General features: G+C 57.1%; 1 protein-coding gene across 1 annotated transcript; it reads right to left on the bottom strand.

The window, feature by feature from the left end:
- Window positions 1-36,240: 36,240 nt before the first annotated feature.
- On the bottom strand, window positions 36,241-58,249 carry CPZ (carboxypeptidase Z). Its single transcript, XM_040237638.1, has 11 exons — window positions 58,110-58,249; window positions 53,437-53,469; window positions 51,953-52,327; window positions 49,578-49,790; window positions 47,376-47,572; window positions 46,691-46,852; window positions 46,224-46,382; window positions 42,343-42,478; window positions 40,471-40,610; window positions 37,346-37,445; window positions 36,241-36,690 (listed from the first exon to the last, which is right to left on the bottom strand). The coding sequence occupies exons 1-11, from the start codon at window positions 58,192-58,194 to the stop codon at window positions 36,356-36,358; spliced, it is 1,935 nt and encodes a 644-aa protein (XP_040093572.1). The 5' UTR covers window positions 58,195-58,249; the 3' UTR covers window positions 36,241-36,355.
- Between the last annotated feature and the right edge of the window lie 11,704 nt (window positions 58,250-69,953).

Here is a 69,953-nt window from a genome sequence, read left to right as displayed (position 1 = left end):
TGGAAATGGTGACAGAAATTAATTTTCTGGGCTCCAAAATCACTGCAGATGGTGACTGAAGCCATGAAATTAAAAGACACTTGTTGTCTGGTGGATCTGGGAAATGGGTGCCCTCACACCCTCTCAACCTAGGGTGCATGTATGCACGCTCAGTCGCTTCAGTCATGTCCGATTCTTTGCAACCCCACTTCCGTCCTAGCACACGTGTTGGAAGAAAAGCTATGACAAACCTAGACAGTGTGTTCAAAAGCAGAGACATGACTTTGCCCACAAAGGTCCTTATAGTCAAAATTATGGTTTTTCCAGTAGTCATGTATGGATGTGAGAGTTGGACCATAATGAAGGCTGAGTGCTGAGGAATTGATGCTTTTGAACTGTGGTGTTGGAGAAGACTCTTGAGAGTTCCTTGGACTGCAAGGAGATCAAACCAGTCAATCCTAAAGATCAGTCCTGAGTGTTCATTGGAAGGACTGATATTGATGCTAAAGCTCCAATACTTTATCTATGTGATGAAATTAGAAAAGACCCTGATGCTGGGAAAGACTGAAGGTGGGAGGAGAAGGGGACAACAGAGGATGAGATGGTTGGATGTTATCACCGACTCAACAGACATGAGTTTGAGCAAGCTCCAGGAGATAGTGAAGGACAGAGGGGCCTGGCGTGCTGCAGTCCATGGGGTGCCAAGGAGTCAGACACAACTGAGTGACTGAAGAGCAAGGATAGTTGATTAACAAACAATGCTGTGACAGTTTCAGGGGAACAGAGCAGGGACTCAGCCATACATATACAGGCATCCAACCTCCCCCAAACCTCCCTCCCATCCAGGCTGCCACATAACACTGAGCAGAGCCCCCTGTGCTGCACAGTAAGTCCCTGTTGGTCCCCCGTTCTAAACATGCAGTGTGAACATGGCCATCCCCAACTCTCTAACCATCCCTTCCCCCCACAACCATATTTTCTAAGTCTTGAGTCTCTTTCTGTTTTGTAAGCAAGTTCATTTGTATTATTTCTTTTTAAGATTCCACATATAAGGGATGTCATATGAAATTTTTCCTACTCTGCTTGACTTACTTCACTCAGGATGACACTCTGTAGCTTTGTCCATATAGCTGCAAATGGCATGATTTCATTCTTTCTAATGGTTGAGTAATATTTCATTGCATCTATGCACCACATCTTCTTTTATCTATTCCTCTGTCGATGGGGTTCTCAAGGCAAGAATACTGAAGATATGAAGGGGACGACAGAGGATGAGATGGTTGGATGTCATCACCAACTCAAGGGACATGAGTTTGAGTAAACTCCAGGAGTTGGTGATGGACAGGGAGGCCTGGCGTGCCGCAGTCCATGGGTTGCAGAGTTGGACACGACTGAGTGAACTGGCTGTCAATGGACATTTAGGTGGCTTCTGTGTCTTGGCTACGTAAACAGTGCTGCCATGGACACTGAGGGGTGTGTATCTTTTCAGACCATGTTTTTCTCTGGATATATGCCCACGAGTGGGATTGCAGGGTCATATGATCTGCTTATTTAACTTATATGCAGAGTACATCATGAGAAACGCTGGGCTGGAAGAAGCACAAGCTGGAATGAAGATTGCTGGGAGAAATATCAATAACCTCAGAAATGCAGATGACACCACCCTTATGGCAGAAAGTGAAGAGGAGCTAAAAGACCTCTTGATGAAAGTGAAAGTGGAGAGTGAAAAAGTTGGCTTAAAGCTCAACATTCAAAAAACGAAGATCATGGCATCTGGTCCCATCACTTCATGGGAAATAGATGGGGAAACAGTGGAAAGAGTGTCAGACTTTATGTTTCTGGGCTCCAAAATCACTGCAGATGGTGACTGCAGCCATGAAATTAAAAGACGCTTACTCCTTGGAGGAAAAGTTATGACCAACCTAAATAGCATGTTGAAAAGCAGAGACATTACTTTGCCAACAAAGGTCCGTCCAGTCAAGGCTATGGGTCATGTATGGATGTGAGAGTTGGACTGTGAAGAAAGCTGAGTGCTGAAGAATTGATGCTTTTGAACTGTGGTGTTGGAGAAGACTCTTGAGAGTCCCTTGGCCTGCAAGGAAATCCAACCAGTCCATTCTAAAGGAGATCAGCCCTGGGATTTCTTTGGAAGGAATGATGCTAAAGCTGAAACTCCAGTACTTTGGCCACCTCATGCAAAGAGTTGACTCATTGGAAAAGTCTCTGATGCTGGGAGGGATCGGGAGCAGGAGGAGAAGGGGATGACAGAGGATGAGATGGCTGGATGGCATCACCAACTCGATGGACATGAATCTGAGTGAACTCCGGGAGTTGGTGATGGACAGGGAGGCCTGGCGTGCTGCGATTCACGGGGTCACAAAGAGTCGGACACGACTGAGCAACTGAACTGAACTGATGATAGCTCTACTTTTACATTTTTAAAGCAGCCTCCATACTGTTCTCCATAGTGGCTGCACCAACCTACACTCTCATCAACAGTGTAGGAGGGTTCCAGGAAGGGCCCCTTCTTTCTGAGGATTTGGTGGGAAAGTTGAGTCTGACCCCCAGACATTAGAGACAGAGGCATCTCTGCCTTTTAACACTCTGTCTAGGTTTGTCACAGCTTGTCTTCCAAGGAGCGAGCGTCTTTTAATTTCATGGCTGCAGTCACTGTCCGCAGTGATTTTGGAGCCCTGAACCATTAGGGAAGCCCCCAGTCGCAGCCCAGCCACTCTAGTCTTCTCCTTACTGGTCTCCCTGCTTTACTACTGCCCCTAGAGATTGTTCTTGAACCACCAGATAGCATGATCCTTTTTCTCACCTCATTTCTCCTTTCCAAAGCCCCCAGAGATTCCTCTACTCACTCAGAGTGAAAGCCAAAGTCTTCTCAATGCCTTCAGTGGTAACTCCCTCTGGCCATTGTAACTTCTCCATCTCTCACTCTGGACCAACCAGTCTCACCTCCTCGCAGCTCCTGGAGCAGACAGACACAGCACACCCCAGGGCTTTTGCACCATCTGCCCTCTCCATTCAGAGCTCTCTTCTCTAGACAGCTGCCTAGCGCACTCCCTCAAGTCTGTGCACAGTAAAGCCTGCCCTGGCCATGGTGCTCAGAGTGCTAAGTCCCAGCTCTACCCCACTCCCCTTAGCTCTGAGCCAAAGGTTCTTTACTCTGCTGGGAACACGTAAAAACTTCCGTGACTCTCCTGAAGCCACTCTCCCCAGGGAATTTTGTTCAAGTTATCTTTCACAGATGAGTTCCCAGCACCCACGAGGTAGTAGAACCTGGGTGCTCCGAGGTCTGCAGATTGTCTAGAGAGGAGGCTGCAAAGGGGTCTGAGAAGAGGCCATGGGGATGTAGGTAGAAGTGAGGTGGGGGCTCCTCCTGCCCCACGTCAGACCGCACAGGCCCCCAGCAGCTGTTCTCCCCTGGTTCTCAGGATACGCACACCTTTCTGATGAACAGGGGCTGAGCGTTCCCTGAAACTGGTGTTATACTTGGGCATGTGTCTGAATGACCTGGGGAGTGGGTGTGTGCCAGTCATTCAGCCTTGTCCAAGTCTTTGGGACCCCATGGACTGTAGCCCACCAGGCTCCTCTGTCCATGGAATTCTCCAGGCAAGAACACTGGAGTGGGTTGCATTTCCTTCTCCAGGGGATCTTCCTGACTGAGGGATTGAACTCAGGTCTCCTGTATTGCAGGCAGATTCTTTATCGTTTGAGCCACCATCAGGAAGGGGCGGAAGGGGGACTTGTTAAAACAGGCTGCTGGGCCCCATCACCCGTTTTTGATGCCAAAGGGCTGGGGTGGCCCTGAGAAGCTGCATCTCTAACTCCTTCTGATCGGCTTCTTTCTTTGGCTGCGTCGGGTTGCACGTGGGGTCTTCATTGCTGGGTGGGGACCCTCTGGCTTGGTGTTGCTTCTCTGTGACTCTGTGTGTGATCTCAGCTCCCCAGCCAGGGACTGCAAGATGGATTCTTAACCACTGGGCCACTGGGGAAGTCCCCTTCTGGCTGATTCTGATAACATATCTGTAGAACAGTGGGGTGTCTAGGACAGAGGGTACATGCATCTTCAGCTGTACTAGAAGTTGCTTTAAAAGTGGTCCTACCAATCTGTATCCCACGAATATAGGATCATAAGTGTTCACATACACATAGGTCTGTGTCTAAATATTCCACTTAACTATTAATATCTATAGACACACCTTGTTTTATTGTGCTTCACAGACATGGCTTTTGTTTGTTTGTTTGTTTGTTTACAAATTGCAGGTTGGAGACAACCCTGCATTGGACGAGTCTATCAGTGCTGTTTTTCCAACAGTGATCCCTCAGTTCATGTCTCTGTGTCACGTTTTGATAACTCTCACAATATTTCTAACTTTCTCATTATTACTGTACTTGTGATCGGGTGATCTGTGATCAGTGATCTTTGCTGCTACTACTGCAAACGTTACTACTTGCTGAAGCCTCAAATAGTTGGTTAACTTTGTTGTTGATACTCAGTTGCTAAGTTCTGTCTGACTCTTTGGGACCCCATGGACTGCAGCACGCCAGGCCCCTATGTCCTTCACTATCTCCCGGAGCTTGCTCAAACTCACGTCCACTGAGTCGGTGATGCCATCCAACCATCTCATCCTCTGTTGCCTCTTCTCCTCCTGCCCTCAGTCTTTCCCAGCATCAGGGTCTTCTCTAATGAGTCAGCTGTTTGCTTCAGGTGGCCAAAGTATTTGAGCTTCAGCTTCAGCATCAGTCCTTCCAATGACTATTCAGAACTTATTTCCTTTAGGATGGACTGGTTGGATCTCCTTGCTGTCCACAGGACTCTCAACAGTCTTCTCCAGCAGCACAGTTCAAAAGCATCTGTTGTTCCGTGCTCAGACTTCTTGTTGGTCCAGCTCTCACATCCATCCATGACTACTGGAAACACCATAGCTTTGACTATATAGGTCTTTGTCAGCAAAGTGATGGGTCTGCTTTTTAGTATGCTGTCTAGGCTGGTCAAAGCTTTCCTTCCAAGGAGCAAGTGTCTTAACTTCACAGCTGCAGTCACCATCTGCAGTGATTTCGGAGCCCAAGAAAATAAAGTTTGTCATTGTTTCCATTGTTTCCCCATCTATTTGCCAGGAAGTGATGGGACTGGATGCCATGATCTTAGTTTTTGAACGCTGAGTTTTAAGCCAGCTTTTTCACTCTCCTCTCCCCTTCATCAAAAGGCTCTTTAGTTCCTCTTCACTTTCTGCCATTAGAGTGGTATCATCTGCACATCTGAGACTGTCGATATTTCTTCGGGCAGTCTTGCCTACTCACTCCTTGGACAGAAAGCATCACTGAGCTTGCACTGCACACGGGGCTCCCCGTCCAGCGAGGGGACAGACAGAGCCAGGAGACTCCCAAGTGTGGCTGAGGGTCACCCAGGCGGCAGCTTCCACTTTAATCAGAGGCTGTGGAAGCAGGGAGATGTGATCTGTGGTTAGGCCACCTCAGGAAGACTCAGCAAGCGGGTTGCAGTGGGTGGCCCTTATCTGAACGACATGAAGACCTGCCAACCTTCGCCTCGTGTAGCTACTGTGTAGTCAGTCGCTCAGCTGTGTCCGACTGTTTGGGACCCCGTGGACTCTAGCCCACCAGGCTTCTCTGTCCATGGGATTCTCCAGGCAATAATACTGGAGTGGCTTGCCATGCCCTCCTCCAGGGGATCTTCCCAACCTTCGCTTTAGTTGGTGGCTAAGATGACTCTGGGTCACAACTGTGAAATTTACCGATATGTCCTGGAAATGATTCCTACCACTTGCAGCGAGGTCTCCCTGTAGGAAAGCGGTGAGTTGCCGTAGGAGTTGGTGGAAGATGGGCTGCCGACGCAGTCCACGGCCGTCTGTGCCATTTCAAATTCAAATGGCCATTTTCAAATTCCAGTCTGGTTCTCGTTAGCCCTCCGAGTGCTTATGGTGATTTACGGACCCTCGTTAAGTGCGGCCATAACTGGATGGGCCTGAAGTCATTACCAACAATTAAGAAACCGCCATTGATTTCCGCTAACCAGAAAATGGGCAGTTGAAGGCACTTGAGATGGGTCCTCAAGGGGGGTCATCTCCCTCGTCCCCAAGGACCCGCACGGACCACCATAGCGGGCCCACAGCGGACGGTGGTGTGGTAGCGAGGCAGGCGGGCGGAGACAGGCTCCGGGCCGGAGGGAATCAGAGGAATTCAGGTGCACACCCGGAGTGAGCCGGCGCACACCCTCGGCCTCCCCGCCGCCCCTTCCGCAGAAGGCGAGTCCCCGCCCCAGCGGAGGTTTCGGGGTCACGCGCGGTAAGGTGTGTGCCTGGAATGTGGCGGTCGCCTGATCAGCTGTGGCTCTTGCTGTATTTAAACAGGTAATGTCTGGGAACTGGGCGCTGGAAAGCAAGCTGCAGACACAGGGCTGCGGCTCAACATTACAGGATGGAAATCATGTTACATCGTTATCAGCACACATGCAACCTGCTGCTGGGTGAGGCAGCAGGGAGCCGGAGGAACGGGGCTGCTGCTCCTTGGACAAGGCAGCCCCGCTCGGCAGCCTGACGGAAGACAAAGCCCCACCGGCCTCCGTGCTGGGCCTTGGGGCCCGGCTCCAGGCTTAGTTAAACTGTTTTTATCTCCCATAAATCCTCGTAAGCTACTTTAAGGCTCATCAGACCCTTCAATTGCCATTTAAGTGTTTTCTCTGTGCTAACTGCTTCTTGTTAAATAGTTTGACATTTATGCGTCTAGACTTTGGCTGTTTTGATATTGATTTGGTCCAGAATCGTAATGGAGGAGAGAGGCAGCATTTGTTTTGCTGTCACTGGCAGCGGCCATATATCTCGGTTAAGTGGATTACGTTCTTATTTCTCCATGTTGGAACCCAAAGCAAAATGCATGCAGGGTTTGGGAGTAGTCACACCCTCCCAAATGGCTCCCCAACTCTTCGGAATAGGGGAGACGGTTCAGCACAGGGACTGGACGTGCGACTCTGGGTGAGGTTTCCTGGCAGGTCCTAGCCTGTTCTCACTGGAGGTCAAGGTGCCAGAGTCTCAAGTGGGATGATGTGGGCGCTTCAAGGGAGGGTGAAATTACCCCAGCTTGTTTGCAGCTTCCTGGGCTTGCCGAGCCCCGTCCTACCTCCGCACCTTTGCCTATGCTATTCCCTCGGACGTGAGCACCTTTCTTTCTTCCAGCTTGAAAACTCCTATTCACCCCTCATGACCCCAAGCATATGGTCCCTTCTCAGCAGGTCCTCTTCGACTTTCCAATCATGCCGGTGGTCATGTGGCTGCCCTTCAGCCTCAATTTTGTTCTTTGAGGTCAGCCAGACCCTCCTTCACCGTCGCCATGGGTAAGAAGGGGTGTGACCTGCCCGGGCTGCTCAGCAAGTCTGAGGGGCAGCTGGGCTCTCAGGCCCCTGGCCTGACCCCTCTCCCACCTTGTTCTCTGCACGCCTGGTCCGGCTTACCCCAGGTGTGGCAATTCTCATGATCCAAGCGGCTGCTGCAGACACCGCCCGGGGACCTTGTGGCCTGAGAGTGAATCTCCGATCAATACCCAGGAACCACACGGAGCCACCGGCTGGCGGCCAGGGTGAGTCATGCCTGCAGGAGGTAAGGGAAGCCCCTTCCTCTCTTCCCCCCTTCCTCCTCTCTCCCCACTCATGCCCTTCATCCTCAGGCATCTTTTTCAAAACAATTTAAAACCATAGAAAAGTGCTGAGGGGGGGGAAAAAAAACCCACCCACATTCCCAGCTCCCAGAATCCACAAATATTCACCTCTCATCATTTTTATTTAGATTTATGGCCATAAAGGAAATCAAAGCCACAGATGCAGCTTGCCTCTCTCCTGCCCGTTCCGCTCCCCTGTGCCCCTCCGCTGGTGAAGCCATACACTTCTGGGCCATGGTTTCTCCTGGGGTTCACCTTCTCTTCTACATAGAAGGCCGCGTGGAAACGACGGATGGCCCAGCGCTGCGTGTTTAAAAATGTATGTAGAGCGTTCCAACGTTGTGGCGACCGTGCTGCCGTATTTCGTCCTATGAGTATAAGCTGCTGCTATGTGCTTAGCTGCTCAGTCATGTCCGACTGTTTGCAACCCTTTGGACAGTAGCCCCTTAGGCGCCTCTGTCCATGGGGTTCTCCAGGCAAGAGTACTGGAGTGGGTTGCCATGCCCTCCTCCAGGGGATCTTCCCCACCCAGGGATCGAACACGGGTCTTCTGCATTGCAGGTGGATTCTCTACCACTGAGTCACCGGGGAAGCCCCTCTTGTGAATACACCTGCATTTTATTCATCCGTTCCACATGATATTAATGTAGGCTATTTCCCGTAATTTTTTTTTTTTTTTTTTGCCAACCAGAAGGAAAGAGGTGGACAGCGACCCTTCTCCCACCCTGGGTGCACCAGCCTGACCGATCCTGAACGTCTGCGTGTTCACATGCCCGTTGGTCATTCAGGTTTCCTCCCCGTTTGTTTACAGCTGTTGTCTGTTTCCACGAGGTTGTCTGCCTCGTTGGCTGACAGGGGGCATGAATACACCCCGGGTATCAATCTTCCGTCAGATGAGTCGGCCTCAGCTCTCCTCCGTTGCTTGATGTTTATCTTTGTTTCTGGGTCTTTCATCCTGCAGGCCATTTAAACTTTGATGTAATTGAATCGATCACTCTTTCCTTGGTGAGTTATTATCTTTGTCTCTTGACTCAGAATTTTCCCTGAGATTCTGAGCTCATCTTATGCATTTTCTTCTAATAGCTTTGTTTTCCACGTTCAGCTTTTATTTCCTGTGTTTGTATTTTTTATTTATGTATTGCCATGCTGGGTCTTCGCTGCTGCACCCAGGCTTCTCGCTGTAGTGGCCTGTCTTGTTGCAGAACTCTGGGGCCTGTGATTTCAGCAGTTGTGGCACTCGGGCTTAGTTGCCCTGTGGTGTGTGGAATCTTCCCAGACCGGGGCTCGAACCCAAGTCCCCTGTATTGGCAGGCAGTTTCTTAGCCGCTGGACCACCAGGGAAATCCCACTTTAAGGTTTTAGGCCCATCTAGAAGTTTTATGGAAAGCATGGATCTAGTTTTTGCTGAAACGACTTTATGTTTCTAGCATAAAGCCTGCTTTCTCATCATAATGGGTTTTTTAAATAATCTATTGACTGAATGCGCTAATTCTTCATTTTGGGTTTTGTGTGTGTATGTACTTCTGGCCCACGCTCACCTCTTCCTGTACAAACCATTGGCAGGCCTGGTGCCAGGGTGTATCCTCTCCTCAAGCGAGGCAGCGGCGTTCATTTTTCTTCTCTGAAAGTTTGAATGAGGTAGACATTGCTAGTGGAAGGTGGGTGAAAACTCGCCTTTGAAATGGCAGGAGTTTGCTCGGTTATTTTCATGGTTGTAGGTTTTCTTGTGGACTTTAGCCTGCCAGTCGTGTCTGACTCTTGGCAACCGCATGGACTGCGGCCTGCCAGGCTCCTCTGTCCATGGAATTCTCCAGGCAAGCATACTGGAGTGGGTTGCCGTTTCCTTCTCCAGGGGACCTTCCTGACCCAGGGGTTGAAGCCAGGTCTCCTGCATTGCAGGCACACTCTTTACCATCTGAGCCACCAGGGAAGGTTTTCTATTTCTTTTCAAGTAAAATTTGATAACATGGTTTTCTGGGGGCGGGAGGGAATCTATTCCTTCTAATTTTTCAAAATATTTGCATAAAGTTGTTTATAACCATTTCTGAGCAATTTACATGCTGCTTGTGGCTGTGTCTTCTGATTTCCATATTATTTACTTTTGCCCTGAGCTTCCCTGGTGGCTTAGATGGTAAAGAATCCACCTGCAGTGTGGGAGACCTGGGTTTAATCCCTGGGTCAGAAAGATCCCCTGGAAAAGGGAAAGGCAACCCACTTCAATATTCTTGCCTGGAGAATCTCTTGGACAGAGGAGCCTGGTGGGCTACAACCCATGGGGTCGCAAAGAGTTGGCCATGACTGAGCGACTTTCACTTTTTCTCCTAAGCAGTCTTGGTAAAGATTTGTTTGTTTAATATTTCAAAGAACCAAATTGTGTATTTTGTTGGTATTTATACTACCCTAGATTTTTTTTTTAATGTGTGTATTTATTTGCATGGCTGTGCAGGGTCTTAGCTGCAGCACGCAGGGTCTTCATTGCTTCACGGGGGAGCTTTGCTTGTGGTACCCAGAATCTCTAGCTGTGGTTGCAGACTCAGTAGTTGCTGCTCAAGGGCTTAGTTGCTCCGAGACATGTGGGACTTTAATTCCCCGACCAGGGATTGAACCCGTGTCCCCTGCATTGCAAGGCAGGTTCTTAACCACTGGACCACCAGGGAAGTCCCTACCTGAGGTTTCTAACTATTTTATTCTTGCTTGTTGAAGGCAGAGCAGGGCGGTGATGGACATCCTGGGTCCTGGACTGAATCTGGCTGCCGCGTCAGCTGTGTGACATCAGGCAAGTTACCCCACCTCGCGGGGCCTCATCTATCAGGTGAAGAGAACAGCACCCACTCCGTGAGGTGTTGTGGAGAAGTTAATAGGGTAAAGTTAATAGAGTCACAAGGATTCTTTCGGCATCTAAAAGCCAACTTGCCCAACCAAGACTGGAAGAGCATTTCCATAGCCAATATTGAACACCCAACAAATCTGTGCAGACAGCCTGCTTGGAGGTGAACAGTTCAAAACATTTTACACGTCCGGAACCAGGCAACAGAGCCTACCTCAAGTCAACACCACTCAGAGCGCCCAGCCAGTGCAGCAAGGCGAGACAACGAAAGGAAAGAACGAGTTTGGGGAAAGAAGCCAAGTTGTCATTATTTTCATATGACATGATTGTTCTCTGCCAAAACCCAGATAATCTATAGACTATCTGAATCACTAAGAGATTAGCAAGGTTTCTGAAAACCATATCAGTATATTTTTAAAAAATGTTACTTTAGGGGGAAAAGTTTTAAAAATAAAATATGCTACTTTAGGGACTTCCCTGGTTGTCTAGTGGTTAAGACTCCACACTTCCACTGCGGTGGGCGTGATCTTGATCCCTGGTCAAGGAACTGAGATCCCACGGGTAGTATGGCCAAAAATAAAAAATGGTAGAGGAGAGAGAGATGCAAGCCCTTCTTCTTAAAAAAAAAAGTAAATAAAATAAAATAAATTACTTGAGGCTAGCAACAAACAGAAAATCTAATTTTTAAAATAGTCACAGCAATTATAGAACCCCTAGTAATAAATCTTTAAAAAAAAGGATAGAAAGCAGCTCTGTGGAGAAAGTCATTAAATATTATTGACAGACATTTTAGGAGACCTACTAGATGGAGAAATACATCATCTTCAGAGAGACAAAGTCTCGTGAATTGCAAGATGTCAGTTCCCCCCAAGCCAACCAGATCTACAGATTCAGCACAATTCCAAACACATTTCTCTGTGTGTGTGTGTGTGTGTGTGTATGTATCTTAATGAGCCAATTCTAAAGTGTTTATGGAACAATAAACAGCCGCAAAAGTGAAGACCCTCCAGAATAATACCAAGGAGAAAAGCTTACCCTCCAGATGTTAGAAAATTTCATGAGGTTACAGTTACCCAAATCGTGGTCCCAGAATTCCACTCCAAGGTATAGACCCCAGAGAACTGAACACACGTTACGTACAAAATGTACGTGAATGATCACAGCAAGCTTATCTGTAAGAGCCAAAAAGCGGACCCAGCCCCAAGGCTCTCCCACGGATGACTGAAGGAACAGTGGATGAGTGACATAGTTGGTCCGCACGGTGGAGTATTTGACCATCCAAAGGAGAGAAACACCGACTCAGGCCACAGCTTGGCTGAACCTTGAAAGTGTGTTGCTCAGTGAGAGAGGGCAGTCACAAAAGGCCGTGGACTGTATGGCTTCATTTATACGACATGTGCTGAACAGGAAAATCCAGAGAGACAGAAGTGGACTAGGAAGGCCGAAGGGTGGAACAGGAAAAGCTGGGAGTGGCTGCCGGTGGGGGTGGAGTTTCTTTTGGCGGGGGGTGGTTATGGCATCCTAAACTTGATTGCGATCATGGGTAGATTGCTGTTGTTGTACAGATGCTAAGCTGTGTCCAACTCTTTGATACCCCATGTACTATAGCACACCAGGCTTCCCTGTCCATCACCATCTCCCGGAGTTTGCTCAAACTCATGTCTATTGAGTCGGAGATGCCATCCAGCCATCTCATCCTCTGTCACTGGCTTCCCTTCCTGCCTTCAATCTTTCCCAGCATCAGAGTCTTTTCCAATGAGTCAGCTCTTCGCATCAGGTGGCCAAAGTATTGGAGTTTCAGCTTCACCATCAGTCCTTCTAGTGAAGGTTTAGGACTCATTTCCCTGGTGGCTCAGACGGTAAAGCGTCTGTCTACAATGCAGGACACCCGGGTTCGATCCCTGGGTTGGAAAGTTCCCCTGAGAAGGAAATGGCAATCCACTCCAGGACTATTGCCTGGAAAATCCCATGGTCAGAGGAGCCTAGTAGGCTACAGCCCATGGGGTCGCAAAGAGTCAGACATGACTGAGCGACTTCACTTTCACTTCCTTTAGGATGGACTGGTTGGATCTCCTTGCAGTGCAAGGGACTCTCAAGAGTCTTCTCCAGCACCACACTTCAAAAGCATCAATTCTTTGGTGCTCAGCCTTCTTTATAGTTCAACCCTCATATCCATACATGACCACTGGAAAAACAATAGCTTTGACTATATGGACTTGTGTCAGCAAAGTAATGTCTTTGCTTTTTAATATGCTGTCTAGGCTTGTCATAGCTTTTCTTCCAAGGAGCCAGCGTCTTTCAATTTCACGGCTTCAGTCACCATCTGCAGTGATTTTGGAGCCCAAGGGAAAAAAAAATCTTTCACCGCTTCCACTTTTCCCCCTTCTATTTGCCATAAAGTGATGGGACTGGATGCCATGGTCTTCATTTTTTTTGAATGTTGAGTTTTAAGCCAGCTTTTTCACTCTCTTCTTTCATCTTCATCAAGAGCTTCTTTAGTTCCTCTTTGCTTTCTGCCATAAAGGTAGCGTCATCTGCCTATCTTAAGCTTCTTGATATTTCTCCTGGCAATCTTGATTCCAGCTTGTGCTTCATCCAGCCCAGCATTTCGCATGAGGTACTCTGTCTAGAATTTAAATAAGCAGGGTGACAATAGGCAGCCTTGATGTACTCCTTTCCCACTTTTGAAGCAGTCCATTGTTCCATGTCCATTTCTAACTGTTGCGTCTTAACCTGCATCCAGGGTTTCCCAGGAGGCAATTTAGGTGGTTTGGTATTCCCATTTCTTGAAGAATTTTCCACAGTTTGTTGTGATTCATGCAGTCAAAGGCTTTAGCCTAGTCAATGAAGCAGAAGTAGATGATTTTCTGGGATTCTCTTGCTTTCTCCATGATCCAACAGATGCTGGCGATTTGATATCTAGTTCCTCTGATTACTCTGTGAATATCCTAAAAGCCGCTGGATTCTGCACATTTTTGTAGACGAATTTTACGATATGTGAGTTTGAGCTGCACTTTTAGGAAACTGGGCTGGAGCGGGCTCAGGGGGGCAGCGCTGTGCTGGCTTGCTCCCCAGGCCCAGGCAGAGCACAGTGTCTGAGGCACGCAGACCTGTGATGAAGCTTTGCTAACTGACCGTGCGTGTTTGGTGCGTGAACGGGTGATTGAGCAAGGCCCGAGCAGTTCAGTGTCTGCCCGGGTCAGCAGCTGGCGGGTGGGTATGAGGGCTGGGAGCTGAGTTCTGGTGTCCTGTCCTCCCTAGTCTGCCCCTCCTGACCCATGGGAGGAGGGGAGGGCAGCGTGGGAGCTGGGGGTGCAGGGAAAGTCAGGAAGCAGGCTGCCAGCCCTGGGGCTAGAAAGGTGGCGAGCAGGGTCTGGGGTTTCCTGAACTTCCCGCTCTGTGCCAAGCCTGTCTGGGGTGGGTGGCGCTGGCTGGGAGGTGCCTGGGAGGGACCCCAGGGGCAACGAGGCTGGGGAGGGGAACCAGCGGTCAGCATGATGACCCCGGCAGTCCCCGAGCAGGGCCAGACCTCAGGCTGGGGTCCGGGGGGACACTGGGGATTAGAGGCGTGAATGCTGCCACATGGAATGACCTGTGGGAGCATGTGGCTGAACGTTTCCCTAGGCGGACGTGGGCCAGGCAGGGTGACTTCCCACCTGCGCTGTTGGAGGCAAACCAGGGCCCAGGGTTTACTGAAGCCCCGACTCTGCGTCCCCCGCCGGACACCAGAACACAGGCATTTGGGGCTCAGTGGCTTCGGGAACGGGGATTCTGACTCCACATTTCCACTAAGATGGTGTTGGTAAGGTGAGAGTCTGGAGACCCGTTCTCTTGTAAAGTACTGTCATGAAACCATTCTTCCCTCACTCCCAACCCGCCAGGAACCCCCTCGGCCAGTTCCCCTGATTTAGAAAACCTCAAGGTTGGCGAAGGAAACGGCAACCCTCTCCAGTATTCTTGCCTGGAAACGTCCAGGGATGGAGGAGCCTGGCGGGCTGCAGTCCATGGGGTTCCAGGACTGAGAATGTGTGCGTGAGGGTGGAAGGACATGGGTTGGTAGCAATAAACTGGTAGAACTAAATAAAAGGAAAAAACCTCAGGTAAAGGTCCAGGGCGGTCTCTGGTTTCCCCTGCGGTGGGTGGAAGGGAGGGGTGTTCAGGAAGGCCCGTGGACACGGGCAGGCGGTTGAGGTCTGTGCAGCACTTACCCTCCCCGAAGACCGGCTATTTCTGGCAGGTGCCAGGAAAGGTGAGGGGAGCCCTGCTGCGTGGTGGGCAGAGAGATCCCCTGGGGGCAGCTGGCCTGGCCCTGCGGCTGGCCCTCGGGGGGCCCCGGGTCTATCTCATGGTCCTCATGTCTGGCTTTCCCCCCATGTTGGGTTCATCTCACCCCGACCCTTGCCCAGGGCTTCCTCTGCCTGCCAGGCTCCGTCTGGGGTGTGAGCAGAGTGTGTTCATGAGCCATTGCCTGGCCAGGCTGGCTTGCTGAGACCCTGCCATGATTTCTGCATGTGCGTGCAGGGGGCTCGGGGTGTGGCTGAAGTTGGGTTTGGCCCTGGAATGTCTAATCAAGGCAGGTGTGGCACCTGCCGAGCTCACCCTCACCAACGCACCAGGACACCATGGTTGGAGAAGCAGCTGCAGGGCGGCCCTCTCGGCCTCTGCAGGTGAGATTCCTTGCCATGTTAGAACCACCCTTGGGACAGCGTCCCTGGTGGCCCCAATGGTAAAGAATCCGCCTGCAGTGCAGGAGACCTGGGCTCGATCCCTGGGTCAGGAAGATCCCCTGGAGGAGGGTATAGCAACCCACTCCAGTATTCTTGCCTGGAGAATCCTATGGACAGAGGAGCCTGGTGAGCTACAGTCCATGGGGTCGCAGAGAGTCAGACACGACAGAAGCGATGAAGCAGACAGCTTTCACGGTGCAGCTCTCAGGACTCCCTGGATGAGCCTCCTCATGTCGGGGCTGGAACCCGGCCTGGTTCTGAGTGGTGCCAGCCTTGGGCCCCGTGGGTCTGCACAGCCCCGGCCAGCCGGCTCCTCCCACCCCCACCTCCCTCGGATCCCGGGCCCCCGATTCCCACATCAGACCTCCCCCGACCCCACAGAGAACCCTCTGTTTCCCAGGGCTGAGTTGACGCAGAGGCTGGTCTATGCTGCTCTCTGGATCATCAATAAATCTTCCCTGAGCCCCCATAAGTCTCTCCTCCAGAAATATTTATCACCACGAGCAGGCCCACTCAGGGGTCTCCCTTTGGAGGGATGCCTTCCTCTGATCAGTCACTTCAGCCAGGGTTCGTTCAGCAGTCAGACAGCTCATCAAGCCACAGGCCCACCCCAGGGAGGCAAGAGAACACAAGAGCATCAGCTTCCTCTGCCTTCCCCCGTGGGGGGGCGTGTGTGGAGAGGCTGCTCCTTGCTTGCAGAGCTGGCCACAGCGCCGTGAAACTCGCTCTGAACGACGCGTGCATGCAATGAGGAAAGAGCTGTCAATTTCGCACCGAGAGCCTGGCCAGAGGTGGTGATGCTTCCGTGGGGCTTTGGAGGGTGTGCAGGAGCTCATTAGAGGAAGCATATCCTAGGAACAAGAATGGCAGCAAAGCACACTGCATCTGGCATTAATTCTCTCCTGTAGCAGACAAGCTGCTGTCACAAACCACCACAAACTTGGCGGCTTACATTTCTTCTGACAGCTCTGGAGGTGAGAAGTCTTCCAGGCCTAAAATCAAAGGGTCAGCAGGGTTGGCTCCCTCTAGAGACTCCAGGGGCGGAAGCAGTTCTTGTCTCTTCCAACTTCTAGAGGCTGCTGACCTTCCCCGGCTCCTGGCCACATCCCTCCAATCTCTGCTTCCACCGTCAGATATCCTACCTGTGTGCGATAGTCAGGCCTCCTTCTCGTTGCTGTTTTTGTTACTCATCATGTCTGACTCTTTGGGAACCCACGGACGGCACCACGCCAGGCTTCCGTGTCCTTCAGTATCTCCCAGAGTTTGCTCAAACTCATGTCCACTGAGTCGTTGATGCCATCCAACCATCTCATCCTCTGTGTCCCCTTCTCCTCCTACCCTCAATCTTTCACACCATCAGGATTTTTATTAATGAGTCGACTCTTCCCATGTGGTGGCCAAAGTACTGGAGTTTCAGCTGCCAATGACTATTCAGGGTTGATTTCCTTTAGGAGTGACTGGTTTGGTCTTCTTGCTGTCCAAGCGACTCTCAAGAGTCTTCTCTGCCCCCTCTTATAAGGACCCCTGTGATTGTTAGATTTAGGATTCACTTGGATAACCTAGAACAGGGGTCCCCAACACCCGGGCCCCAGACTGCTACCCACCCATGGCCTGCTAGGAACCAGGCCACAGAGCAGGAGGTGAGCGCTGGGCCACGGAGCAAAGCTCCACCTGCAGTCACAGCCCCTGCCCATCACTGGCGTTGCCGCCGGAGCTCTGCTTCCTGTCAGATCAGCAGCGGCATTAGACTCACAGGAGCGCAAACCCTACTGAGAGCTGCGCATGCGAGGGATCTAGGCTGGACACTCCCTTGAGAAGCTAGTGTCTGACGGTCTGATTCTGCCTGACGGCGAGCTGTATGATTCACTATATATCATAAGGTAATAATAACAGAGCACACAGTAAAGGCAATGCACTCGAATCACCCCTGAACCATCTCCTCTCCTAGCCAGTTCTTGGAAAAATTGTCTCCCACAAAACTGGTTCCTGGTGCAAGAAAGGCTGGGGACCACTGCGCCAGGATCATCTCCAAATCTCAAGGTCCTTGACTCCACCTGGGAAGCCCCCTTCTCCACACGGGGTAACTCAGGTTTCAGGCACTGGGACCTGGCATCTTTGATGGTCCTTATTCACCCCCCATGTCAGTTCAGGGGAAAGGGTGGGAGGGGCTGTGGTGGGAGAGAAGCCTGGCCAGGATGGGACTTGGTCAGGCTAAGCCTGTCCGAGGCTGGTGCTTCTACATGGTAGGGTCACAGCAGCCGCCTCCCCTCCGAACTTGGGGCAGGGGGTGGTTCTCGCTTTACCAAAGCCCCCCAAGGTGATGAGCATCCTGGAACTCTTACCTCTTGTCACATCCAGAGTCTAGGGCTGGGGGTCCTTGCTCTGCCTGGGCCGGTGGCCCCAGATCCAGCAAGAAGCCAAGTCAACTTCCAGATACAGAGGAGTCTCACCTACTGCTCCCAGGGGTTCCAACCAACCTGCACAAGTGAGCAGAGGAGGCTGGTCCTGCAAAAGGGGGACCATCCTACAGGGACCTCTGCTACCCTGCTGCCCAGGGGCTGGTGCCAGGGACGAGTCCACCTCTCTGCACCACACTGCCGGCAGGTCCGCCCCAAGCGACTCTGCCCCTGTGATGTGTATTTCGCTCCCAATCAGGACGATGATCCCAAAGGGGAGGAAAGGTCCCCTGGTCCTCACTCTGCGCACACTCTGTGAGCATCACCTCATGAGTACTCTCAGCACAGGTAAGGTCAGAAGCACAGAGAGCCCGAGCCCTCTCCTGAGGTCACACAGGACTAGTTCTTCTATTTGCTGCAGTGAGGATAATGAGCACCCAGAGAGGGGATGCAGCAGCCCCTCCGGGGCTCATCTTTCCACTCCAGATTTTTGGGAGCCACTTGTTAAATTGCCGCAATGGCTGTGTTGAGAGCGTTTACTCCATGAAAATCTGCAAGTACTGCCAATCAGAGTTGATTTGTTTCTGTTTTCCTTTCTGGGGAGGCAGGCAGGTTGTTAGGCATCCCCATCACACCAGTGCACACACGCAGACTGGTCAACCAGGCTCCAGGGCCAGGCGCCCTCTTGGGGACTGGCTTTGCCTGTTGAGAATCATTCGTCCTTAGATCAGCACTTCCCAGCGTGTACCCGCCTCACCCAGCCTGCTGCACGGAGCAGCTAAGTGTCTCTGCAGGCAGTGGACACGGCGGAACCCAGAGCTGTGCCTGGCGGTCAGACTGTGGAGGGAGTGCTCTCAACCACCACCCACCAGCTCTTCAAGGCAGCCTGAGGACCCCTGAAACAGTGGAGACCATGACTGTTTGCTCCAGTGGGGGTCTAGCCCACATCCTGGCCAGCATGGCCTCAGCTCACATCACTTGAGGTCCAAAGGCAGAGAGGACAGAAGTGAGAGGGCAGGACGGCTGGCCTGCCTGCAGATGTCCCTTGGCAGAGAGCCAGCAAGTGGGGTGGTTCGGGAAGGCTGGCTCAGGAGCCCGGCTCCCCAGCCCTGAGTCAGTCATGTGACCCCAGCTCCAAGACTCCAGGGATGCAGAGAGCATCAGTTCAGATCAGTTGCCCAACTGTGTCCAATTCTCTGAGACCCCATGGACTGCAGCATGCCAGGCCTCCCTGTCCATCACCAACTCCCAGAGCTTGCCCAGACTCATGTCCATAGAGTCGGTGATACCATCCAACCATTTCATCTTCTGTCGTCCCCTTCTTTTCCCTGCCTCAATCTTTTCCAGCATCAGCATCTTTCCCAGAGAGCATGCTGCTGCTGCTGCTGCTAAGTCGCTTCAGTGCGACCCCAGAGACCGCAGCCCATGAGGCTCCCCTGTCCCTGGGATTCTCCAGGCAAGAACACTGGAGTGGGTTGCCATTTCCTTCTCCAATGCATGAAAGTGAAAAGTGAAAGTGAAGTCGCTCAGTCTTGTCCGACTCTTAGCGACCCCATGGACTGTAGCCCACCAGGCTCCTCCGTCCATGGGATTTTCCAGGCAAGAGTACTGGAGTGGGGCCCAGAGAGCATGGTGGGACGCAAAGCCCAGGTCCCATCTCTTCCCCAGTGCATGACCGGTGGAAAGTGAACTCAGCTCCTTGGCCTTCCCCTCCCTGTCTGAGGGAGCCATATTATCCACCTGCAGCTCAAGTGGAGCCCTGATGCTGCGTGCCTGGCTCCCAGGAGATGCTGCTCGGTGCTGGATGGGGCTGAGACCTCCGGGCTGAGCTGAAGCGTTGGGGTCTACTGCCCCGTGGGCCGCGGGAACCTCAGTTCTCCTTGCAGACCAGCATTTCCCCACCCAATGCCCCGGAAAGAATTAGGCGCCTTCATCTTCTCCAGGAGGCTGGGCTTTATTTGTCTCCTCTCGCCTAGAGCTGCCCTTTTGGGTTTTCATCCTGCGGGTCCAGACATGCAGAGGAAGTCTGCTTTCTATTTTGGCAGCACAGGAGCGAGCTGGAGGCTGAGGAGCGTTCTGGTCAGTGGTCAGGAGGTGTTCGTGCTTGGCTGCTCACGGCCTGGTGGGCAGATGGCTTTGATGTGTGCTGGGCCGGGTGGGGCAAGATGGAGCATCAAGGTGGAGAAAGCTGCAAGTCAGGCTTCCTGGCCTTGACTGTCCACCTCCCTGGGCCTGGCCCCTCTCCTTCCAGCCCCCGAGACCAATAGCACTTGGCCAAGGTCTCAGCCTTTTCATACTGTTCATGGGGTTCTCAAGGCAAGAATGCTGAAGTGGTTTGCTATTCCTTTCTCCTGATGCTGGGAAAGATTGAAGGTGGGAGGAGAAGGGGATGACAGAGGATGAGATGATTGGATGGCATCACTGACTTAGTGGACATGAGTTTGAGCAAGCTCCGGGAGTTGGTGATGGACAGGAAAGCCTGGTGTGTTGCAGTCCATGGGGTCACAAAGAGTCGGACACCACTGAGTGACTGAACTGAATGGAAGGTCTCAGCACATCCCAGGCACTGAGGTCGGAACTCCAGGCTCTGTCCACCCCCTTTAACTCTCTCCATTCATTGAGAGTCGGTCAAGGAGTGAGGGCTGGATGGCTCACCTGCTGGGCACCCCTGCCAGTATCCAAACCCCAGAGCCAGGCCCCAGCCTCTCCCTGTGAGGGAGGGGGTTAGAGGAGCCTTGACTGTCCCTGAGGCCGAGCACCCACGTGTCTGTGCTCCCCATGGCTGGGGTGGTGATGCAGCCAGCCTCGATTTCCTGTGGTTTCCCAGGGGTCATATGCAGAAGGGGGTCCTGTGGTCAAATGAGTCGGGGCCCTGCTAGGCTAGAGTGAGCTGGTTTCCTTATGCAGGGCTTCTCAGAGCCTTGCACGTGATAACGTGCACCAGGAATCTGCAGGTTAAGCCCAGATTTACTGGACTGAGGGTCCCCCTCCCCCAGCCTGGGCTCCGGCTGACACAGTGGGGCCTGCACTCCACACCTCGGCAGCTCCTCCACTTGCCCCCCGAAGAGCTCTGATTGTGCCTCTAAGATCCACTCTGGGCCTCTTCCTCTGGGAATCCCTCCCAGAATAGCCCACCCCACCTCAGACACACAGACTTGCTTCGTCTTTCGAGGGGGTGCACAGTGGACACAGAGGGGACAGAGCGGGGCAGAGGGGGGGCAGAAAGCACACAGCATGGAAGGTCCACTGAGGGAACCAGGAAGGGCCACGGTCAGGGTCGAGCTCACGGGCTTTTTCTTGGCAGGAGACCTGGATGCACATTTCTTTGGGAGGGTGCTGGAATGAGTATATGATTTAAAAGCCTTTCTGGGACTTCCCTGGTGACCCAGTGGTTAGGACTCCGTGTTTCCACCGCAGGGAGTATGGATTTGATCCCCAGGGAAGGAAACTTAAGATCCCACGTGCCGCACAGCGTGGACAATAAATAAATAAAAAAGAAAAGCCTTCCTTTGTCTTGCCCATGTCCATTCTAAGTTAGCCCGTGTCTCTTGGTCCAGCAGGCAGACCTGGGTGCTGACTTTTGTCGGTGGGGTATTTCAAGGCGGTTTTGAGCAAGACTGAGGATGGTTATAAGCAGCTGTTATTATACTAGTTATCCCCAAGGGTAAGGCGCAAAGGTGAGGAACCAGGCTAATTTAAAATTTTATACAAATTGCAGGTTAAAAGGAGAGAATTCCGATGGGGGTCGGGATGGAGAGGGGGCTCCCATCCCGCCCCACCTGTGTTCCAAGGGCGAGCAAGCAGTGACCACCTCCCAGGATAAATGGCTTGCCCAAGACCTCAGCTATGACACCCCGAGTCCCATCCACGAGGCTCTGACCCCACGTGGGAAACGGCCTCCTCAAAAGGGGAGCAGGAAGAACGCAGGCTTGTCACAGGGCACCACCATTTCCCCAACGCTCTGTGAGGTAGCAAGCTCCCCGTCACCAGGCTGGCGTAGGGGTATCCTTCGGGACCTGGCCGCCCAGGACTCCACCTCCTGGCCCCTCCCCCTTCTCCTGCCCCACCTCCAGGCCCCTCCTCCTTCCCTGGCCCCTCCCTTCCCCCTTCGCTGGCCCCTCCCCTCCCCTCCCCCTCCTCCTGGCCCCTCCCCCTTCACTGGCCCCTCCCCCTCCCCAGCCCCACCTCTTGGCCCCTCCCCTTCCGCAGAACATCTGGGGCTGGAGCCGGAGGGGTGAGGGGCTGTGGGGCCCCCTGGGGGGGCCAGGCGAGTAGCTGACACTGATGTGCTCGGGCAGCCGAGAGTCGGCTTCCCGGAGTAATGAGTCCACTCCGGCCGCCCTGCCTCCAGCCGCAGCCTGGGAGCCGCCAGGCCGTGGTCAGCCTGTCTGGCTGCACACGTTTGACCCCGGTCCCCCCACAATCTTTTCTCACACCTAAAGAGCAGACCTCTGACCTGGGCCGGCAGAACTTGATCAGCGCCTCCAGGGTCTGTTTATCTTACGTATTAATTCTGGCAACGTGGGCTCGGCCCGGAGACGGCCTGACCCCTAATTCTGGGGGCAGCGGGGGGTGGGGGGGAGACGGCAGACCCTGCTCTTTGACCGTCACTCAATCCAGGAGCCTCCCTGGTCAACCCGAATGGGTCGGAACCAGCAGTTCTTTTCCTTCTTTCTACGGTTCACCACGAGTCCGAGGGGTGCCGGCTCTGGGTCAGCCCGTGCTGGCGGCTTGTGGGAGAAATTCTGCACGTAGATGTCGAGGACTGAAGCCTCCAAAACCTGACTGCTCCATCTCACACATTCCATTCTTGACTTGAGCCGGATCAGAGCGGAGTGTTGGAATCCAGGTCAGGTCTGAGTCCCCTCCAGGATGACTTTTCCGAACTCTTTAGAGTCAGAAGTATTCGGATCAGAGAGAACCAGGAAGCCGCTCCCCTGGGTCGTGGAGGCTGGGGCCTCGTGCAGAAACACCGGTGGGAGGGAACCTCCTTCAGTTCTCCCACCTGCCATGAGGCTTGGCGCAGGAGACACGTCACCTGTCAGGTAAGACTGGCGATCTCTGCCAGGTAGGATGGTTGCAAGGGTTAGAACAGCCGATGGACGTGAACAACACACGGACCACAGGGTCCCTCCCATCCACACACCGCGTCCTGATAGCTCACAGCTGTATCCCCAAAGCCAAGCACATCAGATGTCCTCGGTAAACTTTTGCCCAATGCAATCATTAATTACCCACTTTCTCTTTAGTCAGTTTCTCTCAGACCCTGATACAAGGATGCTCTATCTCTCCCCTGAATAATTGACATTTTTAATCTTGCAGACACTGAACCGGGCGATGATCCTATTCCCGTCTTTGGTTCCAAGCCCAGGTTTGAATTTCCAACACCCCTCAGGTGCACACTTGGGCTTCTGGCAGCATTTTGTGTGGTATCCTTACCTCTTGCTTCTTATTCTTCGGTTCATATTTTCCCTTTGTCCAGATTCCCTCATTGACCAATTCCACCCTGCTTTATGATAGCAATTCTATCAATGACCCCAGACATCTGGGGAGATGCAACAGAAATCCTTTTTTATACACATGGATACATCTTCAGCGGGCAACTAGGTCTCAGTCATCAACTTGGATAAAGGGAAAATAAACACGTAGCAGAGCGTCGGGCTCCTTCTCAGGCCCACGCTGGGCAATCATGCTCCTGGGGGCCCAGCATGTTGACAGTGGACAGTAGTTGCTAGATTTTGAGGGCCTGCTATGCATCATGCTCTTGGTGGCTTCACCTCACTGAGTGGACACTATGCCCGTTTGATGGATGAGGAACCTGAAACCCAGAGATCTTGAGCACCTTCTCCAGGCTACCCCAAAAGGGAGCGGAGGGGTCGGGATCTGAACCAGAAACTCTGCCTGAGTTCTCCTCCAGTGTCATCAATGTCTCTGAGGAAGCCTGAAACCAGCGTGAGTCCCTAGCTTTGCAGGGGGACAGACTGACCCACCATCCCGTTCACAGCTCCCACTCAGAAACAGGCTATTTTCCACATGAACTCAAGATAAACTAGTCATTCCTCCTGATGTGAACTAGAGTACATGTCTACCATAGAGGAAGGCTGAGTGCCAAAGAATTGATGCTTTTAAACTATGGTGCTGCAGGAGACTCTTGAGAGTCCCCTGGACTGCAAGGAGATCCAACCAGTCCATCCTAAAGGAGATCAGTCCTGAACATTCATTGGAAGGACTGATGCTAAAGCTCCAGTACTTTAGCCACCTGATTCAAAGAGCCGACTCATTGGCAAAGACCATGATGCTGGGAAAGATTGAGGGCAGGAGGAGCAGGGGACAACAGAGGATTAGATGGTTGGATGGCATCACCGACTCAATGGACATGAGTTTGAGCAGACTGCGGGAGTTGGTGATGGACAAGGAAGCCTAGCGTGCTGCCGTCCACGGAGTTGCAAAGAATCACACTACTTAGTGACTGAATGACTGCCGTAGAAACTGGGAAAGTGCTGGGAGCAGAGATGCACACGGCAAGCCTCACACTCCCGAGCAGCACTGAGGGAAGCGCAGGGGCCAGGCCACCACCGGCCTCCAACTTCCATCTGCGTGCTTCACGTGGCCCCTCCATGCTCTGCTGTCTCCTGCGGAACAAGTGAAGAGGCTCTGCCTCGCATTTCTTCATGTGTTCCTTCTGGAAAACAGAGGAGCCCGCGTTTGATGGGCTCACTGTCCAGCATGGAGGTGGGGCTGGATCAGAGCCACAAAGAGCGTGCCCCACGCCCACCCCTCCAGAAGGAGGATCGCGCTGCCCTGACCCGCCCCCTGCCGCTCACTCTCCTTGCCCTCTCTTGTTGACCGTGGCCTCCGGAGGTTTCCAAACCATTTCTGTTCTTTGAGAGCAGTGCCTGGTCCTTCCCCGCGGCAGCGTCCTCTGTATCACCTCCCGCAATGGTGTCTGTCTGCCTGGAGCCCAGAGCCCAGGTCAGGCCAGTGTGTATGAATGCTCCTGCTGCTCTGGGGCCTTGTCTGTGGCCTCAGCATGTGCACACACACACACACACACACACACACACGTGTGCTTGGCTGGGCTCAGGCCCAGGACCAAGAATGCAGCCGCTCCGGAGGAGAGCCTCCCCAGTGGGTGCGGGCCCCACGGCTCACACCGCCTGCTGCCCCCTCGAGGGCTTACCTGGCGCGGCCTGCCACCGCCCGCCCAGCCAGAGCCTGCCCGTCCCATCCTCTAATGAGACAGCGTCCCCCCAGTGACGACCCTTGTCTGCGTACAGATCAATTTGTCTCCACTGAGGGGAGAGAATTGCAAAGCAAACCAATTATGCGCATTCCACTGCGCTCGGGGCACGCAGACTGAGGGGTCGGAGGGATTTGCTTCCTCCCATCTCAGCGGGATGACTGCTGACCACTGACCGCCCCGGGGAGAAACGTGATGCTCCAGGTCCTGGGGAAGAGCTGCCCAACTCCTCTTCCCTTGAGTGGTCAGGTGGTCCCACTCGCAGATGCCGACAGAGGACCAGCCATCGCTCAGAAAGTGTCTGCATCATTTCCTGGGGAGGCCTTAACAGAGCACTGCAAACTGGATAGCAAAGAGGTCAAAGCAGTCATCCTAAAGGAAATCAACCCTGAATATTCATTGGAAGGACTGGTGCTGACGCTGAAGCTCCAACAATTTGGCCATCTGATGCGAAGAACCAATTCATTGGAAAAGACCCTGATGCTGGGCAAGACTGAAGGCAGGAGGAGAAGGGGATGACAGAAGATGAGATGGCTGGATGGCATCACCGACTTGTTGGACATGAGTTTGAGCAAGCTCTGAGAGATGGTGATGGACAGGGAGGCCTGACGTGCTGAGGTCCACGGGGCCTCAAAGAAGCGGAATCGACTGAGCAACCGAACAATGAACAAACCGACAGAAACTCCTCTCTCGGGCTGGAAGCCAGGCGCCTGAGGCCTGGGTGGAGGCAGGTTGGACCACCTCGGGGGCTGTCGGGAGAGGTCCTCCGAGGCCCCTCCAGCTCCGGTAGCCCCCAGGGTCCCTCGGTTCACGGCTGCCTCCCTCCCTCTCTGCCTCTGTCTTCCCGCGTGCCTGCGTCTCTCTTCTTAGAAGGACACCAGTCAGTGGATTAGGGCCCAGCCAGTCCTGCACGACCCCTACACCTGCAAGGACCCTCGTTCCAGATAAGCACCCAGGGCTCGGATGTCAGCTAAATTCCGTGGGCGCACACTCCCACCACCCAAGAGAGCCAGCACCCTCCACCCATGGACCCTCCAGGGAGGGAGGCCAGGTGAACATTGGGGCCTCGCAGGCATCACCTCCGCTGGGCTCTCCAGGAGGGCCAGGTGACCAGGGGCACAGCCAGGCGGGGCACTCGAGGCCACAGGGAGACCTGCACGGCTGACTCCGAGCCCTTGGACGCCTCCAGGTACCTGACGTTGCCCTGCAGTCCCCGCTGCCACCGCTGCCTGGGGCGGGGGCCCCTCGGGGCCTGGTAGCTGCCCGCAGCACTCAGCTGGGAGCCCAACATGTGGGGGCTGCTGACAGCAGAGGTCGACACCAGAAGATGCCCAACTGGAGCTCAGCTGGACACTGTGATGGAGCCCAGGCCTCAGTCTCCCCCCACACACAGCCTGAGGGATGGGAAGGACCAGGTCTGAGGCCTCCTGCCATCGCCAGCTCGGGGTTCCCCAGGCCTGGGTGGGAGCTCAACCTGCCCCCTCACCCGCGCCCACCCCCCCGCCGCCCCCTGCGGGACTCCTGCTGATGAGGGCTCAGGCTGCCTGGTGGCCAGCTCTGCCCAGGTCCTAGTGGAAAAGACGTGCCCCTGACGCTCATGCACGCAGAGGACCTCTGCCCTGCGGCCATGAGGCCATAGGGGGTTGGGGTGAGAAGGCGGGCTGTCTGAGCTTTTCTCTGTTTCGTCCCGGAACAGCCCGTGAGGACAGTGTCATCATCATCCCATTTTCTGGATGAGTAGGCGGAAGTGGAGAGTCATTTGAGTCATTTGCCCGAGGTGCTCGTCAGGGAGGCCATGGAGCTGGCGTGACCCTGCCATCAGAGTCCAACTGGAAGGCTGCAGACGCGAGACTCAGCAGCCTCTTCCGCTGGTCTCGGAGTCTCTCCGTCAGCCGCTCCACTGCACTGCACGGCGGCCTCAGCCGCGTCCCCAGAGACCGCCCTCCAGGCACGCTCATCCTCGGAACCTGCCATGGAGCCTCCTTCTGGGGCTGGAGGCAGCTGACAAGAGGCCTCCCTCTTTGCTGCAGACGCCCAGCACAGAATCAGGCAGGAAGACACCCCTGCCCCCCAGCCCCTCTCGGAATGCACTTTGTCAGACAGTTAATCAGAGAAGTAAAACTGCAGGGTCAGCGGGGAAGGAGAAAGCCGCTCTGGCCAGGGTGGTGGTGAAGCCCCGGAAGGAGGCCGACTCTGCACCGGGTCAGGGTTTCACAGGCCGCCCCCGCCCCCGCCCCCGCCGCCGCAGCCCTATTTCTATTGATTGTTCTTCAGGAGTCCTGACTGGGTGCGATGTAGCCAGCCTCAGACCTCTCCTGGCCCTTGTCTACATCGTCCTCCTCCCCGAATCCTCCACCCAGGGAAACCAGAGCATGTTGTAAGCACCAGCTGTGGAGGCTGAGCTCCAGACTCCCAACCTCCCATCCTTCACGCCTGCGGTTCGGTTCATCACTGCCAACCAGGTGGCGGAGCGGGATCACAGGTCTCGGTCGTGCTGGTGGCCCGCGCCATCCTGTGGGCTGGGCGGAGCCTGGCCATCCCGGCACAGCTGCCATCTTGGTAAGACGTCATGGTTCTGGCTCAGCTGGCAGAGGCGCAGACTGGCTGAGACGGACTTTGATTCTCTTTATTGAATTGGGCGCTATGGGATTTATAAAACTCAACTTTCCGATGACAAAAAATATTATCTGTGTGTCCCAATAAAGACAAACGGAGCTCAGAGTTTGCTGCAAAGGCAATTTCGGCCACTCATCCAGCTCAGGGGCTGTTATCGCCCCCGGGGATGGTGTCATCTGCAGGGCTGGGATATAAAGTGCCCTTTTGGATTTTTCTTAAGCTCACATTAGAAAATTGTGGATAAATTTAATCTTAGCTAAAAGGTAAAGATAGTCCACAGCCAAAGGGCAAGGCTGGAATCACACGGCAATTGCTGTGCTTTATATCCAATCAGACACAAACTAAGAGGGGGAAATAGGGTTCTCCAGACTAATCAATTACATTTGAGTAATTGATCGTATATTATTATTGATGAAAGCCCGTAATATGTGAGTTAGAAGAAAGTAAGTTCTCGAAAGATTAGATTTGTATACGAAAATGGAAGGGAAAAAAATGAGTCTCATAAAACCATTTGAGAGTGGTTTATGGTTTAATGCAGAGTGGGGAGTGGAGACTGGCCCCAGATTGCTCTCCCTTCTCCCCGTGGACTGCCCACCTGGGAAGGAGCGAGCTAAACGTTTAGCAGAGGGGAGGGTGGTGAGCCCACAGGAGCGGCTGGGTGGTGGAAGTGTCCTCATGGGAAGATGTGACCCAAGAAATGGGTCCCCTTAGAGAAAGTGCTTTTTCATCATGAAAACATCGAGACAGCGATGGCCTTCCTGTAAGGGGGTGACTGTCCCACCCCTCAAGGTGTTAAAGCAAACACTGGAAGACTGGCCATCGGAGATGCTGGAGGGGAGGTTCTGCTTGGGCAGAGTTGTCTTGAGAAGACCCCCCAAGGTCGTTTCCAGTTGAGAGTCTAGGACTCTGTTTATGTGGCAGCCTGGATGGGAGGGGTGGTCTGGGAGCAAATGGATGCTTACCCGAAGCTACCACCACGCTGTTAATAGGCTATACCCCAGGGCAAGACTAGAAGCTTTAAAAAGGGGTCTGGGACTTAGAGTGGAGAAAAAATGGCAGCCCACTCCAGTGTTCTTGCCTGGAGAATCCCAGGGACAGAGGAACCTGGTGGGCTGCCATCTATGGGGTCGCACAGAGTCAGACACGACTGAAGTGACTTAGCAGCAGCAGCAGGATTTAGCGAGGGCCACCAACCTAAGCTGTGGGTGGGCTGCAAGGGGCCGTGAGCAGGCGCACACCCCTGGCATCAGTGAAGTCCCCCCACCCCCAGGCCTGAGCCTTGCTCAGCCCCTGCCCCTGTTCCCAAGGTGAGTCCCTCACACCCTCTCCTTCCCAGTGCCCCTCTCCCATTGACCCCACAGCTTCTCCTGCTTCACAAGGGAAATAGAGGCTCTGCCCTTCCCTGGGCTTGAGGCCGCCGCCCAACACACACACACTCCCCGAGCCTGGGCGGGACCAAGAGCCCTCAGCACCGGCTGCTCCGATGCCTCGGCCCTGCCTTGTCCCCTCCTCCTCCCAGTCCCTAAGGCAGCAACTGACAGGTCAAGAGCGTTCAGGAGACGCTTGGTGAGGAATCAGGCCACGTCTCCTCCTCCTCCTCCTCTGGGGAGACAAGGCCCCTCAGGTGACCTCGCTCCATCCTCTGGCAAGCACCGGCATCCACCTAGGCGACCCGGGAAAGCCTGGCTGGCGCCCCAGGGCACCGCCAGCCCTGCCCCAACCCCCACCACTCCCCAGGCATGTCCGGCTTTCGTCCTGTTTCCCAGTCACTCATCCCTTGTGCCACGAGCATCTCGGATGCACTGGCCTCTCCCAGGGGCCTGGGTCGCAGAGCTCACGGTCAGCAGGCACCAGAGGACATGTGACGGGCATCATACAACCAAGGATGGGTGTGCCCCAGGCCCCTCCCACAGACCGTGAATCCCCTCGGTGCTCCACGCCCACCGGCGAGCGCTGTCCACGGGCCGCCACTCCATCCTCAGGGATCCTTCCCACAAGCCTTCTCTCTGCCCTTTGAGAAAAACAGAGGCAAAATTCAGATGCCATCAAATTCACCATTTTAAAGTGTCTGGTGGGTTTTGCTACGTTCCCAGAGTCGTACAAGCATCACCACCGTCTGATTCCAGGACATTCTCCTCAGTCCTGAAAACCATGCTCCTTAGCAGACCCCCCACCTCCACCCCCCCAGCCCTTGGTACCCGTGTTTCCATCTGCTGTCTGGTATGTGATCTGTTCAAGTTATCAACTTCTTCTTACGTTTTATCACTTATGTTATTTTATATGTTCAATTTATATGTTTTCCAGGACATCACCTCTTTCTCTCCAGGTCAGTTAATGGCCATCAAGTTACATGAACATTCTGGTAAAATATATATCTCTTCCAATTTTTTAGTTATTGTCTTTTTCTCATTTTCAATCATGTCTCTCTTACTCTCTGTATTTCTTAAACAGGTTTGTGAGAAATTTATGTTTTTGTTGGTCTTTTTAAAGAATCTGCTCTGAAAAAAAAAACAAGAATCCATTCTGAGATTTGTGTATACTTTCTGCTTTTCTGATTTCTTTTCTTTATCTTTTTTCTCTATCATTTTCCTCTTCTTTTATTGTTTTTTTTTTATTATACATTCTTCATGTGATAAATTAATCCCTGTATTTTTAGTCTTTCCTCTTCAAGGATCAATGTACCGAAAGCTTACATTTTTCTCAGCTCTGTGTCCCATTGATATGCTTTCCTTGTTCCCTCTCTTAGATGAGTTATTAATTTCAGGTTTCGTTTCCATTTTCCTCTAAGAATGTAGTACAGAGTCTAATAGTCTTCCAGAATCCTTCTTTCTATGGTAACAGAGCTCTCCGTTTTTACTGGACACATCCCCACCCAGGATAAAAACTACAGCTCCCAGCATTCCCTAGGCTAGGCAACCACGTGACTGGCTTCTGGCCAATGGGATGTGAGCAGAAGTGATGCGGAACGTTGGGGACCAGGTGGTCGAGGGCAGCCCTTGGATGGTGGAGCGTCAAGACCGTGGGGCCCGAGATACCGTGGACTGTCCTGCTGTCTGACCACCACCCAGCCCAGACTTTCAAATGACTCTTCTCTTGGTTCTCTGCTGTGCAGCTACATCTATTCCTAAGATAAAGCATAATTTGAGTGTGCTTCTTACTTTCCAAGGAGTAAAGGGTTGGGGTTTGTGGGGGCGGGGGAGGGTTGTCAAAATTTTATATACTATTTATAATTTTTCTAGAATATGGCTAGAGAAAAATCTCAACTTTTCTAAAGGTTTACTCTGTGACTAAGTACATTATCAATTTTCATAAATGGTCAGCGGCTCTTGAAAACATAATCTCTACGTGAAGCATGAAATGTTTTGTATACATCTGTTACATAGCATTTGCTGATATGTGATTCCATTTCTCTAAAGCTTGGTTCCTTTATTTACCATCTGCTAGCTTGGTCTGATTCTGAAATGGTACACTGCAATTCCTACTGGAATTCATTATGGTCTGTATTTTTAAATACCTTGGTTTTATACAGTTAGCTGCTAAGTTGATGCGTGTAGAATACAGATTTGATTGTTTTATATTACTCGTAAATTGTTCTTTTAATCCTTCAAAATGTCTCTTTCCCATTTAATGTTTTTGATTTTCAGTTCCACCTGCTCTAGACTAAAACTGATGCCCTTGCTCTCTTTTTGTCTGCATTTCTTGGAAGCCTTTAACGTCTCTTTATTCTCAAATATTGTTTACCACTCACTTGAGAGATGCCTGTTTAACAGAATGAAAAAAAAAAGAATATATATATATATATATATATGTACACATATGCATGACACTGAGTCACTCTTCTGTGCGCCTGAAACTAACACAACATTTTAAATCAACTATACTTCGATTAAAAAAATTTAAAGAATAAACAAAATAAAATACATGCAGCCTTTCGACAGCCCAGATTGGTGGCCTCTGCTCTTCGGCAGGGAGCTCTGCCCGGGCGCAGCGCTGGGGCCTCACGCTGTTTGCGTCCTCTGAGCTGCTCTTTCCCTCGCTGTGGGACGTTTTGCCTTTTCCTCTCTCTGCTGCTGTCCACCCCACGTCCTCTTCCCACCAGGGGTCACCCTCCTTCTCCTGCCTCCACAGTGAACTCCTGGTTCTGCGTTAGCACACGAAATCAAGACCCGCCACCAGTGAGCCCTTCTGCTGCCTTGGGAGCGTCTGCTGGGGTGCCAACCCCGTGCAGGAGAGGCAGGACCAACTCTCTCGGCCGGGAGCTACCGAGTTAGCCCTGCGATGACTTTCTCAGGTCTCCTTTTTCTCACTGAAATCCCAGGTCCCCATGGAGCTGACATGGGCTTCGGCCTCACAGTGACCAGGGCAGGAGGACCCCTGCTTTCAGTCTCCACTATGTCGGGGCTCTGTCTCAAGTGGGTGATATATTCCCTTGATCCTCCCCAAATCGGGGAAGCTCTTTCTCTGTGACCCATGAATTCTATCAGCAGAGAATGTAAAAGAGGGGCAAATAGCACAGACTCATCCCAAACCCTGGCTGTGTGACTGTGGGTAAGTTACTTAACCTCTCTGGGCCTATAAAACAGGGATGATTCTAATACTGATCAGTGAGGGGTGACGAATTAAGCTCAAACACGTAAAGCAGTTTGAGCCTCACCAGCAGGGAAAGCTCTCTGTGGGCGTCACTATTATTATGATCATTGATCACAAGTATCCGTGTCGTGTCATGTCACAAAGAGTAGGACACGACTGAGTACAATTATTCATTGTGGGAGAAATATCCAGATCGCTGGGAGAAATATCAACAACCTCAGGCATGCAGATGATACCCTCCTCATGGCAAAAAGTGAAGAGAAACTAAAGAGCCTCTTGGTGAAGGTGAAAGAGGACAGCAAAAAAGCTGGCTTAAAACTCAACATTCAAAAAATGAAGACCATCTGGTCCCATCACTTCACGGCAAATGGATGGGGAAAAAATGGAAACAGTGACTTGGGCTCCAAAATCACTACAGACGGTGACTGCAGCCATGAAATCAAAAGACGCTTGCTCCTTGGAAGAAAAGCTATGGCAAACCCATACAGAGTATTAAAAAGCATAGACATCACTTTGCTGACAAAGGTCCATAGAGTCAAAGCTTTGGTTTTTCCAGTAGTCATGTATGGATGTGAGACTTGGACCATAAAGAAGGCTGGGTGCCCAAGAACTGATGCTTTTGAACTGTAGTGTTGGAGAAGACTCTTGAGAGTCCCTTGGACTGCAAGGAGATCCAACCAGCCCATCCTAAAGGAGATCAGTCCTGGGTGTTCATTGGAAGGACTGATGCTGAAGCTGAAATTCTAATACTTTGGCCACCTGATGTGAAGAACTGACTCACTGGAAAAGACCCTGATGCTGGGAAAGATTGAAGGTGGGAGGAGAAGGGGACAACAGAGGATGAGATGGTTGGATGGCATCACTGACTCAATGGACATGAGTTTGAGCAAACTCTGGGAGATGGTGAAGGACAGGGAGGCCTGGCGTGCCGCAGTTCATGGGGTCACAGAGAGTCGGACATGACTGAGCAACTGAACAACAACCAGGGTACGGGATGCGAGCGGAGTCCTTGCCGCTGAGCTCTCTGCACACTGGCCCACCGTCTTCTTGCATCTCAGAGTGACAGATGAGAAGTCCAAGGGCAATCTGATGCCTTTTCTTTTTTTTTAAATTTATATAGCTGCACCATTCTTTTTTTTTTTTTTTTTAATACAGCTTCACTGGATTTTAGCTGTAGCACGTGGGACCTTCGGTGCCACGTGTGGGGTCTAAGTTTCAGCACGCAGGATCTAACTCCCTGACCAGGAATTGAACCTAAGCCCCCTGCATTGGGGACACAGAGACTTAATCACTGGACCACCAGGGAAGTCCCTGCCTTTTAAGATTTTTTTTTTCCTCTATGGAAGCTCGAAAGACTTTCACTTTTCCCTGAGAGTTCAAAGAATTCATCTGACTATATCTGGCGTGTCTTCTCCACCAGTCTTGCCTTGAGCCTACGAGCTCTTTCAATCTGCCATCACAAATCCATCGTTAGCTCCATTTTTTTTCTACTACTTGGATTTTTCCCCCAGTATTTGCACACGGGGCTGCTGGGTCTGTCCTCAACATCTTCTCCCTGCAGCTTTCTCTCGGTGATATATTTGTCCTTGGCCTTTCCAGACACTAATTCACAACCAAGGCCCCCGATCTCAGTTCAGCTGCAAGTTGTATTTTGGCTCACGAATCATGGTTTTAAGTTCCAAATACTTTGCCTGCCTCCTTGAGTCTCTGAGCCACGCCCTCCCCCATCCCCACCGCTCCCGGACATCCTTGGCTGAGTCTCCAGCAGACCAGTTTCCCGCCGTTTCCAAATCTGCCTGCCATTCTCTGCTGGCCCTCAGCTGCATGGCCTCAGGATGAGTAAAAGCTAATAATCTGACCTTGTATCCTTAACAGGTTATTTCCCAGCACAAAAGCAACAGAAAAAAAAGGGAGATCTTAAACTGTTTTCTGTCATCACATGGCCAGTGGAGGGGTGGTGTTGTCTGAGGTTAGTGTGTATGCATTTGGAATAAAGCAAATGATTGATTATAACAAATACAGACTTGATCTCTCCCATCGTTGTGGAAACCCAGGGTTCTTGGGGTAGCACAGTGGGCCAAGTAATCCTGAACTTGGATTGGAGCCAAGCACATGAACCCATCCATGCTCCCCCTACAAAGGAACCCTGTTTCCAGCTCTGTCCTCTTCAGGGTCTGGAAACTGTGATCCCCGCTCCCCCCACCCCATCGTGGAGAAGAGGGCAGTGAGGGCTTGGCTGCAGAGTTGACATTTTCCAAACACCGTTTCCCACATTAGGAACCAGGAGACTTGAAACGATGGGAGGGACCCTGGCTCAGGGCGAGGCCAAGGACTCCCGGGCTCTCTGAAAGGACAGAGGAGACACTGTGGGCTCTCTGCTGTCTGCAGACAGGTGGGCACCAGTCGGGGGCTGGGGTGTCTCTTAGAGGTCAGCCTCCCTGCCCTTGTCCTCACCTCCAGTGCCTGAAGCGTGAACTGGGCTCCAGGCAGAGCTGTCTCCGCCTCTCAGACCGACCCGGGAGGTGGCCGCGACCAGCGGAGCCGGTGAAAGACGGGGAGAGCAGGAACCCCACACGGGGTCCTGCAGGAGGGACTCGGCTGATGCCACCCACACACCACCAGGTCCTGAACTCATCACACAAGCTCTCTGGGTGGCACCCGTATCTGTGCAGCAAGGATGGGGTGCCCAGGACACAGTGGGACCAAATAAACGCTGCTCTTCAGGACTGCTGGCACGGGGGTGAATGTGGGGCAGAGGGACTCCAAGAGCCGTTGTGTTTGAGCAGAGCTCCGGATCACCCCCAGGACGCACACACGTGCCTTGGTTGCAAACCGTGAAGCGCTGCATGGGACCCAGACTATGTGACGGGAGGAGGCCCGTGCCCCCTCCTGCACACCCCCCAAGAAACATCACCACTTGGCACCAGAAGCATGCTCGCTCCTGTCGGCTTTGGTCCAGGCTGGCAGGACACGATCCCACAATGCTGATGGGCAAGGGCGGGGGTTGGGGGGCAGGCTGATATTCAGCTGAAGTGAAGCTACTGCTCTGGCAAGATACACCTCCACTTCTGTATGGGGTCAACCCTGCCCAGGCCTGGGACTAAGGATGCAAGGGACCTCTAAGAACACGGCCAGGAGCCAGCAAGGAAACCACCAAGCTGTGGCTGGTCCTCCTCTTAGGGGTTGAATTGTGTCCCTCCCACCCCACCACCCCCTGGTCCCCAGAATTTATATGTTGGAGTCCTAAGCTTCAGTACCTGCAAACACGACTGTATTTGGAGACAGCGGTGATCAAATCAAATGGGGCCCTCAGGGTGGGCCCCCATCCAATAAGACTTATATAAACAGAGGACAATGGGATAGAGAGACAGATAGGTGTGGAGGGAGCAGGATGGGGAGACACGGGGTCAGGACGGCTGTCTAGACACCAAGGACACAGGCCTGGAGCAGAACGAGCCTGCCGACACCCTGACTTGGCCTCCCAGCCTCCAAGGCCAGGAGACGAGTACGTGTGGTCTGCGGGGCTTTGCTATGCAGCCCTAGCTGACTAGCACCCCCTCTCCTCTGTTAGGCTTCCTCACTCCCCACCCGACAGATCCCAGGATGGACAGATGCACCGAACTTCCGAGGTGGACCAAGAGGGGGCCCTGAGGGGCCCTGAGATGCTTTCATCACAGGATGAGGATGGGGCTCAGGAGGGAGATCCTTCCTCCTGGAGTCAGGCGCTTCTGAGGGTGACTGCTGGGCCATGCTTCTTGCCAGCTCACCTGCCCTGGAGACTATGATGACCTTGTCACCTGCTGGGGCCTCAGCCAACTCCTCGACCCCCAACCAGGCGCCCCCCAGCTTCCCCCCACCTCCCACCTGCATCCACATCCTCCCAGACACACAGCAGTCAACCACAGGACCCTCAGTCTCAGCTCCCAGCTCACCCTCTCCGTGTGGCCTCGGGGCACCACGCCCCCTGCCGAACCTTGGCTTTCCGTCTATAACATCGAGACCCCTCTGGATTCAAGGCCTCCCTTTCTGGGAATGGGCTGTGCACAGAAGGGTTGGCAGGGCCACCCTGGGACGGCCGCCTAGGGGACAGAGGAGCCCGTGCCCGGGACCCCAGAGGCAGGCAGGACAGGCGGGCCTCTCTCTTCCAGCGGCCACGCTGGGCCGCGCACACAGAGCCTATCATCGCGGTGGGAGGGGCAGAGAAACACTTTAATGAGACGGAGACGGCTTCGTGGAACGCCTCTGGAAGACGGATCAAGAGCAGGAGACGACGTGGCCTGCGCGTCCGGCAGAGCCGGGGCGCCTAGTACTTGAGCAGCCAGCGTGGCTGGTGCTGGCCCAGCGACGTGAAGTAGGACCACCACCAGGGCTTGCTGCCGCCGGTCGTGGGCTGTCTCCGGGCCCCCAGGGGATCCTGGTCGGGCTCCTGGGGCTCCCCTCCGAGCCCACCCCTCCGGGACCCGGGAAGGAATTTCTGGGGTCCAGTCCTCAGCGGTTGGAGAATGAAGTCCACGCGGCCAGCCCTCTTCATCCGGGAGGGGATGATGACTTTCTTGATGACCTTGGAGTAGCCGGGGGCTTGAGCGATGACTATGTGGGCCCCAGGGGGCAGCAGTCTCCAGTAGTCACCATCTGGGGCTGCAGACGCATGGAAGGAGAACAGCTCTCAGAGCTGGGCTCACACAGCCTTGAGACGGTGGGCGCTGGGGGTCAGGGGGCATCCGCCTGCAGGGCAGCAGACTCCAAGGGTGCGCTTGCCTCTGTCCAGGCCTGGAACGTCCTTCTCACCACCTCCCTCTGTCAGACTCCTATTCATCCCTCAAAGCCCTGCCTAGGCACACCTCCTCTCTGAAGCCTTCACAGTCCATCCCACCCCACCCCACCCCACTACACACACAATTAACAAGCCCTCCTTTCTCTGGACTATTTCCTCCAGGAGCACACATCACAAGGTATGGTATTTTTCAAACCAGCTGTGAAATCCCTAAGGGTACCCAGAGCCCACAAAGACACACAGCTGATCAGTGGGATAGAAGCTCTGGGATGTGACCCAACAGGCTCCCTCCATAACGGTGGTGTTTGCCCAGCAGTCGCTTCTTGAGGAACGCAGAATCCACATCGATGGTCATTAGCAGTCAGGGCCTGCATGCATCCCCCTACCGCCACCCCCGCTGGGCTCAACGCTGCAGGAGATACAGCTCGAGGGGGACACAGACCCCCAGGGCTCCCCAGCCTCCCCCTCCCCCCAGGCCAGCAGTGGGCGGATGGAGCAGGGTCACCAGAAGATGCTCACCAGTGGTGATGTCGTGGCGGATGCCCTTGACTAAGATCCGGGCGTTCTTGACTGGCTTGCCAAACTTGTCCATCACCATGCCTTTGATGCCCCGGTGCACCTGAGGAGGCCCAGGGCCGGGTGAGGATACGGTTCGTACATGCCTGAGGGCCGGCAGCCCACCCAGCCTGTCTCCAGGGAAACCCTCGTCTATGAAGTGAGCGTGAGCAATGAGGAGCCCACCGCCGGGGTCCTCCCCCAGCAACAATCAACCCCATTCCGGGTTTGCAAATGGCCCACAGTGCCAGCTCGGGGGGTCTGGCCAACAACATCTCCTGAGCCCTGAGCGGCAGACCCCTTATGCCCACCTGTGAACACATCTGAGCCCCCTGCCTGGGTAACCAGGGCTGGTGGGGCCGGGGTCCCAAAGGCAGCAGGGAGACAGCAGGAGGACACGGGCCAGAAGGTTGGGACCCTGGTGTCAGTCCCAGCCAGGCACCAACCGGCTCTCTGACCTTGGGCAAGCCACCTGGGCATCTCGGCCCCTCTCCCCATCTGTAACAGGGTCGCTGTGCCCGCCTTGGGGAGTAAGAACTAGTACAGCCGAGCTGGAGGCAGGGCGGCCCCGTGCTCTCGGTGGGCTGGTCCTAAGCATGGGCAGAGTCCGAGCAGATGCCCCGAAGTTCACGCACACGTCACCATCAGGCCAGGAGGCCTTATACTTGGCAAAGAAAGCAGCTCCCAGACCCTCTGCACAGTTCTCCTAAAATGACGTGCAATGCACAAGCTGAGCGCCCTGTCTCCGTCGGCTGGAAACAACCAGAGGTCGATCTTCCTCTTGTTAGAGGAGGCTGGGACGCCAGGTGGGAAGGGCAGCTCAGCTTGGGGGCTGCTCTGTCCCTGAAGGCTGCACCTCCCTCCTCCAGGGCCACCCAGGACTGCCAGCCTCCACCTCGCCCTTCCTCTGCTCACAACGCCTGACCTATTCCTCTCCCCTTTCCAGACACAGCTCACACTCCTCTTCCTCCAGGAAGCCCTCCCTGATGACCAGTCACATCGGGGACCTCCTTGGGAAACCCACAATCCTGGTTTCCCTTCTTCCAGCTCTGACCTCACTGTGATGTCACCGTCTGCCTTTTCCCTGCCCGCTAACCTGAGAGCAGAGGCCAGACACACAGAAGGACCTCCAGCAAGCTCTTGGTCCGTCCCTGCTCTCAGGCGGACGGTCATCATCCTGCAGAAGCAGGCAGGTGGAGCTCTCAGGCAGAGGAGGAGAGACGCCCCCCAGCGCCTCCTCAACCAGAGGGAGGTGGACACCACCCCCTCAGGCCTGGTCAGGATCACTTGCGGAAAGGCCTCAGTGGCCATGACAGACAGATCCTTATCAGGAGGCTCGGGCAGCTGTCCTGGGGACCATCCTGGGGGCAGCCAGGCTCGGCCACAGGCTGCCCGGCCATTCGCAGTATCGCGCTTGCTATTAAATCTTTATGCCCCGAGCCTTCACATGCAATATCCACAGAGCGATCCCAGCCCCATTTAAGGCTCCTTAAAAGTCATTTCCACCAGACAGCCGTAAAGCGGGACGCGCGAGGAGGCCTGGCCGTGAGCCATTATTGATGCTGACTGGCCCCGAGCAGTGAGGTCGCTGGCACAGCCGCCAAGAAGGACCCCACGCTGACAATGTCCAGTTGTCATCCAGGGCTTTGCTCCCTCCCTACTGCTGCAGCTGCTGGCCCAGAGGCTCTGCTCGCTCCCCATGGGAGGAAGTTCCTGATCTTTCCAGAAGGGAGGGGCGTCGACAACGGAACTGGGGTTTGGGGCAGGCAGATCTGAGTTCGAGAGGCCGATGACATCAGACCAGCGCAGTCACTCTCTGACCCTCTCTGTCTTCTCCTCTGGCTATATCAGAGCCCCCGTGATCCCGGATGGGAGCCCACAGTCTCCCGACTGGCACGATCCTTCCCCAGCACCCTCGTTCTTCCAACTGAAAAACCCGGCAGCCCCGTCTCCCAGCCAGGCCTGGTGGCAGATTCGAGGCCGAGTGGCTGGGGCTGGGGGCAGGAGCACCAACTGTCTCCCTCTGGCAATCCTCCTCTCTTTGGACCTGCTCCTCACTGGCAGCAACACACCATTTTTATGATTCTTAAAGATGCTTGGGAAAAAGAAAAAAGCAGAGGCTTCTCGAAAAAACCCCGTTATCACGCTTTGAGTTCCCGTGTCCCTCACATGAGCGTTACCCTATTCAGAACAGCATCCCCTGGGAGGGGTGGGGGCCACGCGGTGGAGCCTGAGGGCTGGGGCAGGGCTGAGAGGGGTGAGGGGCAAGCTGCGGAGCCTGAGGGCTGGGGCAGGGCTGGGAGGGGTGGCGAGACCTCGTCATCGGGTCCCCACACGGTCACTGGACCACTGGGAGTCTCAGTTCTCCGGGTCCGGTGAGGGGTGACTTTAGACACACTATCTGAGGCCCTGCACTCAAGGCACCCTTATTTCTGGAGGCTCTCAGCCCACGATGAGGGGGTCACCCCTCAGTCCTGTTGCCCCACTCCCGCCCCAGCAGCCCGTGCCCTCCCCTCGGAGCCTGAGGGGCAGATGTACCCAGGCCCTGCCTGACGACCCCGCACCGTGCTCCCAGTCAGGGCTCACCCGTTCCCACGGCCACACCCCTCACTCTGGCCACGGGACTCTCGGTGGTCTAAACACCCCCACGCCATCCCCTCTGCCAGAGGGTCCCTGTCCCGTGGCATGACCTCCCCTACTTCCACTTCAAGACACATCCGGGGCACCTCCTTCCTCCAAGAAGACACCTGGCCTCCAAGGCTGGGTCAGGGGCTCCCTGGGCTGCACTGACCCCTGTGCTCCCCTCACAGAGACCCCTGCTGCACTGAGGACCCTGATGTATGCCCCCCTGACATCCCCAGCCACCCCGAGGCTGGGCCTAGGGGAGAAGAGAGGTCTGGTGAGCCTTCACTCATGAATGCAGATGGTTAACAAAGAAGCAAGTGCAGAATAACTATGTGACCGCGTGGACACCGAGCCCCGCCACTCGGAGTCTGGCCCAGGGGGTCGCGCGCCGCAGGGCCCAGGCCTGGGCCCCCCTCCCCACGCCAGCTCCCAGGTGGGGTCAGGGCACAGCGCCCAGAGCTCACCATCTCCATGAAGTTCAGCAGCGGCTCCTTGTTGTGCTGCCAGATGGTGTAGAGGGCCTCCTCCGGGGGGAACTTCACGCAGCCCAGCTCCACCGTGATCTCAAAGCAGTTGCTGTGCAGGTAGTTGAAGTCGGACATGCCTGCAGCATGGTGGGGTGGGGGCAGCTGAGCAAGCGGTCCTCAACACCGGCTCCCGCGGGGCCCCGGGCTGGAAAACTGGGAGGGGCCGGTCCTATCCCAGCCTCCCAGCCGAACAGACGGAGGCAGACGGCTCCCACCCAGGGTCCCAGGGGAGGGGGAACTGGGCTGGGGAACAAGTGGTCTGGCGCCCCTGTCCACAGACTTCCCTACCACCTGTGTGGCCTTCTGGGGAGTAAGGAGCAAGTCCACCTCCAGCAGAGAAGCTGGGCTCACGCTGGGGGTCACATGTGCCCCTGCCCCCGCGTGATCACTGATAACAGTATCCATTTACCGGACAGTCTTGAAAACAATTCAGAGAGGAAGGTCCTACGACCTCCATCTCTGGGGGAGCCGAGCCCAGGGGGGCTGACAGCCGGCCTGGCATGCCAAAGAGCCTTTGGAGCAGGACGGGCTGATCACCGCCCCCCGAGGCTGCCCTCCACCCCAACTGCTTGGGAGGTCTTGTCCAGCAGAAGCTTCCAGGCAGCTCTGGGGTCCGGACCTTCAGAGCTTCAGGGCCTCCTCCAAGCCTTGGCAGCCAGCAGCCACCCTTCCTGAGTTACCATTCAAGTCCGCAGTGAGGCCACACCCCCCACACATAGATGGCCCCTCTGTCCCTGGCCATGGCCCCTAATCCTCCTCAGCTCATGCCCTGGGGGTGGGGAGCCTGGCTCACCTCTCCTAGGCTCAGCACTTTACAGACCCCACCAAAGGGTCATGATTGAGACTCGAAGCCCTCCCCCCGAGCGTCAGGGGACCCATGTGTCTGGGTCCTGGCGAGAGAGAAGCTGCACTGCCCCCTCCGGGGAAGGACCACATGTGCCACCGTGGGCAGGAGAGGCGCTGAGCAGAAGAGAACATGTCTTTGGAAAGGAGCTGAGGGGCCGCCCTGTCCACCTCCCAGGAGAAGTCGGGGGACAGGCAGGGTGAGTCCCAGCTCTGCCACGGGCTGAGGCCCTCCAGCTGGCCCTTTCCTTGTCTGAGTCCAATTTCCTTATCTGTCAAGGGACATGAATACTCAGGGTTGTGCCACCGTGGAGGGGTGGCCAGCAGCGCATGGAGGCCTGTGGGCTCAGCCTCGGGCGCCCCCATGACACAAGGAGTCATCTGCTCCCGCATTTCAGAGAAATAATGAATATAGTTTTAGTGTAAGAATATCCCACATGTTTGGACTTAGTATTTATATAGTACTCAACATCCTTCCTCACTTCTCTAAAACTCCAGCTTCACTGACAATCCTGTACTCCATCAGGCAACCCTACAAAACCCCCAAAAGGTGAACTGGTCATGGGAGGGATCATGAGATGGTAAGTGACCATTAAATAAACCGCAGAGAAGGCAACAGGAAGTCTAGCCCTTCCCGGATATAGGAACTTTCCCTCTCTCCAACCCCAGTCCAGCCCCGACCCGGAGCCTAGCCCTTCCCCAGCCCAGCTGCGCCCTTGCCCAGCCCCGGGCCCCGCCCCCGTCCTACCCCAGGCCCCATCCGGACTCTGGCCCGCCCAGTCCCCCACCATGCCCCGCCCAACCCCAAGCCCCGCCCCGGCCCACCCTGCTTCCAACCAAAGCCCCGCCCCAAGCCCAGCCTCCACGCAAGGCCCCGCCCCCGCCCCGGGCTCCAGCCTGCCCCAGGCCCCCCCTCCTCCCCCTCGGGCCCGGCCCCTCCCAAGCCCCCCACTGCCGGCCGCGCACCTCCGGTGAAGCTGTACCAGTCCGCCCCGTTGATGATGCTGCCCCTCTTCAGGAAGTTGCCTCCACATCTGTTCTCCGACCTGTCCATCATCATAGGGTGCACGTCGGCGTAGGCTCGGGCCAGCAACTTGAACATCTGGAAGGGAGGCGGAGAGGTCACCGCGAGGGCTGTGGTCGGCGCCCTGCTGGACACCCTCTGAGCTGGGGGCAGAGGGTGAGGCAGGAGGTGCCTCCTGTGGGCGGGACTGCCGCAGGGAACGCCTGCAGCTCAGGTGGGAGCGGGGCAGTGTCCTTACAGCAGCGGGGGCCCAGCAGGTGCAAAGGACCGGAGGTGGCTATATGGCACGTCACGGAGCCCTGCACCCCTGGCTAGGGAGCGTGGGCTTCCCCTCGGGAAGGGGGCGTTCCGGAGGTAGGTCGGCATGAAGCATTTCTTGCTATTGTGCGGAGGGCAGGCCTTAGGGGGAAACAGGTCGGGGGTGGCGCTGGGATGGTCCCATTTTTACCGCCTTCACCTCTCACGTGAACGTCTACGGTATTCACCACTTCATGTCCCCAGGGGACACCAGCCGCTGCAGGAGCCCACCCGCCCTCATGACAGCCCTCACCCCTGCAGGCCCCAGGTCCTCCTCCCAGACTGGACACAGTCACCTGTGTGTCCCAGGACCGGACACAGGTCTGACCCAGGGTGAAGGCTCCAAGCAAGGGCCAGATGGATGAGGGGTGCGCCTGCCCTGGGCCTGTTCAGGGCCCCTGGGCCCCAGAAGAAGTGTGTCCCTGCAGGAGGACCCTTCTTTAAGAAAAGGGGAGGTGGACAGGTGGAGTCAGCAATGAGTGGCTGCTCCAGGCCAGAGTGAGGTCTCTCCTGACGACTCAGACCCAGGGCCTGGGGTTTGGAGAAGGATGCGTCCAGTTTCTCGGGGTAAGGCTGCAGTTTCAACTTGTTCCCACAAACACAGCCCAAGTCCCCAAATACAAGCCCATGAGTGTCCTGCAGTCACCAAGGTCAGCAGTCAAGGACTGCTATCCTGCCAGCAGCCGCTACCACCTGTGGTCAGCATCAGCCATTTCGGGCAGGCATCCAGGTGCTGACGGGGTTGTTTCTGGAACTCTGCCTGGGCCCCCACCTCTCTGGTACCTACTACCCATCTGAAGAGTGGGACCTAGGCTGGTTGGGCCTAGAAGGTTAGGCCAGCCCTTCTCCAAGGTCTGCACCCCAAGATCCTCCCTCCTGGTCTCTCTCCATCCTGCCCTGGGGCCGCCTCCTGTCCCGTCAGTCAGCCCCTCAGGAGAGCAGAGAAAGTCCCCACCACTCCAGGGTGCTTGAGCCCCAGGCTGGCTGGAATCAGGCCTGCCCTGGCGGCAGGAGCTCTGCCCAGGTGCCAAGTGTGGGTGGGTGGGGAAGACACAGGGATCATGACCACTCCCAGAGAAACAAGGTGGAGTTCGGTGGGCTGCTCGGAGGGGCAGATGTGGACTGGCTGCAGCCCAGGAGCATGGGCCAGGGTCAGAGAAGGGCCAGCCAGCCAGGGACCTGCATAAACTAGCTCCTTCCCACTGAGGGATGGGCTGGGCCGGAGAGGGCCTGGACGGCAGGACGGAGCTGGAGCCGGGCTGGGAGCAGGATTTTGGCAGAGAGGGGCGAGGCAAGCAGCCCTGGCTGGCCTAGGAGCCTTGAATGCTGCCCTAGGGCACTGGCCCTCATCCACCGGGCACCATGGAAGTCTGGGGGTGTGGCTTGGACACCCTGCTCAGGCCCTCCTCCTGCTCCCCGACTCCCCAAGCCTCTCCTGGGACCCTGGTTTCCACAGAGACCACCGCTGGCTGCAGGTCTGAAGGATGATCGATCGGTGACTGATGGCTGGTGGGGAAGGCGCTCGGTGTTCTGACTCTGTGGGGACTCGTTGAGGTGAACTTCCCCCCTCGAGGCATCTTCATGCATCTGCCCCTGAGAGCCAGAGAGTCTGAGCCTGCTGCCCAGGGGCTCCTGCTGCCTGGAGGACACAGCTTCACCCAGATGCTGACCCTGCCCTCTGACGGCACAGCCACACCGGCGCAGGCCAGGCACAGGGGAGACACCCAGCCGCTCCAGGAGCACTTGCAGAGCTCCAAGCATAGAAGCCAGCACCTCCCCAGGTCCTAGGCCTGTGCTGGCTGTAGGAGTCAGTGAGTGAGTGAGTGAGTGAGGGAATGAGGGAGGGAGGGAGGAAATGAGTGAGTGGATGGGTGGATAAATGAGTGAGTGGGTGAATTAACGAGTGAGTGGATGGGTGAGTGGGTGACCAGGTGGGTGGCTGAGTGAGTGGGGGTGTGAGGAGTAATAGAGGCAGAGGGCACCAGAACGAGCGAGGGCAGGGACAGTCACCGGGGACACAGAGGTGACGTACAGATGGTGCAGCCCCCCGGCGCTACAGGAGGCGGGCTCAGCCCATGCCCGCTGGGCGCCCCCAGCTCCCACTGCCCACAGCCCTGAAGCTCACTCCTGGGAGCCTGGGGGAGCCGCATCTGATCCTTCAGCTCCATGGGGGTGGCAGGCCCTGGAGGACGCCCTTCTCAAAGTCCACCCTCAGGCTGCGGTCCACACACGCACACAGACACACACACACCCCATCCCCGCTTGTCCCCGGCCTCCCAGGCAGCCCCCTGTCCTGGCCGAGGCTGCACCTCCTCGTCCTTGCCCGAGTCTGGCTCTGTCTCCCCCCGGAGACGAGGGCCCGCAGCTCAGGGCCCCGTCCTCTTCACGGCGGTGGGGGGAGACCTGCCGCACGCTCGGAGGGCTGGGTGAGACGGGGGAACCCCTGAAGGACCACAGCACAAGACGGGGACCGGCCTGGGCACTTGCCATCCGGGGCCTGCCCCACGCTCCCTGCCCTGCCCCAGGACCAGGGGAAGGTCTGAGAAGGCGGCAGCGGCCAGGCCTGGGCCTCCAGGGCCCGCTTAGTGACCAGGCCTTAGTGACCCGGTCAGACCTTCTGGAGCCTCCCCGCGCTGGTCACGGAAAGACCCGCAAGCTGCTCCCTCCTGCGAGGGCGGGAAACTCCTGCTCCTGGCGGGGCACAAACGGCCCTGGGGGCCGGGGGTCATCAGGGCAGAATGCGCAGCTCAGCTCAGGGGGTGACCCAGCAAAGCTCACCCCCTGTCCTGGCCTCTGTCTGCTCAGCTCCCATGCCCTTCCAGAAGGCTAGCTCTGGTGTCCGTCAGGACAGGGGGTACCCCCAGAGAAGGGAAGAATGTGGCCAGAGAGGGGTCCGGCCAGCATCCCGGGTCTCATCCCCTGCTGCTCTGACCAGTGGGGGAAACGGGCCTCCTACAGGCCCAGGTGACCAGAACTCCTAGTCGGACCCCACTGCTTCCCAGGGCACCTGAGAAGTGAACCAAGTCGCTCAGTCATGTCCGACTCTTTGCGACCCTGAGGACTGTCCATGGGATTCTCCAGGCCAGAATACTGGAGTGGGGAGCCATTCCTTTCTCCAGGGGATCTTCCCAACCCAGGGATGGAACCCAGGTCTCCCACACTGCAGGCAGATTCTTTACCAGCTGAGTCACCAGGGAAGGGCCTGACCTTTAGCAAGCCCGCCCTGCCCACAATGGGGGAGGCGCCCTCCCCTGGGATATAACACACGGGGTGGCCTGTGTGGGGAGGGCACTCAGCCAGGGTCCCCACCCCAGCAGCTCCCAGAGGAGACACTGATGGAAGGTGGGGTGGCCAGAGAAGGGACGGAGGGAGCTGGCTGGAAGGCTTCCTGGAGGAGGGGGTTTGGAGCTGGGTCTGGAAGGCTCCAAATGGTTCAGAAGGCTGGAAGGTTTCACTCGCTTCAGGACCCGAAGGACTTCAGGCCCCCCGAGGGCACCACCCACAGCAAACCCGCCCAGCCTCTCACCTTCTCGTCGGGCGTGGGAGAAAACATCTTCTCCTCCTGGGGATGCTTGGAGAAGTCGAAAGGATAGGACACCACCAGGTCGCCCCCGTGGAGGCTGGCCGAGAGCACGAAGGGAATGGTTCGCATCCACTTCATTATTGCCTTCGTCTCAGGGGCCACCTATCCAGGGTGGGTCGGGGGGGAGGAGGAGACGGTCCTCAGGGCCAGGCGCATCCCCACCGATCACTCAGCCCCACGCCCAAGCTTTAGGATTCCGCCCCGGCCCCACCCCACCAGCTGCTCCCGAGTGCCCATCCTGGGCCTTGAACTCTCCTCCCCCATCTCCTGTGGACGCCACCTCCTCCAGGCAGCCCTCCCACACACCGCCACCAGGCACCTGCCAGGCTCTGGGAGCTTTCAGTAGGGGCAGGACCCCCCAAGCGTCCTGGAATAACCAGAGACCCTTGGGTGCGGCAGCGGGCTCCTACCTTACCCCACCAGTAGTGCTGGGGGATGGCAATGTGGTCGCTTCGCACGCCGCGCATGGAGGCCAGGCGGTAGTACTCGGACGTCAGGTCAGGGAAGTTCCGGTTCAGGTCCAGGTTTTGCGCGTTCTGCCTGCCGCTGGTCCACCCGTTGTAGCCGGCACCCTGAACCCCAGGACGGCCCCCAGCCAGGGATCAGCACGCCCACCCTGATCCCCCTGGGGGGAGGCGCAAGGCTGGGCTGAGAGTCATGGTGGGCGGGGTTCTCTCTGGTTTCATGAGATGAACTCTGGAGCTTGTCTGCCACCTCCCTGACCTCCCGGCTGACCCTCCAACCTCAGGCCCCGCGCCGGCCGGCTGTGCCCTGCCTGTGCCTCACGTCAAGAATGCATGGCTTGCTGCCCACCCCTTCAAGGCCTTGCTCAGTCACATCCTCCAAGAGGCCCTCCACTCCTGGCTCCTCCCACCCACCCCTGTTTCATCCTGTTTCTACGGGGCATATCACCTTTTAAGCCACCACAGAATTACCAGCACCGGTCCCCATGCCAAGCAGGGCTTTGCCTGTGTGGATGCCCCCTGACTCCCGATTACCCAGGGTGGCAGGTGCCCAGACCCTCCACAACCGCTAGTGGGTGAACGGATGGGGCACGTGGAAGGCGGCGGCTGCGGGGCCGGCGTGGGCGCTTACCTCTGCGGCCGCCACCTCGTACCCGTCGGGGTTCATGGAGGGCAGCAGGTGGATGCGGGTGGTGTTGAGCAGGCGCTGGATTCGGGGGTTGCCCAGCAGGTACTCGGAGCACAGGTACTGGGCCAGGTAGATGAGCATCTCGCGGCCCGCCACCTCGTTCCCATGGATGTTGCCGATGAGCTTCACCTCCGGCTCCACTGTGTGGGGGGGGATACAGTGACCTGGGGGGTCGTCTCCAGGGGTCCCCGGAAACTTGAGGGCCCGCATGGCAAGGGCAGCCTGTTGTTATGGACCCTATTCATGCTTGTTCTGGCCCAAGTGTCTCTGTGATTAACGAGGTCCCATCAAGGCCACCACTTTCGCTGAGCTCATCAGTGATGTAGAGCCTTAAATACCAGCGTGATGGATCGATAACTGATCAATAATCCTCTACGTTGTCGTTGGTCTGTGTGAATTTCATTCACGGCCACTCCTCGTGCTTGTGCGGTGGAGGAAGTGGATACTGGTGCTTAGACGGGAAGACAGGTGGCCCTCGAATGAACGGATGGATAGATGGAGGGATGAGTGGGTGGGTAGGTAGAAGGAAGGCAGACGGAAGGATGCGTGGATGGGTGAAGGCCTGGATGGAGGGGAGATGAGTGGGTGGAAGGATCGCTAGGCGGAAGGAGGGAAGCAATGAAGAAAGAGAGAAGCATGGAAGAAAGGAAGGAAAGAAGGAATGAAGGTGGCTGGAAGGATACACGGATGGAAGAATGGGTGGCTACACGGATGGGTGGATGCGTGCAAGAGTGGACCAGGAGCCCAGCGGTCTTGCTAACGTGGACCCTGGATGAGTTGCCTCTCCTCTCTGAGCCCCGCACTGCTCACATGGAAAACGGCATCTCCCTCCCAGGCTGTGTGTAGCCCTGTCCCTCCCACAGTCCCAGCGCACAGATGCCCCTGAGGCTGTCACAGCAGTCACCACCAGTGGCCCTTCACAGAGGACACTGCCCGCCCCGTTGTTCCACAGATGCGCCCAGTCAACCTGAAAGCGGGAGTCCCGCCTTCAGCCCAGAGCAGGAGGGGGAGCCGGGCAAGGTGGGCCTTGGAGGCAGGGGCGAGGCTTGATGACCTCCGACCCCCGATGGGAGACGGGGCTCTGGGCCCATGAGGTCCATGCTGAACCTGGATGGAAGCCAGGCTGAGCGCAGCTAGACCAGCAAAGGGGGCCGGAGGCACTTCACCAAGACGAGAGCCGTTTGACTACTTGGTAAGGACCAAGGCCAGATGGGACTATTTCCAGACCAGTCCTGTCTGACTCGCAGGGTCTCGGGCACAGACGAGCTGAGGGGCCGAGGAGAAGGCCTGGGACCCTGTGCCCAGATGCTCTCGGTGCCCCGGAGCCGGGCTGGTGTTCATCTTCGCCTCGACATCCCAGAAACAGGTTGTCCAGCCAGGGCGTCGAGTCTTTGCCAGAACATCGGGGTTCTGGGGCCAGACCCCCACGCCCCACCCCCGGAGCCCAGCGCCTTTTCCTTGACCTGCCCCTGACATTGCTTCACAGTCATTTTTTCCAGCATCTGTGCTAAAGGCCGGAAGGGCCTTCCCCGTCATAGCAGGTGAACCAGGACTGGGGCAGGGCCTGACCGCCGCTGAGCCCTGCAAGAGCGCGGCTGCAGGGACAGTGAGATCCAGGGCTCCCCACGTGGGGCCCCAGCTAGAAACAGGACATAGCCTCTTAGGAGCTGAAATGGACTTGGGCTTTAAATAAATGGGAAGCCGCTCTGTGAATGTGGACCAAGCCACTCAAAAGAGGAGCTGCCGGGGCCAGGACCCAGCGCCGACATACCCGCCTGGCATCCGGGTGCAGCAGGGCAAGGTTGCAACAACAAAATGCAGTTAAGTTTTCCACTAGAGATGCACAAGGCCTGACGGGGCTGCAGTCACCGTACACCCCTCACCTCAAGGCCCAGACATCTGCAGCCCCCAGGGCCGTGACCCTCCTGGCCGCCTCCTCCCCAACTCCCAGCGTGTCTGTGACAGTGGGCGCACACGCCTGGTGGGATGTGGCCAGCACCCCAGTGCCCCCAGCATGCCCCAAATCCCCACCCACCCTTGATTAGGACCGAGGACCTGCTCGTGTGCCCCAAGGCCAAGCAGGCCAATGCCTTTTCCCAGCCCAGACCGCTCACCCCCCACCGCCCGACGGCGGCAGCAGCTTACTCAGTTCGTGCTGGCCAGGCCGGCTCGAGAACTCAATGACCAGCAGGTCCCGGCCGTCGAAGCTGCGCCCGATGCTGTAGGTCTTGGAGATGTGGGCGCAGCGGGCCGCCGTCCGCCTCAGCACGCGCACCATCTGGGCGTAGGAGTGATGGGTGAACTGAATGAAGGTGGGCGGGTAGCCCGAGGGCAGCGCCTCCTCGATGTCCAGGCCTCCTGGGGGCGAGGTGGGGGTGGACACGGGCACCAGGGGTCAGCTTGGGGCTGCCGCTGCCCTCACGCCCAGCCCCAGCCCCACCCTGGGGAGCCCGGGATGTCGGGACCCACACGGGCCCCTCGGACGTCTCCCCAGACATGACTGCGTTTGTAATTAAAGCTCCCTTTGTGAAACCTGACATGGAGAGCTAATCACAGCCCCCGACAGGCATGCACAGCAACGCAGCTCCTGGCGTCAGTGAAGAACAGGCGTGTGGGGTTGGTTTGGAAATTTCGTAACATACGGAGCAGCAGAATACAGAACAGGCTCACGCACAGGCTCCGCAAAGAAAACCGCGGCCTGGCTGCCTTCTGACTTCGGGTGACCCTGTGTCCCCGCGCGTCGGCGGTGACGGAGGAGGGAGGAGGGAGGAACGGGGGGACAGAAAGTATGCTTTGCCCCTACATTCGCGAAGCTTCCTCAGGAGACAGTCTGGGCTTCCAGGCGTAGGCAGGCTGTCTATCACGGCCATCCCCAGACCAGCTGGCGGGCCCCTCCTGCGCACAGGAGCACCCCAAGGCCAGCCCAGGGGCTCCCAGACCCCCTCCTGTGGGGTCTCTGCACGGGAAGACGCAGGTCCCAGCGGGCTGGTCTTGGAGGGCAGAGGCACTAACAGTGGACGCTTTTCCCAAGCGTCTCACTTGCCTTGTGGTTTCGTTTCTGCTCAAAATGGTTTCTGAGGGAGAGGAAAGCAGACGGAACCAGCAATTTGGTGGCGGACTGGCCCAAAATAAACTCCCTCCAGCCCACTCTGCGGGCTTCCCTGGGGCCGGCGGGCCTGGCCCCACAGAGATGTCGGGTTCTTTCCTCTGTCTCTTGGCCCCCACCCAGCCACACTTCCCGCCTCTGCCCCCACGGACGGCTCCCATCTGCCTGCAAAGTGCAGCCCATGGGCCACTGAGTCACAAAGAAGCTGCAGGTAGGTGGCACCCTCATCTCCCTCCCAGATTCAGCTCCAGGATCAGCCCTGAGCTCTGCACAGCCAGTGATTGGTAGAGCGGGAAGCCAGGGCTCGCTGGGGGCCAGCCCAAGGTGCCCCTGGTTGCCACCCCCCACCTCCTTGGTTCCCAGCTGGGAGCCGTGGACACAGCGGGCATCTGAGAGCCATCAGGCGCGTGGACTGATCGACCCACCCGTCAGTGGCCGGCCTGGCTCGCACCAGCTCCCACCCTGCTGCTGGTGGCCTTCCCAGAGCCTCCACTTGGTCACCTGTGAAATGGCTGCACCCGTATTCAGGGTCACTATCGGGTCTTAACGAGACAACACGTGTGTGACACTTGACCCCAGATCACGTGGACTTCCCTGTGAGCTTTGTGACGTCACTACATGGGATTCCGGAAGCCACCATCCCGCACCGACCGATGTCACACACACACTGGCCACGGGTGGCTATTTGCACTTAGGCTCAAATTCATTACAGTCAAGGAAAGTCAAAACTTAAATCTCCAGTCACCTGAACCACGTTCCCAGCTCTCAGGAGCCACGTGTAATGCGGGGGCTGTGGTCTAGGCCAGCGCAGAGGGCTCTCCCCATGGGCCACCAAGGGCCCCATGCCACTGGGGCCATCCGTCTCACTCACTCTGGAAGCCCAGCTGGGGGTCAGGGAGGCCTGCAGAGGGACTCGTCGCCCATTGCCCCACATCACAGCCACATGGCCCCCAGAAGCCCTTTGCACGCCCCCTGAGATGGGGGGCTCACTACCACCCGGGGCTGCCCATTCCAGCTCCACTCATTTGTCTGTTTGAGAAACCAAAGCCCGTCTCCGCAGCCCCTCCGGGTGGCTTCCCTGAGCCCACGGGGTTCCAAGGACCCCACTGTGAGGCGTCTGGCTGCCGCTCCAGTCAATATCCCACGTGTGACCTTTCAGGAACGGCCACAGGTGATCACAGGATTTGCCAGGCAGGCCCCAAGAGAGACAGGCTCCCCCACACCAGCGCCCTGCAGTTCTCTGATGGGCAGGAGGAGTGCCATCCAGGACTCAGGCCCCCACCCTCTGCCCTCCCCGCCTGGCCCCTGCAGCCAGGGCCTCCGCCTTGGCAGAGGCCCTGCCCGCCCGATGCGTGTCCTGTCCACCCACCCAGTCATCCAGCCGCTCACCACCGCGGGGCCCCCCGGAACCCACCTCGCAGCTTCTCCAGAGGGTCGTAGCAGCCTTCCTCCGGGCCCGAAAAGTAGCGGCTGCAGTCGAGGAAGTAGGGCCAGGCCATGTCGATGGCGTCGAAGGCGGGCTGGCAGGCCTCGCGCAGCGCCCCGCAGACGTGGCGGCAGGGTCTCCGTACACGGCCGCCGTCGCAGCGCGGGGCCAGCACGGCGCAGCCCAGCAGGCGCAGGTCGGGGTTGCACTGGCCCTCCAGGAGGTGGTGCAGCACGCTCAGCAGGACGTACTCGGAGCTGGACTCCACGGCCGCCCGGGTCCGGTGCTGCAGCAGCGTGGGGAAGGCCGTCCGGTTGTAGGTGACGTCGCTGCAGGTCTGCAGCTGCAGGTCCACACACATGGCTGCGGGGTGGGGACAGACGGTGGGGTCACCCTCCCACGATGACCCCCCCAGGACGTGCTGCTCTGCCCGAGCTGACCGACTCAGGACCAGAGCCCGCAGGAATGGGCGGCACGGAGAGGCCCGGACAAGACCCATGGCGGAGGGAGCCAGGGCCATTGGGAGGACCAGAGATGGCCCCTGGGCTGACCTGTGAGAGGGCCTGGCAGGCTGCCCTGGGTCTCAGCTTCCACATCCGCAGACTGGGCCCAGGAAAGCCAGCCCAGCCAAGGGGTTGCCTCGTTAAGGCATTTGGTTGACTTCTGTTTGGCGAAAATATTGTCTTACTTAAAAAGAAAAAAATAATTCTTTACCAGCTTCCCTGTGGCTCAGCTGGTAAAGAATCCGCCTGCAATGCTGGAGACCTGGGTTCTATTTCTGGGTTGGGAAGAGTCCCTGGAGAAGGGAAAGGCTACTCACTCCAGTGTTCGGGCCTGGAGAATTCCAAGGACTGCATAGTCCATGGGGTCGCAGAGAGTAGGGCACAACTGAGCGACTTTCACTTAAAAAAAAGTCCAGTCCTTCGGCCCGGAATACCCCAATGCCCGAATCTGGCAGGAGGAGCCTTGAAGAAATGCCTGCTCTGAGCACCTCTGATACGCCAGATCCACGTCCTCTCCAGCATCACCCCCAGGAGTTCAGTGCTCCCTTCCTCACTTTAGAGACAGGAACTCGGGGCCAGGTGGGGAAGGCCTCGTCCCAGCCCCGGACTCAGCAGGTGCCGAGAACACCCAGGGTGCAGAGCCAGCCAGCACGGCACACAGGCACGTCAAGTCAGACCCCAGACCTCCTCAAGCCCGCCTATGGGGCCGCGGGGAGGGAGGGATGGAAGAGACCCCCGCAGGAGCCCAGGGCAGAGCCAGGGGTGGGAGCCCAGCTGCACAGAGGGAGGGGCCTCCCTCTCCTGTTTTGCCTGATTCCTAGCTCTTTTAATTAGGTCTGGATTTGATCGATGGGCCCTCTTACTCATCACCCACTGCAGAACCCCGGGTTCCTCCCCCTAAAAGGCTTGACAGTGTGGAGGCCCTGCGTTCACTCCCACAAAACAAAACCGGGCGGTCCAGGTACATACCGCTGTCTGCAGCTGCAGACCCGGGGCATCCACCTGCAGAGAGAGAGGGCGACATCGTCAGGGTGGGGACCCCTGCCCGTCCCCAGATCCCGCTGCTCCTCACAGGGACGGTCCCCCAGCCCCTCCCGCCCTCCCCACCACAGCCGCCCTCTGACGTCCACGTGGCCGAGAGCCCCTTTCCCCGGGAAGGAAGACTGAGTCTCAAGTCACAGAGCTCCCCTAACAGGAGGCAGGGCACTGACTCGGAGTGCCAGCCGATCACCACGGTGTGGACACCTCCACTGTGGCCGAGTCCAGCTCTGGCTCGGGGATGGAAGCGCAGGAAACAAGAAATCAGGAAGTGGGTGCTGGGCGGGGGCAGGGGGGAGACAGGCAGAGCAGAGAGCTGGGACCAGAGGGGACACGTCCTAACCCCAGATCTTCATCTGGAACCCAGGCCCGGACCACAGTCTGACAAGGATGGAGGCTGCTTCTAGGGATTTACCTTACAGCCCAGGGTCACGGAAGCCTATCTGAGCACACGTGAGCCCCTCAGCAGGAGGTACGGGTGGGGGGTCCTGTTAGGCTAGCTAGCAGCCCCCTGTACACACAGTACCCCCATCGAGGACAGGGCAGCCACAGCCCCTGACCCCCGCGGACCAGCTCCCTAAGCTGTCACAGGAAGGAGACATTCAAGGCACCCTCTCGCCAAGGACTCCCGGTGTCCCAGCCGGCTGGGACCACTCGGGCAACGTAAGGGGCAGGAGGATAATTTTCCTGAAGCATCCAGGCAACAGGGCTGCCCCTCGACATAACAGAGAGGGCTGCAGCTGCCCGCCACCCTGCCCTGCGCACTGGCAATTTCCAAGCACGTGCCGACTCCCACCACCTGACCCCATCACCCGACTCCAGGCCTTTCCGGTCTGAGCCATTGACAGGTTGTGCCCACTGCCCTCTGCAGCACGAGGAGGTGTGATGACGAACCAAAATGTGGAACCAAAGGAAGGGTGGGGAACCGCGCCAGTCTCTGCTTGGACGCTGCACTAACTGCCCATCTGTGTTCGGAGAACAGACGAACAGATTCCGTCGGAGCAGGACCCCCCCGCCCCCAGGAGCATCCCTGCCCAGCGCTCACACTCACCGACCCGTGCAACGCCACACCTGTCAGCTTAGGAGCCCAGTGGCTCCCGCCAAGGCCCCTTCCTCCCCACATCTGTGTCCCAGTGCCAAGCCTGTGCCTGCCACGTGCTGGCCCAGAGCCGAGCAGGGCAGAGCAGAGCTGAAGATGCACTCAGACTTGGTGAGCAGAACTCCCACTGGCCCTGGGGCCTTGGCTGGCCTCAGGAAAATGCGGGCGGAGGAGGCCGGAACACAGCAGTTACCCCCATGCCAGCTCCTTCTAAGCATCAGACCCACTCAGCTGCCTGGACTTGAGTGGATTTGACAAGCGGATCCCTCCTGGTTGCACATGGCTCCAAGCGTCCCCAAGTCACGATGAGAAAGCTGAGGTTCTGGGCCTCGGTTTCCCTGTCTGTAAAATGGGGCAGTAGTGCCCACTGTTGCTCCCAGGTGGCGCTAGTGGTAAAGAATCCGCCCGCCAGCGCGGAGCCGTGAGAGGCACGGGTCCCGCCCCTGGGTCGGGCAGATCCCTCGGAGGAGGAAACGGCAACCCACTCCAGGATTCGTGCCTGGAGAATCCCATGGACAGGGGAGCCTGGAGGGCTACAGTCCATGGGGTCACAAAGAGATGGACACGACTGGGCAACTTAGCACCATTGTTGCTGGAGGGCCCCACGAGCTGGTGCTGACGGCAGGGTCTAGGGAGGGCCCAACACAGAGTGGCTCGGGGGCGCACAGGAAGAAGGGGGCCTGGCCCCTTGTGACCCGCCCACAAGACTGCAGTGCCCGTTGCGATGGACAGGAGGGCAGCATCTGCGGATGTGCACCAATGCTGCCAGCGTGGCTACCAGGAGCAAGAGAGAGACGGTGGACTCACCTCCCCGGAGGGCTGTAACAAAGACCCACGGGTTGGTGGAACAGGCCTTGATCCTCTCCCGGTTCTGAAGGCCAGATGCCCAAAATCAAGCTGCTGGCAGGCCACACCCCTCTGCAGGCTCGGGGAAGAGGCCTCCTGGGCCCCCAGCAACCCTCAGCTGTGGCCACATCACCCCAATCCCTGCCTCTGTGACCCCGTGTTCCTTCCGGTGTGCTGTGCCCAAATTCCCACCTTCTTCCAAGGACACCAGTCAGGGGATTCAGAGCCCAGCCTGAGTCAGTGCACCTTCCCCCTAACGCAGCCAAATCTGCAACGGCCCCGGGTCCCAATCAAGCCACAGGCAGAGGTATGGGGGGGGCGCCTAGGACTTCAACATATCTCTGGGGGACACAAAACAACAAGCCAGCCCCAGTGGGGGCCTTCGGGGAGCTCGGGCTGGGGTGGGGTCGAGAGGACACACCGTCCAGGGTGGTGCCCACCAGCCACACGCGGGCACTGAGCACCTGAAAGGCTGCGACTCGAAACGGACGTGTGCTTCAGGTGTAAAGTACCAGCTTGCAGCTAAGCTGCTAAGTCACCTCAGTCGTGTCCGACTCTCTGCGGCCCCAGGGGCTGCAGGCCGCCAGGCTCCTCTGTGCATGGGATTCTCCAGGCGAGAACACTGGAGTGGGTTGCCGTGCCCTCCTCCAGGGGACCTTCCGGACCCAGGGATTGAACCCAAGCCTCTTGCCTCTCCTGCCTTGGCAGACGGGTTCTTTACCACTAGCACCAACTGCGAAGCCCCAATATTGTATATATATCAGGTTAAATAAGATTTGCTCTTAAGTTTAATTTCACCCATTTCTCACTATCTCTTTCGAGTAGCTTCTGGGAAATGTTAGGCGATGTTTCGGGGGTTGGCATTAGCGTGTTGGACAGCGCTGGTCCAAAGGCTGCTCTTGAGCAGTCCACACGTGACCATTACACCTCTTGACCACAAGGTGTCAGCGTGTCTTCAACCAAGGGAGCAAGACTGCCGGGGGTCGGGGTGTCTTAGATGGGGAACAATAACAGAATGAGGTCAGAGAGGTCAGCCCACTACCCAAAGACACACAGTGGTCCAGGGAATTCAGGATTTGAACCCAGACCTGCGTGGCCCCTCAAAGCATGGAAACTGCCTCAAATTCCAGGCTGCTGATAAGAAAGCAAGGGACAGGCAGGGGGGAGGGTCTAGGCCTGCTTGCTCTGATCCCCAGGACAGTAAGACAGGAAGGACAAGGACAGTCCTGGACACAGCAGCCCGGAGTCAAGCTGCCCGGCCCTGCCCTCGTCACTGTGTGGTCTGGAAAAGGCACTGGGGTTCCACGGACCACACATGCTCACAAGGAGATCCCACCGGAAAAAGGAATTATTCTACAAAGAGGCACTGATGCCTCAGAGGGGAAGACAGAGACCCTCCCTGCCCAAGCCTCCAGGTGAGGAAGGGGCAGCCTGGGTCCAGAGGAGGGTCTGCACTTCTCCCTGGGAAAAGGGCAGGTCAGGGAGAGCTTCCTGGAGAAGGGGGTCTGTGCTCCTTGACAAGCTTATAATAGTGGACACTGCCTGGGGTCTTGGGGGAGGCTCCATCCGTGACACCCTCTGCATGACCTTCTGCATCCCACGTGTGCACACAGGTATGGGCACACACTCAGACACCCAGACACACTGCCCGGCCCCGGGCCTTTCTGTAGAAAGTGGGGGAGGAAAGAGGGGAAGGTGGGGCAGAGGTGGAGAGAAAATTCAACCTGAGCTGAGAGAGGAGGAGAGGGAGAGATGGGCTCGGCCAACTGCAGGGGCCCTTTGCTCCTGGCACAACCTACTTGTAGGCAAGTTCTCAGGTGTCCACAAACCTCCGGTGCTTGAGAGACTCAGAATCCAACACGTCCAGACCCTAGTGTGGGAGGGACCCCCCCCCCTCCCGCCTGCCGTGGTCCGGGTCACAGGTGTCTGCTGCTAAGGACTCTGAGGGCGGCGGACCAGACGCACCCTCACCTTTCAATGTGAAGGGAAACTGAGGCCCACCCAGAGGTGTGGGTAGGACCACAGCCCAGGCCCCAGTTGGCCCCCCTTCTCAGGTGCCTCCCATCACCCTCCCAGGCGCGCAGCCCCTGGACGCTCCCTGAGTCCCGCCGTCCCCTGCCCCCAGAATCCTCCAGGAGCACCCCCTTTCCCCAGCAGGGACCGCACCCGCTCCCTGGCCCTCTGCACCCGCTTCCGGAGACGCTGTTGTCCACATCACGGAGTTGGGAGGGAGGGTTCAAGAATCTGCAGCGGGGTCCAGAGGCCACCCCCTTCCTGGAAGGACCGGGGACCTTGGATGCCCTCTCTTCCTGCAAAGTCCTGGCACCTGCTCCTTAGGACCCCACCTCTGCAGGGCACCCCCCCCCCGCCCCGGGCTGGCGGTGCCCAGATCGAGAAGCAGCCCCTGCTGGACGGAGCCCTGGGTGCTGAGAGCTGGTCACCTCTGCTGACCCCCAACCTGCCTGTGTGCTCCACCCCGGGGTCCCAGCCTGGATGCGCTCAGCGAGTCAGGCGCCCCCTCCGGAGCAGACCCCCAGGTCCAGGGTTCACAGGGTGCCCATTTGGGGGACGTTCTCTGGAGCCCCGGGTCACGCGGGGGAAAGTTGGCGGTTCCGGGGTTGCCCAGTTCCACCCCCAGGGCCGGGCGGTCCCGCCTTACCCTCGGGGTCCCAGGCGGGCTCGCACCCGGGCCGGGCGGCGGCGAGGACCAGCATGGTGAGGAGCAGCGGCGGCGGGGGCCGCATGGTGGGCGGCGGGCAGGGCGGCCGGGCGAGTGATGTGGCACTCGGGCCGGGGCGCAGCGCCGCTCGGCTCCCGCCCCCCGCGGGCGCGGAGTCGGGTTACAGCGGCCGCGCCAGGAACCGCGCGGAGCCGTGAGCGCGCCCGCTTCCGGAGGCCGCCGCTCCGCCCCCAGGGGTAAGAGCCCCCCTTGGGGCTGGGTTCCGCCTCCCACCTGACCTCCGGGTCCCCCGCTAATGCTGCCTGCTAGCCCCGATTCCTGGACCGAGGAGGAGCCGAGGAGACGGGGCCCGGCCTGCCTTGGACCCGACTGGCGCGGGGTGGGGGTAGGGGGGAAAGGCCGGCTACCCCCAGCTCCGGGCCTGGGTCCCAGCAGAGGAGTGATGGAGTGTGCGCTCCTCCCACCCTGTCACCCTGTCGCAGGCTGGAGGATGCACCTGAAGGGTCTCTTCCATGACCTTGGGCGCCCCCTGCCCCACCTCTGAGCCTGCACCCTGCGGAGAAGTCCTCTCCCCGCAGGACCTCGGCGGGGGTCTGACACCCCGTTTCCAGGGTGTCAAACGGTCCGCAATGAAACGTGGCAGTCCCAGCTGGGCGCCTTAAGGCAGCCAGTGGACATCCAGGTGGTGGCATACAGGTTCCCCAGGGTGTCTCCACCAGCCACACACACCCCAGATGCAGGGAGCCCAGCACAGACACCCCAGCTCAAGGGTGTTGGAGTGCAAACGCCTATCTGGACCTGGGGCTGTGAGACAGCCCCTTCCCACCCCCTTCCCCTCCCAGCCGTCTCCTGCCTGCATCACCCGGAGCCCCGTCTGGGCAGGAGGCCTGAGGGGCCTGGGAGGAGGGGGCCCCAGGGCCTCGGCCCTCAGGTGAGAAAAAAGGTGATCGCTAGAGCCCCTCTCTGCTCCCAGGGTCGGGACAGCTCAGGGGTTCAGCCAACACCTTTGAAACTGCGCCCTCCACGGAGCCAGACAGGTGCTCACTCTGCTTTCCAGATGTGCACGCATTTGCCCGCCAGCCGCTTCACACAGCCCCACCGCTGTGGTCCAGCCAGCACGTGCCTCATGTACTGGTGCCTGAGCGCTGGGGCCAGACGCGGAGGTCCTCAGCCCAGCACTGTCCCCGGGCCACGTTCCTCCCGAGCTGGGCCACTGGCTCAGGCCACCTTGGGAGCCAGGAGCCTCTATGGGTCTCCTTTACCAACCGTCCTGGTCAGCGGGGAGGCCAGACCCTGGAATCCCATGACACTCAGTCCTGAGGCTTGGGACGAGCAGCTTAGCCCAGAAGCTGGGGTGGCAGCGCGGTGCATGTGGGCAGAAGGTGTCGATCCATCCTGAGCTCAGAGAAGGAGCCGCTCACTCCAAGCATGCCAGCACCTCCGGAGTCTGGGAGTCTCCACGCTGCCCTTGGTCCACCAGGACTGCAGCCTCATCCTTCCAGAAACCCCTGGCCTTGCCCTGCCAGTCTCTGGACACTTTCCTTTGACTTTTCCTCTGAGGTTTGTGGCCCTGGGTGAATGCTAGACCTCAGGCTTCCTGAGTGCCAGCTGGTGGTGCCTGTTCCTGAGGAGGTGTGCTCCCTCCTCACCATTCCCCTCTCCCACCCCCGTGTGCCAACGTGGGCACAGATGAGCCCCCTGGCTGTCCCCTCTTGCAGGTGGGTTCACTTCTAGTCCTGAGCCTTGAGCTTCACACCTCCGATTACGGCCTTCTCTTCCGGTTGGTCCTTCTGTCTGAGTGGTGCATAAGAATAGCAACACAGCTTTAAACCAGAAGCATTTCAGATTGGACAAGAAAGATCAGTGCTAGCTGTTGTTTTCAAAGACCCAGGGAGAAGAATTTGGTAATCCCCTCTAGGATCACTCTCTTTCCTCCCCAGTGAAGTTAGAAGGAACAACCTCTTGCAAAATCTTTTTAACCAAGAGAGTCTGACCCACCAGATGGAGCACTGGGGACAAGTCAGAGGCAAGGTTAACCCTTTCCAAGGGCCAAATCCTCCCCACCCACTGAATCCCAGCCAGCCAAGCCAGCACACACTGGACAGCGGGCCAGAGGCGGGAGACCCGTGATTCCGAACGGGACAGGTGAGCCAGAGGAGGCAATGGGGCCTGAGTCTGCAAGGGCCCGGCTGCCCGAGCCACGGGGCCAGCTGAAGTGGCTGCCTGCGGAATAAGACGCCGTGTGGTGAGAAGCCACACAGGGCCTTGGAAAAGAACAGAGCCTCTGTTCTTGACGCCGCTTCTCCAACTCTCTACCAACCCCAGCAAGGGGCTCTCGGTGACCAGGCAGGGTTGACCCAGCAGCCAGGAGCCTATGGGTGACTGGAGGCCGCTCCCTGGTCAGCCCGGAGATGCTTCCCTGAGCAGCCCCTCTTTCAGTGCCCAGCTGAAGCATTAAGGTCTGGGGAACCACCATGACCCCACTCGACCAGCAGCCCCTCCCCATGCTGTGTCTGGGACAGCAGTGAAACTTACCATGTTTAATTCAAGCAATAGGCTCGGGGCCACCCCTACGGGGCCCGGAGAGACAACCCCACTCCCACGCAACCCTCTGCCTGGAGTTGCTGGCGGGGAAGCCAGCAGCCTCCCCCTGTGCAGGGGCGCATGGTTCCTGCCCTGTGGCTCTGAGGTCCTCCGGACATCGGAGAACTGAGTGCTCCTCCCCGCACACGAGGCACAATGTCTGCTCGGGGTCATCCCGGAGGCCCAGCCGGGGACCTGTGCTCTAGCTCATGGACAGCTGGCTTCAATCTACAGCAAAGGCAGCCTCTTCTCCTTCCCAGAGAAGTGAGAGACCCTTTGAATCAAGTGTTTATTGGTTCACAAAGTTCTTGGGATAGGACGCCGTTTTGCAATACGTTTAAGTGCACGTGGAAAGGATCTTTAAAAAAAAAAAAAAAAAAAGACCACAAGCCCGGGATGAAGGACAACACAGTGAGTAAGCCACATCAGCTGACAGAGCGAATGTTCTAGAGTGCCAGGCACAGACACAGCTAACAGCAATCCTCCGGGAGGGGCCTGTGCCTGAGCGGCCTTCTAGACAATTCCACGGGGATTCCGGGGAAGGCAGAAGATGGAGAGGAAGACCCGCCCCCTCCAGTAAGTGCTGTCTCTTTCCAGCTGTGGCATTTTCCACGGGACACAATACACACGTGTCCTCAAATGGATTTAAGGCTGTAAGAGCAGACTGTAACCTGGCAGAACTGTGCCCAAGTGGCACAGGGTCCAAGCCCCACCAGCTGGCATGTTTCTCCCACCCCAGAGAAGTTCCCAGGAAGAAGAGAGGGTTTAACCTGTAGGTTCACAGCCTGGCCGTGAAGTCACAGACAAGGGGACTGTGCTCTCCTTTGCAAGCACTGGGGGTTCCCCAGGGGGCCCCCAAGGGACTCTAGGTCAATGCGCCTACTATGAACCAGGGCTGTGACCAGCGGTCACCACCTCTCACACCTGCAGCCACACCCCCCCAACCCAGCCCAGAGCTGGAATTATTATGGCTTTAATTGAACCTCCTGGGTGGTTTATTTTTTAACTGCTCCCTGACCCTCCCTATATATAGTTATTATTCCCTCAAATAATTTGCTTTATTTGAATTGCATCTTATAATTTACAAAGCACTTAAATATATCCTGCTGTGGGGAGGTGCTGGAGAAGCCAGCCGCCAAGGACACCCAGTGAGTTGGAAACGAACTGCAACTAAGAGCCTGGCTCCACCAGGCTCTCAACTCTTACTGACGCCTGAAGCGGCCAAGAGTGCTGACTGTCGTGTGTGCGTGAGGGAGGGATGAACGCCTCTCCCTGGCCAGCGCTGCAGGCTGTGCAGGGACCATGGATGAGGCAAAGCGCTGCCCTCAATCACACCTCCCACCCCTGTTTCTGCAGGGGAGGCATGGGGCCGGGAGGAAGGAAACAGTGGTAAACAGGATTGAGGAGGGACTCCAGCCCATCCTCTCACTCATTCGCTCACTCGCCCGGTAGAACTGCGTCCTCCGAGGACCTACTTCCGTCTGAGCACCCTTCTCTCCTACCGCGAACCGTGACAGATGGGCACTCAGCTCCTGGACACCGTGCCTTGGGTCCAGCTGGAAACGATGACACAGTGGGTGGCTTCACCGGGGATGACCCCCTGGACCACTGGGCTGAGGATGAGGCCGCCACTCAAACGAAGTCCCACCCTCTCTGGGTTTCGGGGCTGAGCCAAGGGGCTGCAGTCGGGAAGGGAAGCCTCAGCTCCCCCCACTACCCACCAACTGCTGTCCTGGATGCCTGCGCTCTACCCACTGCCGAAACTCTCCTGACCACCTCGAGACCATCACTGAAACAGGGGCCTTGGGAGGTGGGGATGGGGCCCACATGCTCTTATATCCTCACCAGAAAAGACTGGGACCCAGGATTTTTTTACGACCTTCCTCAGTCAAGCCTGGAGAAGGAAATGGCAACCCACTCCAAGATTCTTGCCTGGAGAATCCTGTGGACAGAGGAGCCTGGGGGGGCTATAGTCCGTGGGGTTGCAAAGAGTCAGACACGACTGAAAGGACCGCCAGTCAAGACGCTGATCCTTTGTAGGAAATAGACCCCAAAGGAGGCAGAAAGGATGCAGGTGTGACCGGTGAGTCCAGCCCCGACGCGTCACGAGGAATAGAACGGGAGCACAGGGAGCTGATGACAAGACTTCCCAGGGGACCCCACCCCTGCCCTCGCTGGAGCCTCCCACTGTGACGTGAGGCGTGGGCTCCCCAAACTAGACTCCATGGAATTAGCTCCTGCCCCTGGGCGATGTTAATAACTATGCTGGAAACAGCAGGCAGCCCGCCTGGGCTGGAGCAGGGTGTCACCTTACCCGTAACAGCAGCTCTCACTTTACAGGAGGCCCGCTGCGCACTGGGTACCGCACAGGCTGCCTGCCGGCCCACCACCTTGAAAGCAGCACGACAGCCTCCGAAAGGAGGCGGGGAAACTGAGGCTCAGAGAGGGCAAGTCACTGCCCCGAGGCTGCCCTGCAGCTGTGAGCCCAGCCCGCGTCATCACCTCCATTCTGCAGCTGCCACCCCCCACGACCTCCACCCCAAGCCGAGCGGCCGTTTTGGGCCCCAAGCAGTGTTCCTGTGGCAGGACCCAAGTCCTGTCTGCTGGGCTCCACGGAGGCCTCCGGGCCCTCAGTCTGTGTCCAGAGAGCTGCCACAGGGGACGCTGGGCACGGGGATCTCCTCCACAGCAGCCTGTTGGGTATGCAGCCAGGACCTAGGGGGACTGCAGGCAGAGTGGGAGGTCCACAGAGGGGGTCGGCCACCTCAGAACTCGGGCACTTGCTCAGGATGTCTCAGTGGGCACCAACGATGGCAAAGTTTAAGAACTGATGTTGACAAAGAACACGTGTTCTGCTGGCCTGCTGGGCCGCCGAGTGGGTGGTGTGGCAGTGGTGCCCACCTTCAGACATGCACACCTAGAGGTTTGGAAGCTTCTAGAACCACAGACGAGTACAAATGGCAGACCAGACAGTTGCTGGGTGAGTGGCTCTGGGCCCCAGCACGGGTGTCCAGGGAGTGGCCCCGAGGGACTGAGTTGGAGAACACAGCTTAGTGTCTGGAAAGAGTTGCCACCTCCAGCTGTTGGAACTCAAGCACCTGTGGTTAGCTGTTCAGTCCTGTCCAACTCTGTGACCCCATGGGCTGTAGCCCGCCAGTCTCTCTTGTCCGTGGGGATTCTCCAAGCAAGAATACTGGAGTGGGTTGCTGTGCCCTCCTCCAGGGGATCTTCCTGGCCTAGGAATCTAATAGAGTCTCCTACTTTGCAGGCAGATTCTTTACCAGCTGAGCTACCAGGGAAGCCCACACACGCACACACACACACACATGCACACACACGCACACACACGCACACACACACATGCACATGTGTGCACGCGCAGAGATGATCCCGGGTCAGATAAACCGCTAACCCCCAGAGAAGCCTTCCTTTATCCACAAAGGCTCCCATGCAGTCTCCTCAGACTAGACTCCTCACCAGGTTCCCTGTGAGGAAGCACAGCGCCCGGGGTCCAGGAAAAACCCACGCCACATCCCTGAGCCAAGAGCCCCAAGACTCAGCCCTGAGCATGCACTCTCACCGGGAGCTTGACAGGGAGGAGAGAGCCCACTGCCTGCCACAGCAGCTCCACGGCCCCCCGGCTTGTGGAGAACGTCCACCTCCACCAACAACGCCTTGCAAACAGAACGGCCTGAAGAGACGGTCAGCCTGGACAGACGGATTGACCTTGCGGGAGATCCCGGGAGAACTGTGTGTGAACAAAGCCCGGAGCTGGGACCCATATCCGGACCTGCTGTCTGCCATCGGGCAGCAGCCTGGGCCATGGAGGACCCAGCCCCGTGAGGCTGAGGACCATCGTCTCCTCCCAGGGGGCCGTGAGGACCACCCGGCGAGTCTGGCCACACCAGGGGCCTGGCCTCAGAGTAAGAAGCCCAAGAACACAGACCCACAAGGCCCTCACCACGAGACTGACTGTGGTCCCCAGCGGGCCCCAATTCCCCAGTCTCCTACAAGCTTCAGGCCAGGGTCTCCAGGGAACGGTCTGGGAGGAGGAGCAAAGAGACCACTCACCCAACTGGAAGAGTCTTGAGGTCCCAGCCCAGCCATCTACCCCTGTTCCCCCAAACCTATGACCCAGGCATGCTGAGTCTCAGGCTGGGCTGGCTCCCAGTTTGCCTAACTGAGTTTGAAAACTTCTTAGGATGAGAAAGAGCCAGGTGCCTGCTCAGACAGACCCCGTACCTGCCTGTACCTGGGTCAGTCTCCCTGGATGGAGACTGGTGACATCCCAGCCCCAGTGCCAGCGTCAAGAGCTGAGAGGAAGCTGGTGCCTCAGGTGTGGAGAAGGGGGCTGTGGATTTTGGCTTCCCTTCAGGGCCCATCTGGAAGACCTCAGAGGCTGGTGAGCCAGAGGGCCCCCTCCCCCTCCCCCTAGAAACTCCCAGGTCAGGGGCTTGGTAGCCAGGGCCCAACCTGTCCGAGACCCACAACATGTGGGGCAAAGCGGGTGATGCTCATCTTCCCAGCACCGAGGAGGCACCTTCCCCTGGAGGCCCCACTTCTGCTCATGGAGGCAGCTCACACACACACACACACACACACACACACACACACACAGCCTGCAGGGCAAAAAGAGGGCATGGTCGGAGACAGGACTAGAGAGAAAAGCCTGACAGAGAGCTAGGTTTCTTTCGTAACAGTGGAGTGATGGAGGCCTGGTGAGGGAGGCGCAGAAAGGAGGGGCCGATCGTTGTCTCCCTCTTCCCCTCAAAGCTCCTCCCCGCCTCCCTCCCACCCTACTCTTCCTTCTGCCCAGAGGAAACCAAGGTCAAGATCCCTGAGGGAGGAGCAGAATGACCCCTCGGTGAGGAGGAGCCTCCTGGACTGTTGGGGGCGTGGGGAGGGGCGGCGTGCGGCAGGGGCTGTGGGAGCTCTGTGTGCGGGAAGGTGGAGGTGGCCCCTAGCAGTGACCCCAGCTGGAGAGTCAGTGGGCACGGGCATGCTAAGCAGTGAGCAGACAGACAAAACCCGGGAAGACCCCCTCCCCCAAGACTTGAGTCCCCGGTCAGGAAAGGCACCAGCTCAGCCGAGCAGAAATAAGGCCTGTTCACATCCACACCCAGGAGGGGCGTCCTGACGGCCCCACATCCAGACAGAAGGAAGGCAGCCCCTCCCCGCCACCCTTTCCACTGGCTCCCTACAGACCTCACAGCTTGGCACAAAAGCTCCTCTCCACCTCAGACACGTATTTCACAGGCTCAGTGCTGAGAACACTTTAGGTGTGTGGGTGTACAGAGCGTACAAACAAACCAGTGTGGAAACTGGTGAGCAGCGTGCACGGGAGGCCTGATTCTGCAACACTTGAGCCGATGAGGGCACCCGCAGGCTCCTCTGGGCCACCTGCCAAGGGAGTAACAGCAGTTCGGATGCCGCCCTCCAGACCAGGAGGGAACCAGGGCCTCTGCACCTCACCTGCGCAGCGAGGACATCGCTGCGGGGGAATTGGCCACACACCACCCGCAGCACCTTGGTGGAGGCCAGACAGCACTGCGAGCAAGCGGTGGGTGAAGCCAGTGGCGTGGAGGCTAAGGAAGCCAAGAACGCCGGGCGCCGCCGGCGTGGGGACACAGCAGGCGCAGCGAGCAGGACGCGAAGGTTCCAGCAGCCCCGCCACGAGCAGGGGGAGCGCGCGAGGGGCGCGAAGGCCAGCGGCAGTCCCCACGCGTGGACCAGCAGCCGGAGCCGGGCGCAGGGCGCCACGCAGCGGGAAACCCACCGCCGGCCCCTGGTCCGCGCTCAGTGCCACCACGGTCAGCACCGCCTTGAAGGCTAAGGAAGTGTCCAGGAGGCTGACATTCTGGCATGCGCCACCCTCCACCGGCGACCGCCCGCGCAGCCCGCCGAGCTGGCAAGTGCAGCGCCGCCGGCAGCCGGTGGCCTAGGAACAGGCTCACCAGGAAGACGCCTGAGGCGCGCGCGCACGCAGTGTGGTTCTGTGGGCGCAGAGCAGCACCAGCGCGCTGGACAGCGGCGGTGCCGCCCACGCCGGAGCCAGCAGCTCGGCCAGCAGGGCCTCTCCCTGGCCCTTGGTGCTCGCAGGTCTCCGGGCATCCCTCAGGCGCCAAGGGCGGCAGGGGATCGACCCGGTGCGAGCCGGAGAAAGCGCGGCGGGAGAGCCGGCGCGTCCAGGGAGTCCCAAGATATGGAGGTGCGCTCGGAGCGGCGGCAAGTGGCCTAGTCATGATGTGACCACCAAAACCCAGCCCACAGGACACTCGCTTCTCTGGAACACACAAAGCCAATTTAACTAGTGATATTGCACCGTGTGGATGGAGTGTCCAAGCAGAGTGGCACCCTGCCAGAGATGAAATATGTGAGGTTTTGTTCTGTTTTTCTTTTCTGTAGAGGGAGAATTTATCTGCTTCTTCCAGGTATGGAGCATGATGTCAGGTTAAAAAAAAAAAAAGCCTAGAAAAAATTTAGGTAAAAGAAACAAGATTTAGCAGCGCTGCGGAGCTGGGCGCCTCCGGGGAGGCGGAGCGCACGCGCCGCCGCCCTGGCCACCGCCCGCGGCGCTGTCCGTGGTGCTGAACGCGCTCCCCATCCCCGCGCCTGGCACCGTCCGGGGGCGCTGAAGCTAGGCGGGAGGGCGCGGGGTGCAAGGGGGCACAGAGGTCTCGTGGTTGTTGCTTTGTCTTTCCTCCTCCCCTCGTGGAGTTGGTGGGAGGGGGCTCTGCGCCTGTCTGCTCTGGGCCAGGTGAGTCCCTGCCGTGGTCACACCTTCACAGGCGGCTCCGCGGTGACTCATGCACAGCTGAAATGCTAGCCAGCCGATCAGCCCCTCCTCCAATGCCGGTCACCATGCGCCTCACCCTCCTCTGAGCTGGCACCAAACTGGAGGTGTTTGTGGGGTGCTCTGAGCTAGGGAGAATGAGGGCACAGGGATCTGTGCAGGCCGGGCAGAGGGTGTTGCATGGACGGAGTTAGAGAAAGCACACACTGACCGGGTCGTGTTCCCCTTCACCAACTCCCACCCAGCTCAGGGTCAGAGACTGCATCCTTGCTTGTTGAATCGAGAAGGGTGGCAAAAAGTGGAAACAGGATTGGAGGAGCAGTGAGGGAAGGAAGGAGATGAGGAAGGGAAGGTAAAGAGGAAGATCTTAGGAGACGGAGAAGGGAGGAAGAGAAAGGCAGAGAGAAGGGGTGACAACTTGGGAGGGGCGGTTCCCATGTCCTGCGATCTGGAAACACTTTTGGAGCTGCTTCTGTGGCTCTTGGAGCCCCTGGGAGGGGGATCTTTCTCTCCCCCCATGTCCTCTGACCGCTGTCAGCTTCTGAGCTTAGTTACCCTGTGGGAGTCTTCCAATCCCTTCAATGGCCAGTTAGCAGGGCAAAGATGAAGGAAGGTGTATGGAGGCCACTGGCTCCAGGAACCTTCTTGGCAGCTTCTCTGCAGTGGCAGCTCCAACTGAGGAGCCAGAAGCCAGACCTTCATCTCAGCTTTCCTCACCCCCTCTTACCCATCCTCACCCAGAGGCTCTGCCAGCCTAACCTTTTCTGAAGAACAAAACATGGCTAGTGGGCAGGGGGCTCACCCTCCTGGGGGGTCTTCCTGGTGCCAGTGCTGTAAAGCCTGGAGAGAAAGCAGGGGGCTGAAGGAAGCAGCAGGGCAGACTGGCCCCATCACCCCACCTCCTAACCTCGGCAGGTCACTTGACCTCCTGGGCTCCCTTTTCTCAGGTGTGTGATGGGTGTTGACAGCTAGTAATCGCATCTGCTTTGTTGCTTTTGAACTGTGGTGTTGGAGAAGACTCTTGAGAGTCCCTTGGACTGCAAGGAGATCCAATCAGTCCATTCTGAAGGAAATCAGTCCTGAATTTTCATTGGAAGGACTGATGCTGAAGCTGAAACTCCAATACTTTGGCCACCTGATGCAAAGAACTGACTCATTTGGAAAGACCCTGATGCTGGGAAAGATCGAAGACAGGAGGAGAAGGGGATGACAGAGGATGAGATGGTTGGATGGCATCACCAACTCGATGGACATGAGTTTGAGCAAACTCCAGGAGCTGGTGGTGGACAAGGAAGCCTGGTGTACTGCAGTCCATGGGGTCGCAGAGTCGGACACAACTTAGCAACTGAACTGAACAGAACCATGTGGCTGCTATTATGAGAAAACTAACAAACTGGCATAAAGGGCTTAGAATAGTGCCTGGCACACCACAGTGAGCACTCAGAAAAGTGTCAGCCTCTATTAGGATCCCCACCTTACCATTGGGAAAGGAAGACTCAGGTAAGCTCCATGTCTGTTTCAAAGATGCATAACTGGAAGCCAGGGGTGCTAGGAGTCAGCATCTGGCTCCAATCCCAACGTCCTTGTCATCCCTCTGCCCAGAGAGGCCATCAAACCAGCTCCAAGCCCAGCCTCCACCCCTTAAAAGGAGAAGCCTCCTCTCATCCCTTCCCTCCTGCCAATCTGCCTTCAAACCCAAGAGGAGTTTTCACCAGATGAGAACTTGCACAACCCAGAATGGCAATGTAAAAGCCTTGATGACTTCCTGGGAAAAGCAGGCAGCTCTGCCACCCCTGGCATCAGTCAAGGGCACAGGGAAGGAGCTGGAACAGGCTCCTCCAGACTCGAGTGACCAGCTGAGGCTCCATGGATCAGCAGAGGAATTGGTACATTTACAGGAGGCTTCAGTCCAGCCATTTTCAGCAACTGCTCTCCCCTCGGTGTCTCCAAGGAGAGTCAGATTCCAGGGAGGTCACTCCGGGGAGATGAGATGTGAGGAAGGAGAGCTCTGCCCATCAGGATAATGTAAAGAGAAGCCATTCACGCCTCCACAAGGACTTATTGGGCTCCCAGCCTGTGTGCTATTGTGATGTTGGAGAAGACTCCTGGGAGACCCTGGGACTGCAAGGAGATCCGACCAGTCCATCCTAAAGGACTATCAACCCTGAATAGTCATTGGCAGGACTGATGCTGAAGCTCCAATCCTTTGCCCACCTGATGCGAAGAGCTGACTCATCGGAAAAGACTGTGGTGCTGGGAAAGATGATCAGCAGGAGGAGAAGGGCACGACAGAGGACGAGAGGGTTGGGTGGAGTCACCAGCTCGATGCCCGTGAGTGTGAGTGAACTCCGGGACTCGGTAGTGGACAGGGAAGCATGAGATGGGGCAGTCCACGGGGTCGCCAAGAGTCAGGCACAGCCGAGCGACGGGACTGAACTGACTGTGGA

Source organism: Oryx dammah, unplaced genomic scaffold, assembly GCF_014754425.2.
Source record: "Oryx dammah isolate SB20612 unplaced genomic scaffold, SCBI_Odam_1.1 HiC_scaffold_3, whole genome shotgun sequence".
In the NCBI taxonomy this organism is placed as follows: Eukaryota; Metazoa; Chordata; class Mammalia; order Artiodactyla; family Bovidae; genus Oryx; species Oryx dammah.
This window is presented reverse-complemented; position numbering and strand designations above follow the sequence as displayed.

Bases quoted from the DNA above. Each gene is read 5' to 3' on its own strand.
- CPZ (XM_040237638.1), bottom strand. From the start codon at position 58,194: ATGCGGCCCCCGCCGCCGCTGCTCCTCACCATGCTGGTCCTCGCCGCC. The intron at 53,470-58,109 runs GTAAGGCGGGAC...CTCTCTCTGCAG, and splicing joins GCCCGCCTGGGACCCCGAGG to GTGGATGCCCCGGGTCTGCA. The intron at 49,791-51,952 runs GTGGGTTCCGGG...CCTCGCCCCCAG, and splicing joins CCCTCTGGAGAAGCTGCGAG to GAGGCCTGGACATCGAGGAG.